Raw genomic sequence first — 72089 nt, 5'->3', positions numbered from 1 at the left:
CTATTCTGGATAAATATGCACACTCTTCTCTGGATTTCCTGCAGGACTCTTCCTTCATTCTGCTCTCTCAGTCCACAGCAGGCAATCCTGTGTTTCACAATATATAAAGCTTATCGCTTCAAAGAAGTAGGATATGTGAAAGGGACCTTGAAAGGCAGTAGTTTCCTGCCCTCCTAATTCCTCCAAACTTACCACAGTTCCTGCTGCTTCCACAAGCTCTGCTTCTCATCCTCTGCTGTCCATCTTGAGCTCAACTACTTCATTTTACACAAAGGCAAGAAATTCTGGGGTACTGGCATTTTGAAATCAGATTTTTAAAATTTCATACCCATCCATGGCAAACATTTAATGTGTCTGTTTCAATGGAATAAGACAATCTAAAAAAGAAAAACTTCGTGAAACACATATATGAAGCGGATACAGGGAATCAAACACATGTCTAGCCTCAATTATGAAATTTTGACATTTTCAGAAACAGATCAAGATGAATGGCCTATGTGTCACAAGCCTATCCACAAAGACACAAATGATTTGTTTTCACTTATATATAAGTTAGATGGTTAGGAGCCTGAACATCAATGACAAAGCTGTAAGGACATGGAATAGGACAGTGTTGTCCTTGAGATGTTCAACAACATTTAGTAATGCATACAGTTCATCTTTCACATTACAGACACGCCAGCATGTGTTGCACAGTGCTTTGGGTGTCTCAAAGCCGAGATTCTTGCATCCCTGGCTCCCCATTACCCAGCCAGGATGAACAAGGTTCTGTGGTCTAAATATCAATCCAAAGTAATTTGAGAAGCAGAAAAGCACTGTGGGACCCATGAAAGCCAGGCTAGAGTATGGATGTCAGCAGATGGTCAGACCATATCTGGGTGTTGGATCAAGAGAACAGGATGCTCTTCTTTACCTTGGTGACCATGAAGTGAAAACTGCCTTCAACAATATAGGCACCAGTTGTCTCAGTGACCCACCCTAGTCCTCATGTGTGACTTCTTGGCTCAGATGAAAAAAACTCCATCAATCAGACTGGCTACCCAGTTTAGATTTTCCTGGGTTTTCATGTTGAGGTCACATGACTTGTGCCTGGACTGCAGGTGAGGGATCCACTGAAAGCAGGCAAGGTTATAGAGTCACACTCTGTGGCTTATTTTCAAGGATGTGTTACCTAGGGCACACTGATATCTCTCCACAGAAGTATTCTAGATGAAAATCCCACCTTAAGCTATCCATTACCATGAGAACATAGACGTTTTTTTCTGAAGTTTAGATTTGAGGTTTGCTAACAGTTTGTAATCCACACTGGATGGAATGGAGGGCAGTGCCTCCAATTCAATTCTCTCCATGCCAAATGATAAAAGCACAGAACTGGCACGATTCTACATTGAAAAATTAGAAGAATTTATCGTTGCTGCTGTCCCCTACTTAAATCAGGCAAGTACCCATGTACAATCCGAGCACACAAGATACAATGGTGTGGGGAATCTCTGTGAATTTTAGAGCCACCTATTTTACATAAAGATTTCCAGAACAGAAAAAGTTATATAGTATGTTCCTGTCTCAAAAAAATATAAAAGTTTAGGACAGGAAATTTTCCTATCTCATTTAGAGAATGCAACAGGACCCCCATTATTTCAACAGCTCTAGCTTCACTGATATGCAACAGAAACACAAGCTGACCCTGTCTGAAGCCACAGAAGTCAAAATTAATCTTACCCACTATGGTATGGAAAGAGCTTATTGTTGTGTTGACACAGGACTCACCCGATAATCTGCATTCTAGAAAGTATTAACAGCCAAGATTCCAGTCATATTGCTGGGAAGAATATTGGACCAATGCTGTCAATATGCCCAAGTGCTCGATAAAAACCCAGGGACAGGTGGTCAGAATGGAAGCTGGCTGCCAAGTACAAAGGAGCAAATAGTTCCTGCCTTACCACATTTCTGCCAGCTCTCATTTTCCAATTGTTGTCAGCAAACAATCAACACTTTCCCTCTGTGTATGGGATACTAGCATAAACCACTTTATGGGTTCCTGTTTTCCACTATGCTAAGACCATGTATCAGAGACTCATGTCCTACAACAAGTAGATACTTACTAAATTCAGCCTTACTTTCAAGTGCATGGTTCCCACAGATTAGGTCTTAGAACTCTCTGTGGAGCTCAGTTGCTATGACAATCCAGTGAACTGCTTCTTACCTGGAAGATGTCCTGGAAAACACCTCACAAAACACATCACTAGGACTGCATACTCCACCAGTGGATGACATTTCCAACACCATGATCACCAATGGTTTTTCCTAAGCCTGAATTCTTGGTTGGCAATAGATACAATGTAGTACCTTGGCTGCTGGCCTCCTAGAGACAATACCTGACATCAGGCCTGGCAAGGTCTACTTAATTTTCTATAGTGGAGCAGAACAATAGTAAATGGATGTAAGAGGGTGTGAGGACAAAGACACAAGTACAATATGAATCAAATGATGGGAGATGCCACACCTTCCATTTGTTGTCCAGAACAAGAGAGTGTATTTAATGAGGCATCCTCCCACTTTTCTACCTTGACAGTAACCATCAGAGCAGGGCCTCTACACATAGCTTGCCCTGTCCTGTCTACTCATACTGTCTGCAGGGAACATTTATTCCTGGTATTCCTTGTTCAAGACCCCTGCCTCAGTCCACACATTCATCCATTTCTCCTTAATCATTGACAGCAAGTATCTCAGCACACACTTGATTTCTCTCTCTACAGGGCCACTCATTTCCTCCTTTCCCTATCCCTTCCTCTTACCTCCATTTGTCTATGTCCCAGCTCCAAGAGGTCTTTCAGGGTTTCTGCTTATCTTCTAAAGGACCTTCATAAGATATCTTGGGTGTGATCAAGTGATTAAAGTGGAGCAAAGCCTGAGACCTACAGACATGTCTGTTGTTTCCAGGGGCAGCTGTTCTAGGTGCTGTGGAAGCCTTTTCCCACAAATGTGACAAAACTGGGGATCTTAAACTTTTATCAACCAATCCTGCATGTGACTACTTAGGGAAGTCCAGCAAGCAGTGAGGTGTTCCAGTGAGCTGAAAGATTCTTCACATGGTAGCTGAGACTCTATATTTGGAGGAAGAATGCTATGACCTGTAGCCCTTATATCTTACTACACAGCACCTCTGTTTTCTGCTTTGCATCCCCCCTGTTGGACAACACAATACACTTTCCCCTCAAAAGAAGCAGAAAGAATCATATAGGGCCTCTGTTACAGACATTGAATACAGACTTGATCCTTATTGAAGAGGACGGTACTCAACTGACCAATAGGGCTGCCTCTTTTTCCTGCCTAATGATAGCTCAGCAGCAGAGAACAGGATGGTGATGTTTCAAGAGAGCATTCTGTTTGTATGCCTTGATCCATGCAAGGAACCATCAGTGAAGGCCTTTTTCTTCTTGTGGCTGGCCATGCTAATCTACCTCCCATGCTGTACTCCAGGAGAAGTTTGTGAGTGCTCTTGATTGCCCCAGACTTCTGCCTTAGGCCAACACAAGCATCTCTTTCATGCTGATTTAAGACATAATCTATTCCTCACTCTACACCCCTCTCATTTCTTTTTACCCTGCTCTATCCCATTTGCCAATTGTTCCCACAACCCCCTTTCACCTGTCTCCCTCCTTCCAGGACACTTACATGTTTCTTGAAGGTCTTCCCAAAAGACAGGAAATAAGATGGTCCAGCAGGACCTAGTTATTCATGAGTACGAGGGTGACCACAAAACTGGGAGAAAAAGGGAGGGAGAGAAAGGAGAAGCAGAGACCAAGAAAGTGTTCCTATCAAGGTCTCAGTTTATTAGGCTGAAACGCTGGGTTTTAAGCATACCTTGAGGGGAATAGGGAGGGGTTGAGGGGGAATTAACAAAGAACAAAGAAGTGGGCATCTGGGGATATGAAGGCCAAAGTCAGGCTCCAGGTGGCGGGCACTCTGTGTCTTATCTCCAGAATGTGGATCCTCCTTGACAGCCTTGGGTGTCAGGCCAGGCTCAGCACATAACTCATGTCCTTGGAAGTCTTGGGAGTCAGGAAGAGATAAGAAAGAGGGGACTATAATTCAGCTTTCACAGCCTCTGGTACCGGGAAGGGAATAGGGAGGAGGGGGCTATGACTGACTCCTTAGCACAAGGCCATTTGGCTTGTTAGGGTGGGAGACTGTGAAAGGCTTGCTTACTCACAGTATGGTCTCCAACATTTACCCAAACTGTACTTGGTCTCATGCAACCCATTCTGCCCCATTCTATACTATCTGCTTGTGACTCAACTCTCCAGGCATATAAATGAGGGCAAAGCTGTGGAATTTTGCCATATAATATGCTAGACACCTTATGATCTTACCCTATGAGAGGGTCCATCTTGTCATTTGCAATGGATATTAAATAGCATATCCTAACCACACTGAAATTATAAATCTGGGCAACCAATTCAGCCTGTTTCCTAAGAGACCTCACTATGCTATCTTTTCTTTGGTGTGCCTAACACAGGAATTTGAGCTCACCATGGGGAGGGCAGACAGCAGCAACAGCAGCAGCAGCATGGTGCTTTCAGAGCACGAGAATTTTGCTTCCAAACTGTGGGTGACCTAGATCTAGAAGCTGTGGGGCCAATAGGGGCTGATACTGAAGAGACCTGCTCACCAAGCATGCTGTCTGTGGAATCTCTGTTGACTACAATATCCCCGGTAGCACTGTTAGTGACATCAGCTGTCAGAGCATCACTTTCTGGCACTGGGTCATCTGAATTGGGCATCATCTCTGTGCAGGAGCTTTTGGTGAGTGTGGGGTAACTTCTGGAACTCTTGCTTCTTCTTTCCACACTCTCATCCTGAAAGTGACTCTTCCTAGCTTCTATACAGGTTGAAAAGGTAGGTTCACTGGCTCTCCTCTTCAAGTGGGGAAGGGGGATAAGGGTACCTGAAGGGCTGCTATTTGCCCAGAGCTTCTCCACCTGCTGATGGCTGTCCTCATAGCTCAGTTGGTATTTTAAAATATTAAATGTTGCCATTACTTCATCTTTGAGTCGCCTATGTGTTAAGGATGACACAATCTCTTCACAGGAATAGCCAATGGTGCACATTGTGTTCACGATCCTGGGAAGGATTTCTTTTGTGGATACCAGTCCATGATCTTGAATGTGGCCCAGCCACGGTTGTTCCACAAGCTGATGTATTGTCATCCTGTACCAGGTAGGGACCATGAGTAACCGTGCAATGATAATGTGACACGGAATTGACAGGTGTTTAGGAATGGAATGACACATTGTAGTAGTGATGATCCTGTGCATATACTCAATGGTGGCTTCTACATATGGAAAGTGCCCTGTGACCAGAACATAGAGGACGATGCCCAAGCTCCACATGTCAACTGCCAGCCCATCATAGGGTTTCCTTGCCAAGATCTCTGGGGCCCTATAGAGTAAGGAGTCACAGGTCTCCTCCAACATCTGCCCTTCTGTGGTTTTAATTGCCATGCCAAAGTCTGAAAGCTTTGCATTTCTTGCTGCATCGACCAGAATGTTTTCTAATTTAATATTGCGATGTGCAATGTGTCTTTGTTGGAGGAAGTACACTGCTGACACGACCTGCTGGAAAACAGGTCTAGCCTCTTCCTCTTTTAGACAGCCCAGTGCCCTGAGGTACTTCTCAAGGTCCTCTCCTGGCACATACTCCATGATCACATAAGTTGTTGTCAGTGTGTCAATCATGTGAAAAAATCGAACAATGTTCCTGTGTTCTAAAGATTGAAGGAGTTCCACCTTCGAAGTGATGTCAGCCATGCTGTTGATGTTTTTCTCAAGGACCTTGACAGCCACCCGTATACGTGTGGGAAGGTGGCAGGCAAGCTTTACCTCCCCGAATGAACCACAACCCAGAGATAACAACATCCTGAAATCCTTTTCAAGGATGTTCTCTTCCATGTGGCTGTCCATGATGTTTGCTCAAGTTCAACCACCTACTCTCATATAGAACCAGGAATATATGAGGCTAGAAATAAAAATTAATGCAATTTTAGAATGAATTCTCTATCATGAATTCTGAGATCTCCCAAACAACCCAATGATGATCCTCAAGGGTATATAAATGCCAGAGGATCCCAACCACAAACAAGTAGAGGAGGAATTCGAGTAAAGGTCAGAGATGATTTCAGTGAAGGGGGCATGCAAAGGGAAACACTGAGAGCAGAGCAATAATTAGCTATTGTTTTCAAGACCACCATGCAAACTGTTCACATAACTGATCAAGTGAGACCTGATACAATTTGAAGAACAGAAAACAATAAACTGATGTTCTACACATACTCTATCTACTATGACTACAATCCAGATGATCTTTCAGAGATGCTTCAATTTTTATGCTTCTAGAAATTAGAAAATATAAATGGAGAATTTAGATATGTGTAAATTTTGAAATAAGATGAAATAAAACATGTAAACATGTAAAGAATCATAAGCAATAAGTATGGGGTAGCAAAAAACATAACTTCCATCAAAGCAGAGCCCAGGCCTCATGGATTCCCCAAATGTATAAAGATGTTAGAGAAAAATATATACCAGAATTACAAAAATTAACTCATGAAATAGAAAACAAAGGACTATATTCAAACACAACCTTCTAAATATTACCCTCATCCGACAGCCAAATAATCAAAATGAACAGAGAAAGCATAAGCTCCCTTCATTGGTGAACATATATATGAAAATTGTTTATTAGAAAAAAATTGTTCCTGCTTGATACATCACATCCATTTCAGGAATAGACTACACAGCCCTTCATTTACAATCAAATGGCCTCATCCAGAACAAAAGGACAGCATATAACAAAGAAAATGAACAACAGCAAGGGGTCTCTGGAGAAGACTACATACTAAACACTATGACCAGTGAACTCTTGAGGGATGAGGAATGTCACTGCAAATAGACATAGTTTGACTTGAAAGAAAGCAGTTCCACAAGCAGAAATGGGTTCCATTTTTGTCTCTTGTGAGTAAGGAGGAAGGAGCCTGAGCTTTTAAAAAAGTCATACTATCAGTACAAACACATGGTGGACACAAGGAAATGTTCAGGAGATAATGATCAAAGTCCATGATATGCATGCCTTGGGGTTTCTCAGAGATTGAACCACCAATCAAAGAGAGAATATGGGCTGGACCTGGGTGTCTGCCACTCCCAGTACACATATGTAACAAAGGTACAGCTTGGTCTTCATGTGTGTTCCCAACACCTGGAGCAGAACGGGGAGAAGATATATATGAGGGGGTATTGGGAGGAAAAGTAGGCAGATTGGTATGTAAAGTAAATGATTGAAGTGAAATGGCTAATGTGTAACATACTTAAGTGCAATATAAATTTAGTGCAGTGTATTATACTTATTTTGTGCAGTGTATTATACTTATTTTGTAACTATGATTATTACAATTTCGGCATATAATATACCATAATTTACGATCATAAATAGTATAACTATAGTTTCCAATAATAAATTACTATATACAATGATATAAGTAATTATCATAAATATAATATTGTATAACACACAATATATTAAGAATATTAACACATTTCATGTATACCATACATAATGAGGATAAATAAGGTAGACAGGATTCTAGTATAGTAGTCCTCTGAGAGGCTCCACCTAGTAGCTGATTCAAACAGATGTAGACATCCACAGCCAAACACTGGATGGAGCTTGGGGATTCTTATGGAAGAATGGGGGACAAGAACTCCAAGGCAGTACCTACAGAATCTAGTAACCTGAACCCTTGGGGCTCTCATAGTCTTAACCACCAACCAAAGAGCATATGCAGGTGGACCTAGGCCTCGCCCACATATGCAGGAAATGAGCAGCTTGATCTTCATGGGGGTCATGAACAACTTGAGTGGGGCCATCTCAAAAGCTGTTGCCTGTACATGAGATATATTCTTCTAGCCTGGGGTGCTTTGTCTGGCCTCAGTGGGAGAGAATGTATCTAGGACTGCAGAGACTTGATGTAGCAGGGTTGGGGGAACCCTGGGAGACTACACATTCAAAGGAAAAGGGAAGATGGTGGGAGGCAAGATTGTGGGAGGGGGTAAACAGGAGGGGACAGTGAGCAGGAGGTAAAGTGAATAAGGTAAAAATAAAAATATATATGTTTTATACAAGGAAAAAGTAATGAAGGAAATACGACTAGTGTTTCAAAATAAAAATTGACTCATAGCCAAGCAGTGTTTTACACACCATTAATCCCAGCACTTGGGAGACAGAGACAAGAGGATTTCTGAGTTCAACACCAGCCTGGTCTACATGGTGAATTCCGGGACAGCCAGGGCTACACAGAGAAACCCTGTCTTGAAAAAAATAATGGGTCATAATTAATGAAGAAAGTAATAATATAGGTACAAATTAACTCTCAGAGAAAATCCAACATTATTAGTAAAATCTTCTTTTACCTAGTCTGCCATGTTTGGTCACTATCTCCGGAAGGACTGATCCTTTCTGAAAGAAACGGGGAGAGTAAATTTGGGAGACAGAGGTAAGGGTACAACAGGGAGGAGTGAGGGAGGTGAGAATGCTGTTAGGATGTATTAAATGAGAGAAGAATCAAAGAAAGTAAAAATATAAGTGTGTATATAAGCATAATCATGAATATAAACTGAAATAGTAAGACCAAACATGAATCCAAAGGGCCAAAATAACAAACTGCAAAACAATATTTCAGTCTTAACAACTAGCAGTAAGAATTGGCAAGAATTTCAGTAGTCTGTAATACTGAGGGAAGATACACATTCAAATTCTTTTCATCATGAGGCAACATCTGGAGTGGAATACCTGTTTCAGGAAAACACGTGGAACTAGTGAGTGTGATTACAAACATGCCAGATCCACAAACACAAGTGTCACACTTTGTTTTCTAGAGGTCATGATTAGGCAGTGGGACTAAACCCTTGTAAAATGAGAAGTACTTATCACATCCAATGGGTGGGGAAGTGAAATAAAGCAGACAAAGAGTATTCAAAGGCAGTAGAAGCAGTTATGTGAAGTCAAGATGATTTCCTCACTGTGTACAGTTAATATATACCACCGAAGGTGTAAAATAGACAAGAACAAAGACAAACAGGACAAGTAAATGAACTTGATAAAAGGAATAACAGTTGAAATGAAGAAAATGAGCATACAGACATAAGTTAAAACACAAACAAATGATGTAAATAAATAAAAAGTAAATGACCACTAAATGCCAAAAGTCCAAACTGAAAACCTAGAAAAAAAATATAACTCACTATATCCAGATACAAAAGTTGGGAAAAAGGCCAAGTTTGAGGGAAACAACAGAGTCCAAATGCTCTCCCACCAACCAACTGCCTCTCTAAACCACAAGGACAAACTCAGCCTAGGCAGCAGCTTGTTATTGTTTGGTATCTAACATTCCTTGCAAAGTCTCATTATGATGTCACGTGCAAGAAAACAATGACAGCTCTGCAAAACCACACAGTATTTTTTAAATATGGTTCCTCTCACATTCTTAAACAAAAAAAGATAGGTACATAAATATAATTCCAACTCTAACAATAAAAACAAACAGTAAGCAACAGTCACTTTTCCTTAATATCTCTTAACATCAATGGACTCAATTCCTCAATAAAAAGACATAGAAACTGGCTATGTAAATAAGAACCAACGTTTTGCTTCATACAGGAAACCCACCTCAAAGACAGAAAATACCTCAGAATAAATAGCTGGACAACACTTTTCCAGGCAAATCACTCCAAGAAACAGGCTGGAGTAGCCATTCTAATATTGAATAAAATCTACTTTGAACCTAAACTTACCAAAAAAGTTAAGGAGGGACACATTTCAAACTCATCAAAGAAAAAAATAATACCAAGATAAACTGTCACTTCTGAATATCTATGCTCCAAATTCAGGGGCATTCACATTTATAAAAGAAACCTTACTAAAGATAAAGGACACACTGTACATCAAACAATAATTGTGGGAGACTTTTAACACCCCACTCTCATCATTGGGCAGATCACTGAAACAGAAACTGAACAGAGATGAAGTAAAAACAACAGAAGTTATGAAACAAATGGATTTAACAGATATCTATAGAATGTTTTATCCTAAAACAAAATAATATAACATCTTCTCAGCACCTCATGGTACCTTCTCCCAAATTGACAGTATAATTGGTCCAAAACAGGCCTCAACAGATAGAAGAAGATTGAAATAATCCCATGCATCTTAGTACATCATCATGGACTAAGGCTGGTCTTCAATAAAAACAAAAATAATAGAATGCTCACATGCACATGGAAACTGAAAAACATTTTACTCAGTGATAACTTGGTCAAGCAAGAAATAAAGAAATTAAATTAAACTAGGTTAAAGGCAAACAGGACAAGTAAATGAACCTGGTAAAAGGAATAACAGTTGAAATGACAAAAAAGAACATACAGACATAAGTCAAAACACAAACAGATAATGTAAATAAATAAAAAATAAATGAACAAAGAATGCCAAAAACCCAAACTGAAAACCTAGAAAACAAACTCACTATATCGAGATCCAACAAGTTGTGAAAAAGCTCAAGTCTGTGGGAAGCAACTGAGTCTAACTGCCCTCCCACCAACCAACTGCCTCTCTGAAGCACAAGGACAAACCCAGCCTTAGGCAGCAGCTTGCTATTGGTGTTGGCTTCCAAAGTCTCATTATGATGTCACATGCAAGAGACCAATGACGGCTCTGGAAAACCCCACAGTGGTTTTTTTTTTATTTATTTCCTCTCACTTTCTTGCCCCCAACTTCTATAATGCTAAGTATTCTCATGGTTGTGATCAAATGCAGACAAGGATCTACTTGTAGGAGGAAGAGTTTGTTTAGCCTCAGATTTACAGGGGGGCATAATTCAACATAATGGGAGCTACCCATGCCATGCACATCAGCATAGCTGTGCAGTTGGTTACCTGGCATTTCCAATCCCACAATTGCTCTGACATGTCCTGTCTTTTCTAAGTAACACTAGTGCAATCTTATGCATGTTTCTCTACTCAGCCAGGGTAAAGTTCCATTCTAGATGCCATGAACCTCACAGTCAACCAGTCTGTCTTTCTCTCCCCATGCCCTCTTCTCATTTAACTCTAAAAAACATGGGATCCATGACTTGAAACTGTCACTGTTTAATAGTGTTATCCTCCTTCAATGATCATCCTCATATTAATGGCATATCTGAAAATATGTACATGTTCCCTGTTCCGGGAAGTCTTTGCATTCCAAACACGTTCAATTCAATTCTCTTACTTGCTACAGTTAGTAAAACTTCTCCATTGTCTTCTGCTTATTTGGATTTTGCTTTCACCAGCATGAGAGTCCTTGGTATTCTAACATATTTTCTTCAAAATCATCAGTGTAGCTACACACAGGAGCAACCAGTTATTCTCTTCTGTGGTTTATAAGAGACTGTGAGGCTGGAATATGTCTAAACTATTTGTGCCTCTTTCAGGACCCATTAACAAGGAAGATACATAAGAAATTATCTACCTATGTGAGGAAAGACAGAGTGCATTCTAGAGAAATGAACAAGTTTGTACAAATTCCTGTATTCCCCAGGAAGAAGCCCTCCTGCCTACACAGAGAACAGCAAGTTCAGCTTTGCTGCTGTCCTGAGAATCAAAATAGGCATGCAGCTAGCCCATCTACTTTCCTGTGTTCATTAAGGAGGTAGAAAGCACATGGAGGGTTTGCCCAGTGGCCTCTGACTCCTGGGACAAGCTTTGCCTAGATAGGCTTGCTGCTGTCCTGGCAATAGCTCTGTGGACAGATGACTAGAAACAGCTTCCTACCAACAGACCTGGACCAAGATACTGTGCCTCCTACCACACATACAGTTTCCCATTTGAGACAAAATAAAGATACTCTGACAATGAGTTTCACTCAGGAATTATGTTTTGTAGTTTCACCTTCAGGAACGTATCAGCAAGAAGACCTTCTGAGAGCTGGGGAGATTTTCTTCATCCTCCCGTAAACACAGCCAGTGGCCACATGGTATCATGATGGACCCCAAAGTTTCTGACTCAGAAGTTACACTCTTGGGGAGCAGACAGGAGTGCACAGGGGCAGTGGAGGAGCTGGGACAGGGTCCTTCCTGCCTCTGTCTGCACTGAGGAGGTGGAGCAGTTACACAGCCCTCTGTGTATAGGTCCTGCCCAGGGGAGAGCTGGTGCCCTAGGAGTGCTGACCACAGGCTTACAGGCCCACAGGAGGGACAAGCTCATGCCAGATACTGCAAGACTAACTAAAACCAGAGATAACCAGATGTCAAATTGCAAGCACAAGAACCTTACGAACAAATACCAAGAGTACATGGAATCATCAGAACACAGTTCTCCCACAACAGCAAGTACTTGATAACCCAAAACACCAGAGAAGCAAGACTAGATTTAAAGCCACATCTCATGATGCTGATAGAGGACTTTAAGAAGGACATAAATAACTCCCTTAAAGAAATACAGGAGAACAGAAGTAAACAGGTAGAAGCCATAAAAGAGGAAACATAAAAACCCCTTAAAGAATTAGAGGAAAACAAAACCAAACAGTTGAAGGAATTGAACAAAACCATCCAGGATCTTAAAATGGAAGTAGAAACAATAAAGAGATCACAAAGGGAAGCAGTTCTGGAGATAGAAAACCCAGGAAAGAGATCAGCTGTCAGAGATGGGAGCATTTACAATAGAATACAAGAGATTAAACAAAGAATCTCAGGTGCAAAAGATACCATAGGAAACATTGAAACAACATTCACAGAAATTTGAAAATGCAAAAAAACTCCTAACCCAAAATCTTCAGGAAATCTAGGACACAATGGGAAGACCAAACCTAAGGATAAAGGTATAGAAGAAAGCATGGATTCCCAAATTTAAGGGCCAGTTAATATCTTCAACAAAATTATAGATAAAACTTCCACAACCTAAGGAAAGACATGCCCATGAACCTGCAAGGAACTGAAAGAACTCAAAGAGAGTGGACCAGAGAAGAAATTTCTCCTGTCACATAATAATCAAAACACCAAATGCACAAAACAAAGAAATAATATTAAAAGCAGTAAGAGAAAAAGGTCAAAAAACATATACAGGCAAACCTATCAGAATTGCACCAGATTCTTGCCAGTGACTATGAAAGCTAGAAGATCTGGGAAGATGTCGTACAGACCCTAAGAGAACACAAATGCCAGCCTGGACTACTACATCAGGCAAAACTCTCAATTACCATAGGTGGAGAAACAGAAACATTCCATGACAAAAACAAATTTACCCAATGTCTTTACACAAACCCAGCCATGCAAAAGGTTATAGAGGGAAAACAACAACACAAGGAGGGATACTACGCCCTAGAAATCGCAAGAAAATAATCTTCTTTAAAAAAACAAAATTATGTTTATAGCTACATAAATATAATTCCAACTCTAACAACAACAATAGAAAAAAACAGGAAGCGGCAATCACTTTTCCTTAATATCTCTTAACATCAATGAAATCAATTCACCCATAAAAGGCATAGACTAACAAACTGGCTATGTAAATAGGATCCAACCTTTTACTGCTACAGGAAACCTACCTCAGTAACAAAGACAGACCCTACTTCAGAATAAACAACTGGAAAACAATTTTCCAGGCAAATGGTCCCAAAAAAACAGGCTGTTGTAGCTATTCTAATATTGAATAAAATCGGACTTTCAACCTAAATTTATCACAAAAGATAAGGAGGGGCACATTTCAGACTCATCAAAGAATAAAAAATCTACCAAGATGAACTCTTAATTCTGAACATTTTAGCGCCAAATGCAAGGGCATCCACATTCAGAAAAGAAACCATACTAAAGCTCAAAGCACACATTGCACCTCACACAATAATAGTGGGAGACATCAACACCTCACTCTCATCAATGGACAGATCATGGAAATAGAAACTAAATAGAGACACAGTAAAGCTAGCAGAAGTTATGAACCAAATGGATTTAACAGAGATCTATAGAACATTTTATCCTAAAACAAAGAATATACATTCTTCTCAGCTCCTTAAGGTACCTTCTCCAAAATTGACAGTATAATTGGTCCAAAACAGGCCTGAACAGATAGAAGATTGAAATAATTCCATGCATCATACCATATCACCATGGACTAAGAATGCTCTTCAATAACAACAATAATAATAGAAAGCTCACATACACATGGAAGCTGAAAAACACTCTACTCAATGAGAACGTGGTCAAGGATGAAATAAAGAAATTAAAGACTTTTTAGAGTTTAATGAGAATGAAGCCAAAACATACCCAAACATATGGGACACAATGGAAGAAGTGCTAAATGGAAAACCCATAGCTCTGAGTGCCTCAAATAAAAAAATATGGAGAAAGTATACACTAGCAGCTTGACAGCACAACTGAAAGCTCTAGAACAACAAAAAAAAGCAAATAGACCAAGAAAAATAGAAGGCAGGAAATAATTAAACACAGGGCTGGGAACAATCAAGTAGAAACAAAAAGAACTACACAAAGATTCAGATAAACCAGCTGCTGGTTATTTGAGAAATTCTGCAAGATAGATAAATCCTTAGCCAAACTAACCACAGTGTACAGAGACAGTATCCAAGTCACCAAAATCAGAAATGAAAAGGGAGACAAACAGAAACTGAGGAAATCAAAAAGAAAAAAATCATGATATCCTACTACAAAAGCCAATGCTCAACAAAACTGGAAAATCTGAATGTAATGGATAATTTACTAGACAGATACCAGGTACCAAATTTAAATCCAGATCAGATTAACAATATGAACAGTCCCATAACTGCTAAAGAAATAGAAGCAGTTATTAATAGGCTCTCATCCAAAAAAAAAAAAAAGCCTAGCAACATATGTGTTAACTACAGAGTTCTATCAGACTATCAAAGAAGACCTAATGCCAATACTCTTCAAACTATCCCACAAAATAGAAACATAAGGAACACTACCCAATTTGTTCTATGAAGAAACAATTACTCTGATACCTAAACCACACAAAGACCCAACAAATAATAAGAACTTCAGACCAATTTCCCTTATGAATATTGATGCAAAAATACTCAATAAAATTCTCTCAAACTGAATCCAAGAACACATCAAACGATCATCCATCATGATCGAGTAGGCTTCATCCCAGGAATGCAGGGATGGTTCAATATATAGAAATCCATCAACGTAATCCACTATATAAACAAACTCAAAGACAAAAACCACATGATCATCTCGATAGATGCTGAGAAAGCATTTGACAAAATCCAACACAGCTTCAAGATAAAAGTCTTGGAAAGATCAGGAATTCAAGGCCCATACCTAAATATAATAAAAGCAATATACAGCAAACCAGTAGCCAACATCAAACTAAATCAGAGAAACTTGAAGCAATCCTACAGAAATCAGGGACTACTCAAGGCTGAATACTCTCTCCCTACTTGTTCAATATAGTACTTGAGGTCCTAGCTAGAGCAATTAGACAACAAAAGGAGGCCAAAGGGATACAAATTGGAAAGGAAGAAGTCAAAATATCACTGTTTGCAGATGATATGATAGTAGACTTAAGTGAGCCAAAAATTTCCACCAGGGAACTCCTAAACCTGATAAACAACTTCAGCAAAGTGGCTGGATATGAAATTAACACAAACAAATTGGTAGCTTTCCTTGACTCAAAAGATAAACAGGCTGAGAAAGAAATTATGGAAACAGCACCTTTCACAATAGTCACAAATAATATAAAATATCTTTGTATGGTTCTAACTAAGCAAGTAGAAGATCTGTATGACAAGAACTTCAAGTCTCTGGAGTAAGAAATCGAAGATCTCAGAAGATGGAAGATCTCCCATGCTCATGGACTGGTAGGATTAACATAGTAAAAATGACCATCATGCCAAAACCAATCTATAGATTCAATGCAATCCCCATTAAAATTTCAGCTCAATTTTTTACAGAGTTAAAAAGAGCAATTTTATTTCTTTTTTAAGAGCAATTTAAAAATTCATCTGGAATAACAAAAAACCAGCATAGCGAAAACTATTCTCAACAATAAGAGAACTTCTGGGGGAATCATCATCCCTGACCTCAATCTGTACTACAGAGCAACAGTGATTTAAAACAAAAACTGCATGGTATTGGTACAGTGACAGGCAGGTAGATCAATGGAATAAAATTGAAGACCCAGAAATGACCCCACACACCTGTGGTCATTTGATCATTCTCAAAGGAGCTAAAACCATCCAGTAGAAAAAGACAGCATTTCCAACAAAAGGTGCTGGTTCAACTGGCAATTGGCATGTAGAATATAATCTCCTTGTACAAAGCTCAAGACAAAGTGGATCAAGAACCTTCACATAAATCAGATACAGTGAAACTAATAGAAAAGAAAGTGGGATAGCGAGATATAAGGTACAATATGTAAAACATATGAAACTGAAGAAGAACGAAGACCAAAGTGTGGACACTTTGCTCATTCTTAGAATTGGAAACAATCACCCATGGAAGGAGTTACAGAGACAAAGTTTGGAGCTGAGACAAAAGGATGGTCCATCTAGAGACTGCCATATCCAGGGATCCATCCCATAATTAGCCTCCAAGCGATGACACCATTGCATACACTAGCAAGCCTTTGTTGCAAGGACGGTGATATAGCTGTCCCTTGTGAGACTAGGCCGGGGCCTAGCAAACACAGAAGTGGATGCTCACAGTCAACTATTGGATGGATCACAGGGCCCCCAATGGAGGAGCTAGAGAAAGTATCCAAGGAGCTAAAGAGATCTGCAACCCTATCGGAGGAACAACATTATGAACTAACCAGTACCCCAGAGCTCTTGACTCTAGCTGCATATGTATCAAAAGATGACCTAGTCGGCCATCACTGGAAAGAGAGGTCCATTGGTCAGGCAAACGTTATATGCCCCAGTACAGGGGAATGCCAGGGCCAAAAAATGGGAATGGGTGGGTAGGGGAGTGGGGGGGGGGACTTTTGGGATAGCATTGGAAATGTAATTAAAGAAAATACGTAATAAAAAAAAAGAAAAAAAAAAGAAAGTGGGGAAGAGCCTTGAGCACATGTGCACAAGGGAGAATTTCCTGAACAGAACACCTATAGTTTATGCTCTAAGATCAAGAATTGACAAATGGGACCTCAAAAAATTGCAAAGCTTCTGTAAGGCAAAGGACACTGTCAATAGGACAAAAACGCAACCAACAGATTGGCAAAAGATCTTTACCAACCCTACATCTGATAGAGGGTTAATATCCAATATATACAAAGAACTCAAGAAGTTAGACTCCTGAGAACCAAATAAAACTTTTTAAAAGTGGAGTGCAAAACTAAACAAAGAATTCTCAACTGAGGAATACCAAATGGCTGAGAAGCACCTAAAGAAATGTTCATTATTAGTCATTAAGGGATTGCAAGTCTAAACAACCTTAAGAATCTACCTCACACCAGTCAGAATGGCTAAGTTCAAAAAGGTAACAACAGAAGCAGGCAAGGATGTGGAGAAAGAGGAACACTCTTCCATTGCTGGTGGGATTGCAAGCTGATATAAACACTCTGGAAATTGGTTTGGCAGTTCCTCAGAAAATTGGACATAATACTACCTGAGGACCCAGATGTCCCTCTCCTGGGCATATACCTAGAAGATGCTCCAACATGTAATAAGAACACATGCTCCACTATGTCCATAGCAGTCTTATTTATAATAGCCAGAAGTTGGAAAGAACCCAGATGTCCCTGAACAGAGGAATAGATACAAAAAAAATGGGTACATTTACACAATGGAGTACTACTCAGGTATTAAAAACAATGAATTTATGAAATTCGTAGGCAAGTGGAAGGAACTAGAAAACATCATCCTGAGTGAGGTAACCCAGTCACAAAAGAGCACACGTGGTATGCACTCACTGAGAAGAGGATATTAGCCCAGATGTTTGGAATAACCAAGATACAATTTGCAGACCACATGAAGCACAAGAAGAAGGAAGATCAAAGTGTGGATACTTTGGTCCTCCTTGAAAGGGGATCAAAATACCCATGGAAGGAGATACAGAGAGAAAGTGTGGAACAGAAACTGAAGGAAAGGCCATCCAGAGAATGTCCCACCTGGGGTTCCATCCCTTATACAGTTACCAAACCCAGACACTATTGTGGATGCCAACAATTATTTGCTGACAGGAGCCTGATATAGTTGTATCCTGAGATGCTTTGCCAGTGCCTGACAAATACAGAAGTGAATGCCCACAGCCATCCATTGGACTGAGCTCAGGGTTCCCATTGGAGGAGCTATAGAAAGGACACAAAGAGCTAAAATGCTTTGCAGCCCAATAGGCGGAGGAACAACAATATGTACCAACCAGGACCCGAAGTGCTCCCAGGGACTAAACCACCAATCTAAGAGTACACAAGGAGGGACCCATGCCTCCAGCTGCAAGTAGCATAGGATATTCTTGTGAGACATCAATGACTGGAGAGGTTTTTGATCCTGTAAAGGCTCTATGCCCCAGGGTAGCAGAATACCAGTACAGGGAAGCAGGAGTGGGTGGAATAGTGAGCAGGGGGAGCAAAGGTGGGACAGGGGAGTTTGGGGGGGGGAACCACGAAAGGGGATAATATTTGAAGTCTAAATAAAGAAAATATCTAATAAAAAATTTTTTTTAAAATTTACACTCTTCCTAGCTAGATTTTAACTCACATAGATTCTTCCTCTATCCTGAGTCCTGGGATTAAAGGCATAGGCCACGATGCTGTGGGAGAAGTAACACAGGTGAATAGACCAAAAAATGGGCAAACTCATACATGGTCTACCTCCATCTGTCTCACCATGATAGTACTAGAAATTACAGTCACTAACAGCTCCTGTATTCCTGTCTCTTCACACACATTAGTCAAGCATAGCTCACAGGTGTCCACCTCACAATGGAGAAAATATTGGGGACAAACTCGGAGGAGCTTGGCTACCTTGTTGTTAGAGAACAAGGTTTTTTTCAGGAAGAGTATAACTTCAGAGTTGGTGCTAGGACAGCAGCCAAGCCTATCCAGGCCAAGCTTGTCCCAACAGTCAGAGGCCACTGGGCAAACCCTCCTTCTGTCTACCTCCTTAATTAACACAAAAACTATAGTAATGTTGTACCTGCCTTCTTTTAGTCTTTCTGACCACCAGTCCCTGATTTTTTATCAAACACTTGGGCATATTGGCAGCATTAGCCAAATCTTCTTCCAAGCAATATGAGAGGAAACTTGAGCTGTCAATATGTTCTAGAATCAGGATCATCTGGTGATTCCCATATGAACAGAATAAAAAAACTGCTTGCCTAATGGGTAAAAGGAATTTTAACATATGGGGTATAAACTGGGGCCAACCTGTGTTTCTATTGCACATAAATGAAGCCAAGGCTATGGAAGGTTTTGGAGTTGTGTTGCATTCTATGAATGAGATAGGAAATTTATCTGTCCCAATCTGTTTTTGTTAAGGTTTTGAAATAGGAAGTCACTAAATATTCCTTACTTCCCTGGAAATTTTATGTAGCATTGTTGGCTCTAAAACTCTCATAGACCTCCCAAGCATCTGTACTCCCCTACCTGGCATCAAGTAGTTTATAGCAGCAATCATAAATTATTTTCATCTTTCAGTGTGGAATGCTATCAGTTCTATGCTTGTTTATATTATGTCACAGACAGGAATTGAACTGGAGGCACTTCCATCCAATCCATCTAGGGAGGACACAGGGAGCCACCCACCTCAAATCTCACCTTCAGAATTGAACACTATGTTCCCATGGGAATGAATGACAGAGGTGGGAATTTGATCTGGAATATGTATGTGGAGAGATGCCAGTGTGCCCTAGCTGACAAACCCTTGATAATAAGCCTCAGAGTGTGACTCTATAAGCTTGCCTGCTTTCAGTGGATCTCTCAACTGCTGTCCAGGCACAAGACATGTGACTTCAACCTGACAACCCACTCTAACCTGGCTAGCCAGTCTGATTGGCAGAGTTCTTTTCAACTGATCCGAGAGGTTACACATCAGGACTCACTGAGACAACTGGTGCCTGTATTGTATTGTTGAAGGCAGTTTTCACTTCATGGTCACCAATGGCAGAGAAGAGCATCCTGTTCTCTTGATCTAACACCCAGATATGATCTGATCATCTTCTCACTTAGATGCTCTAGCCTGGCTTTCATTGGTCCCACAGAGCCTTTCTGCCTGTCAAACCACTTTGGATTGAGATTTAAACCACTGAAACTTGTACATCCTGGCTGGGAAATAGGGAGCCAGGGACGCAATAATCTCAGATCTGAACCACCCAAAGCATTGTGCAGCGTCCTCTGGAGTGACTGGGATGGGAGACATGAACTGTCTGCATCTCGAAAAGTTGTTGAACATCTCAGGGAGACCACTGTCCTATTCCATGTCCTTACAGCTTTGTCATTTATGTTCAGGCTCCTAACCACCAAACTTGTATATGAATGAAAACAAACCATTGGTGTCTTTGTGGAAAGGCTTGTGACACATAGGACATTCATCTTGATCTGTTTCTGAAAAATTTCATCATTGAGACTGGCAGTGTGTTCTTTTCCTTGTATCCTCTTCATGTAAGTTTTTCATTAATTTTTTCCTTTTGATATTGTCTTATTACACTGAAACAGGTACATTAAATGTTTTCCATGGATGAGTATGAAATTTTAAAAATTGGATTTGAAAATGCCAGTACCCCAGAATTTCTTGCCTCTGTGTAAAATGAAGTAGTTGAGCTCAAGATGGACAGCAGAGGATGAGAAGCAGAGCTTGTGGAAGCAGCAGGAACTGTGGTAAGTTTTGAGGAATTAGGAGGGCAGAAAACTAGTGCCTTACAAGGTCCCTCACACATATCCTATTTCTTTCAAGGGATAAGCTTTATATATTGTGAAACACAGGATTGCCTGCTGTGGACTAAGAGAGCAGAATGAAGGAGGAGTCCTGCAGGAAATCCAGAGAACAGTGTGCAGGTTTACCCAGCATAGAGGCCTCTATCCAACACAGGAAGAGTTAAACCATCTACCCTGGGTTTCTCCACAGGGAACCACAGGTAACAAGGAAACATGGCCCAGGCCTGGCCTCTCACAGCGTAGTTTTCATAGGACACTTTGAGCCAATACCATTTCCAAGCTGCCCATGAATGTGCCAATTCTGTGCCCAAGCCTGTAGAGAAATACCACAGCAATACTCATTTCTTTCATTCTTATCAGATTTCTCACAGGAGGACAGAACAGCTCCATCCCCTTCCTCCTCTAGGTCCCCTCCCTGATGTTGTGTTTGCAGCCTGACTTTAGTCCTGTATCCCTCCCATCGCAGAAGTCATAGTTCACTGAATGCTGGCTCAGTTTAATCTGTGTACTAAGGAGCCTCAGTGTGTAGTTTTATCAGAACCATATCTGTTTCAACACTGGAGAGTACCTGCAAGCTGGAGGGAATTGGGCACCACTATACACGAAATACATAGATGATGCCACACTTTGGAAGGACCATATGGTTTACTTAGCCTAGAACAGTGACTATAAAAGATAAGCACTTGAAATCTTGCCTGACTTCATACTGGTCTACAGGTCAGGAACCATAAGTCTGCCCAGGCAGGCTTCTCACAATCCCCAAGGAATGAGAGTAATGAGTCATGAACTCTTATTAGAGATCATAAAAGGAGAGAGAGAGAGAGAGAGAGAGAGAGAGAGAGAGAGAGAGAGAGAGAGAGAGAGAGCACAAGTGGTCTGTAGCTACAAGCATGTTTCATTGACTCTAAGAATGTGAATCTCATAGTGCAGAGTTGATGCTCAAGAGGCCAGAAGAGTATAATGTGGGCATTTTGTGTTCCAGCCACTGTAGGGAATATGTTGCTGCCTTTAGCCTTTTATCTGGGAAAAAAGAAGTCACCTTATTAGGGCCCCACTCACAGACCCACACTCTCCTTCCCATGCTGTCTGCCAGGTGAACACACCTGGAGAGTTGCAGTCAACATGAGCTGTTTGTACCTGGATCTTTACAAGCATCATCCCAAAGATGGTCAGTAAAATTCATCTCCCAATGAAGAAGAAATACCACAGATGTTCAGTTGCTGTCTTTGTTGGACAGAGCTAGATTGGCTGATATTCCTCCCTACAGTCAAAGATCCCCTATACCCTATTATGGTTCATGTTCTTACAGTAACACCTTCTCTACAAACAAAGCCCCACAGATCAAATATGTGTATATAGATGGTCTACTATGTATACCTGTCTCTACAGCCAAGCCACACACACAGACAGACAGACACACACACACACACGCACACACACGAGAGAGAGAGAAATACAGAGAGAGAGATAGAGAGAGACATACAGACAAAGAGAGAAAGAAAGAGGCAGAGAGAGAGCTAGACTACAAGCACTGTAAGGATTCAGGTTCTGCAAGTTATCCCCTCTCACAAACAAAGCCATCAAGCATATATTTTGTAGGCAGCACATCATTTTACGTCATTTATATACCCACTCATCTAAATGGAAACTCACATGTGCATAGGTATCACTTCCTGCTAGGCTCCCTCTCAATTACAGCCAAATCAAACACACAAGACTGGGGGCCATTTCTCCCTTCAATACTGCCAAAGCCTACATACAAACCTATAAATAAATGTTCTCTCCTCTCTCTCGTGCTCTCTCTCTCTCTCTCTCTCTCTCTCTCCCTCTCCCTCTCTCTCTTTCCTCTGTCTATCACACACATGCAGGTACACTCACAGACACAACACAGGGAAATGCAGGGCTAGTTGACAAGGCCACCTAGACATCCACTGCTTTACATATTGTAGTTCTCAGTTCCTGCTAAGGCTCTTCTCTCTTACAGGAAGAGCCCATGTACAAGTTTATGCTACAGAACTATCTGAACCCAACCAGCTGTTACAACCTTCTACATACCCTCTGCCCCAAACTATAGCTCTGCATATTTATACTAGCTTAGTGTCAAGTTCTACGTCTCTCTTCCACTCCAGCCAAAGCTTCACATGCATGGCCATGTGACTAGTCTGGCACCCTCTTCTATATCCAAAAACCTGCAATCACATTATAGGCTAGGTATCAGGTCCTACGGTGTATCCCTTCCCCTACAATTAAAGCCCTCATACAGATGTGTCAACTCTTGCTACCAACACACTTCCCTATAAGAGAAGCTAGAGCATGAGGGACACAACCTTGGCTATCTCTGGGACACAGCTTCTTTGTGCTCTCAGAAAACATTTCCCAGATTTCACCTCAGTAATGCTGGTCTCTTCTTAATCACCTAATTTCATAGCTCCAGCAAACCAGCATCAATTGTCCCTGTAGTTCCTTCTATTCTGGACACTAAAGCCAGAGCCACTTGTCACACCTACCAAGCTCTGCTGTTTGCAGAAGCTGAAACATGGCCCCCTTGTTCTATTACATTATCACTAGCTTTCTGTTTCCCAGTTCCTTCACTGCCTAAGCCTGGCTGTCCTGGAACTTGCTCTGTAAACTGACTTTGAAATCAGAGATCTGCATGCCTGTCTCCTAAGCACTGAGATTAAAGGTGTGGTCGACCACGCCTGGACTTAAACTTTTCTTCACCTGGAACTTTCAGTATTCTAGGCTGGCCTTGAACTCAGAGATCTGCTTGTCTTTGCCTCCTGGGATTAAAGGTTTGTACTACCATGCCTGAACCTAAATTTAGCTGGGTGGTCACTACTCCCTTCATTCAATTTAATCCTTGAACAAAGAATTCAGCTCCATTTTACTTCCTGATACCCTTTAATACCATATATTTTACATTTTTCCTTTCTAAGCGTGCTCCACTTGGTCAAAATGTTCTTTATGAAACTTAACCCCAGAACAAAGTCTCTGTTGGGCGTTTTGTGGGTTTCCTTTGTCAATATAATAAAAAAAAAAATCTCTTTGCATTAGCCTCTGACTCTTCACACAAGGACAAAAAGTAGCCACACTCCTCACCAAAATACAACAACAACAACAACAACAACAACAAAAGACAGTCTCTAGGCTACACATTGAAATTCTCCACTGAGAGCTGGAGAGATGGCTTAACAGTTAAGAGCAGTGACTGCTCCTCCAGAGGTCCTGAGTTCATTTCCCAGGAACCACATGGTGGCTCACAACCATCTATAATAAGATCTGATATCCTCTTCTGGTGTGTATGAAGACAGCACCAGTGTACTCATACATTAAGAAAAATAAATAAATGAAATTCTCCACTGAAACTTCTTGGGCCAGGTCCACACAGTTCAAATACCTCTCGGTAACAAAGTCTTTTATATTCCTACTAGGATAGCCCATTAAGCCCCACTTAAAGCAATCCACTACTTTCCAAATCCAAAATCCCCAAATGCATTCTTTGAAACAAAGCATGGTCAGGCCTATGAGAGCAAAACCCCAGTCCCTGGTACCAACTTCTGTCTTAGTTAGAATTTTACTGCTGTGAACAGACACCATGACCAAGGCAAGTCTTATAAGGACATTAAATTGGGGCTGGCTTACAGGTTCAGAGGTTCAGTCCATTATCATCAAGGTAGGAACATGGCAGCATCCAGGCAGGCACGATACAGAAGAAGCTGAGAGTTCTTCAACTTCATCTGAAGGCTCCTAGCAGAATACTAGCTACCAGACAGCTAGGATAAGGGTCTTAAAACCCACACCCACAGTGACACACTTGCTCCAACAAGGCCACATCTACTCGAACAGGGCTACACCTTCTAATAGTGCCATTCCCTGAGCCAAGCATATATATATATATATATATATATATATATATATATATATATATATATAAGCCATAAATCACAGATACCTAGATTTTTATACAGATGTTAGCATGCTATCATGACAAACTGTTAGGTCAAGCTATAAACCTCGGTGTACACACAGACACAGAGACACACACACACACTCATTCAGACTAAGTGTCAGTTACTGCTAAATATTCAAGCAATGTTCCACACAGACATCTAGATGCTGGTCTAGGTGTCTCCTCCCCTGTAACCAAAATCCTCATACAGTACATGGTTGTGTCTGGTTCTACATTGTATTTTCTCCCAAAATACCACACAAATGGCCAAAACCACAATACACATACAGAGTTAGGGTTCAGCTCCTGCTAAGCACCCCTGCCCTACAGCCCAAGTCCCAATACAAATACAAAACTAGGTATAGAGTCCTGCTTGATAGCCTCTTCGATAAAGCCAAAGTTCAAAATTCAAGGATAGGTGTCAAGTCCTACTAGTTAACACCTCAATTATCACTTCCTTCAGGTTTTGTACTCACATCTAGCGGTTGGGATATAAAGATATAAAGAACTAATGGCATTTGACGGTCTAGATGTTGGTTTACCAACTCAATGTAATATTTTCCTCATCCAGCCATTTCCCCAGAGTCATGGATCACAACAAAGAGGTTTAATGTGTTGAGTGCCTGAAACTGGGCTTATGATTTTTCAGTTGGTGGAAGGTTATAAAACCCATTTTCTTGAATTAATGATGTGAGAGATGCCACCATACTGTGGGTATGTGTGCATGTGCGTGTGTGTGTGTGCGTTCTCAGGAGTCACAGAAATTTTGAAATGTCTCTGAATATTAAGGGAATTTATTGTAATGACTTAACAGCCTGAATTCAACTAACCCAATAATGGGCAGCTGTGAATTGGAAGTTCAAAAATCTAGTAGTTTTCAGTCCTCAAGGTTAGTTGTTTCAGCTGGTTTTCTGTAGAAGTAGGATCGAACAGATGTGCTGGCAAGCAAACGCAAGCAGAGGAAGAGTGAGTTTTCCTTGTTCCATTGTCCTGAAGTAGGTCTCCAGAGGTATGGCTCAGACTAAAGGTGTGTCTCACCACCAACTGGATCTGGAAATTGCATTTCCCCAGGCTGACTTTGAACTCAGAGATCTGCTTGCCTCAATCTCCTGGGATGAAAGGTTTGTACTATTTGTACTATCTTGCCAGGGCCTAATCTTTTCATGTCTGCTATGTCTCAAGATCCCCATGTCATGATCTGGGTCAGAAGCCTATGTCTTTCAGCCTCAAGATCTGGATCATAGGTGTCCCCTCCATTTCTGGATTGTAATTCATTCCAGATGTAATCAAGATGACAACCAGGAATAGTCATCACAATCCATTCCTTGTCAAGTTGACATAAATCATATATCATGTCCAAATAAAACAATAACCAGGGCATAAATACACCTACTATGACATGACTATCCCTCATATAGTCATATGCAAATGCATTGTAAATTTAGAATAGATCAATGTCCCTTGGTGTATTAGTCAGGGTTCTCTAGAGTCACAGAACTTATGGATAGTCTCTATATAGTAAAGGAATTTATTGATGACTTACAGTCGGCAGCCCAATTCCTTACAATTGTTCAGTCGCAGCTGTGAATGGAAGTCCAAGGATCTAGCAGTTACTCAGTCTCACACGGCAAGCAGGCGAAGGAGCAAGAGCAAGAGCTAGACTCCCTTCTTCCAATGTCCTTATATTGTCTCCAGCAAAAGGTGTAGCCCAGATTAAAGGTGTGTTCCACCACACCTTTAATCCCAGATGAAAGGCATAGCCCAGATTAAAGGTGTGTTCCTTAACTCGGAGATTCAATCTTCTGGAATCCATAGCCACTATGGCTCAAGATCTTCAAACCAAGATCCAGATAAGGATCTCCAAGCCTCCAGATAAGGGTCACTGGTGAGCCTTCCAATTCCGAATTGTAGTTCATTCCAAATATTGTCAAGTTGACAACCAGGAATAGCCACTACAATCCACCCCTTGTCAACTTGACACAAATAATATCTCATGTTCACATGAAACAATAACAAGGTTGTAAATACGCCTAACATGATATAACTATCCCTCGTACAATCGCAAACGCATTAGTAAATTTACAATGGGCATTCATATTACTTTATAATCCTCGTTTCTGCAACTGGTTACGTGGCCTTAATTGGTATTTATAACTACCTTCCTCTACTACCCATTCTGTATTTCCTTCACCTTCAGCCAGCACCTCAGCAGGTCTTGGCTCTTTTCCTGGAGGATTGACCCATACCTTCATTCCTGATGGGTCTGCGTCCTTTGTCATCCTGCTTGGATTAGGCTGTTGTAGTTTCCCATTGACTTTAATCACAGGACATGGTAGTACTAAGAGACGCCCTAAGGGATCTCCTGCACTCCAGACATAATCTTGCTTACCACCATTGTGAAGAGGTAATCCAATTTCCCCATGGTAATCTGGATCTATCACCCCTCCTAACACTGTTATTCCTTTTTTAGCCTGTTGGTTTAAGGGCATTAGAAGCCCAAAATGACCAGGGGGAAGTCTGAGCTTCCAGTTCAATGAAATGTTTGTTGTAGCTCCTGGTAGGAGCACTCCCCTCTCTGGAGCCAAAACTTCTAAGCCAGCAGAACCTAGAGTTATGGGGACAGGAAGCAAAAATTTTCCTAGAGGGTCACTAGGAGTGATAGTAAGTGGAACTATTCCGTTTTCCACCCCTTGATTCCTGGACCCATGAATCCTGGCTATGGGTGAAACTGTACCATATATCGAGCGCTGATTCAAAGCATATACTGCCTTCTGAAGAACTCTGCCCCAGCCTTCCAAGCTGTTACCACCTAATTGGCGCTGTAACTGCGTCTTCAAAAGGCCATTCCATCTTTCTATCAGCCCAGCTGCTTCAGGATGATGGGGAATGTGGTAAGACCAGTGAATTCCATGATCGTGAGCCCACTGTCGTACTTCTCTGGCTGTGAAATGAGTTCCTTGGTCAGAAGCAATACTGTGTGGAATACCATGATGATAGATGAGGCATTCTGTCAGTCCGTGAATGGTGGTTTTAGCAGAGGCATTACGTGCAGGAAAGGCAAATCCATAACCAGAATAAGTATCTACTCCAGTAAGAACAAAACGCTGTCCTTTCCACGAAGGAAGTGGTCCAATGTAGTCAACCTGCCACCAGGTTGCTGGCTGGTCACCTCGAGGAATGGTGCCATATCTGGGGCTCAGTGTTGGTTTCTGCTGTTGGCAGATCTGGCAATCAGCAGCAGCTGTAGCCAGGTCAGCCTTGGTGAGTGGAAGCCCATGTTGCTGAGCCCAAGCATAACCTCCATCTCGACCACCATGGCCACTTTGTTCATGTGCCCATTGAGCAATGACAGGGATGGCTGGGGAGAGAGGCTGATTGTCCACAGAACGGGTCATCTTATCCACTTGATTATTGAACTCCTCCTCAGCTGAAGTCACCTTTTGGTGAGCATTTACATGGGACACAAATATCTTCACATCCTTTGCCCATTTGGAGAGATCTATCCACATACTTCTTCCCCAGATGTCTTTCTCACCAATTTTCCAATTGTGATCTTTCCAAGTCCCTGACCATCCAGCCAATCCATTGGCTACAGCCCATGAGTCAGTGAATAATCGTACATCTGGCAATTTCTTCTTGCAAACAAACTGTAATACCATGTGTACTGCCCGAAGTTCTGCCCACTGTGAGGATTTCCCTTCACCTGTGTCTTTCAAGGTTGTCCCAGAAAAGGGTTGTAACGCTGCAGCTGTCCACTTCTGGGTGGTGCCTGCATAACGTGCAGAGCCATCAGTAAACCAGGCTCTAGTCTTCTCCTCTTCGGTCAGTTGATCATAGGGAACACCCCATGAGGCTATAGGCGCATGCTTGGCAGCAGATGGCATTGTAACAGGAGTAGAAACCATAGGCATTTGAGCAACTTCTTCATGTAACTTGCTTGTGCCTTCAGGACCTGCTCTGGCCCAATCACGTATATACCACTTCCATTTGATAATAGACTGCTGCTGTGCACGTCCCACTTTATGACTTGCAGGGTCTGATAGTACCCAGCTCATGATGGGTAGTTCAGGTCGCATTGTAACTTGGTGTCCTATTGTCAAACGTTCAGTTTCCACTAAGGCCCAATAGCAGGCCAAGAGCTGTTTTTCAAAGGGAGAATAGTTGTCTGCAGATGATGGTAGAGCTTTGCTCCAAAATCCCAAAGGTCTTTTCTGTGATTCACCTACAGGGGCCTGCCAGAGGCTCCAAACAGCATCTCTATCAGCCACCGACACCTCAAGTACCATCGGGTCTGCTGGGTCATATGGTCCAAGTGGTAGAGCAGCCTGCACAGCAGCCTGGACCTGTTGAAGGGCCTTCTCCTGTTCCAGGCCCTACACAAAGCTAGCAGCTTTCCGAGTCACTTGGTAAATAGGCCTAAGTAACACACCCAAGTGAGGGATGTGTTGTCTCCAGAATCCAAATAGACCCACTAAACGTTGTGCTTCTTTCTTGGTTGTAGGAGGGGCCAGGTGCAATAACTTATCTTTCACCTTAGAAGGAATATCTCTGCATGCTCCACACCACTGGACTCCTAAGAATTTCACTGAGGTAGATGGTCCTTGAATTTTGGTTGGATTTATTTCCCATCCTCTGATACGCATATGTGTTACCAATGAGTCCAAAGTGGTTGCTACTTCCTGCTCACTTGGTCCAATCAGCATAATGTCATCAATATAGTGCACCAAAGTGATATTTTGTGGAAGATCCAAACGATCAAGATCCCTTCTAACTAAATTATGACATAGGGCAGGAGAGTTAATATATCCTTGAGGCAAAACTGTGAAGGTATACTGTTGGCCTTGCCAACTGAAAGCAAATTGCTTCTGGTGGTCCTTATGGACAGATACTGAGAAGAAGGCATTTGCCAGATCAATAGCCGCATACCAGGTGCCAGGAGATGTGTTAATTTGCTCAAGTAACGAAACTACATCTGGTACAGCAGCTGCAATTGGAGTTACTACCTGATTTAGTTTTCGATAATCAACTGTCATTCTCCATGATCCATCTGTTTTCTGCACTGGCCAGATAGGAGAGTTAAACGGAGATGTGGTGGGAACCACCACCCCTGCATCTTTCAAGTCCTTGATAGTGGCAGTAATTTCTGCAATTCCTCCAGGAATACGATACTGGTTTTGATTCACTATTTTCTTTGGCAGAGGCAACTCTAAAGGCTTCCATTTGGCCTTTCCAACCATAATAGCCCTCACTCTACAGTTCAGGGAACCAATATGAGAATTCTGCCAATTTCTGAGTATATCTATCCCAATTATACATTCTGGAACTGGGGAAATCACCACAGGATGTGTCCGGGGACCTACTGGACCTACTGTGAGTCGGACATCAGTCAAAACTCCATTAATCACCTGCCCTCCATAAGCCCCTACTTTAACTGGAGGGCCACAATGTTTTTTGGGATCCCCTGGGATCAGTGTCAACTCAGAACCAGTATCCAGCAGACCCCGAAAAGTCTGATTATTTCCTTTTCCCCAGTGTACAGTTACCCTTGTAAAAGGCCGTAGGTCCCTCTGGGGAAGAACTGGAGAAAGGGTAACAGCAAAACCTTTGGGTGTCTTATCAAGATCCTTCCTCAGCGGAACCTGGCCACCCCTTCATTCAAGGGGTTCTGGATCTGCAAACTGTCTCAAGTCTGGAAATTGATTCACTGGCCGAGATTGCTGTTTACCACGATCTAATGTAGCCTTTCTTTCATTTGGCTGTTTACCACGATCTAATGTACCCTTTCTTTCATTTGTTTGAGAATTTTTCTGCTTATACAGATCAAACAAATATGCAGTAGGCTTCCTATGTATTTCATTCCTGGAAACACCATGATTGGTTAGCCAGTACCAAAGGTCCAACCGAGTCATGCCATTATAAATTTCATCTCTCCTGTGCTGACCATTACGGGGTATGTTATTATAAACATTCTTTTGTCTACCCTGTCCATTATAATAACTGGAATCACCTTGTCTCCGGCGATTCAATGCTGCCACCTGGCCCTTGTTACCTCGGAATCCAACTAAACCCAGTGAATTTAATTCATCTAATTGAGCAGAAGCATCTCCAATGCTAAGATCTGGCACAAGGAAAAGGGAAAGAACAAAACCCTTCAAATGTGCCGGTGCCCCTCTCACCAATTTGCGTCTTATAGAGCTGGTGAAGGGCATATCTTCTGGACCTTCCCATTGTGGACAATTATGCTTTACACAATATATCCACTCTAGCATTGCAATTTCCCTAAGTCTTAAAATCCCTTCATCAACACTAAGCCACGGAATATCAGGCATCTCCAAGTCATTTCCAGTAGGCCATCTTTTGATAAACACCTCAGCCAACCATTCAAACAAACTTTTGGCACCTTTTTTAACTATGCGAGCTTCCGTATTAAACCTAGAATCTCTACTCAGAGGACCCATGTCAATAAACTCAGCCTGCTCTAGTTTTATGTTCCTTCCACCCTTATCCCACACCCTTAAAATCCATTCCCACACATATTCACCAGGTTTCTGCTTGAATGAATTAGCAAATTCGTTAAGCTCCTTAGTAGTGTAGCGAATTTCTTCATGGACTACACTTTCTACCTCCCCTCTAGGAGCCTGTTTTGCTTTGAGTCTGGTCACAGGTCTAGAAGAAACTATTGGTGGGCCTTGAGAAACATCAGTAGTGAAAGTCATTGCTGGTTTATCAGACTCTGCAAAATTAATTTCCTCATGTGGGGAAGGCATTGTTTCAAGGGGTGGGGCTGAGGGTACTACTTCCTCAGGTGGGGCAAACCCTTGAGAATCTGAAGATTCAAAATTCTCAGCTTCAACATGGTCTTCCCACACATCCCCGTCCCATGTTGTAGGATCCCATTCTTTGCCAATTAGAGCCCTTACTTTAACTGTTGACACACTCTGAGGCTGAGACTTGAATTTTCGCTGTAGTTCAGCCAACCTTACAATGAGAGTTTCCATTTGATTTTCTGCAACTTGAGCTCTGTTGCTACAAGAGAGAAGATTTTCTTCAAGGACACACTTAGCAACTTTTAGATCGTTTACTTGTGTCTGGAGCCTTTCGATTTTATCACACAACTCCTTCCTTTCATTCATCATTCTTTCCACAGATACTAAGAGCAGCCAGCCAGTAAAATCATTTTCCGATTTTTTCCCCATCTTGTAGAAAGCTTTGTGCACTGAATCACCTAATTCATTAAGAAAATCAAGGGCATTAGCTTCTTTAAGTTCGGAATATAGTTTCAACCATGGGTCTTCAAAATTCTCTGAGCTCCCAGGAGGGAGAGAATCTGGAGAGGTTTCAATAGTTGAAAGTGCTGGTGGATCAACAAGCCAATTCCAGTATTTTAAAAGATTCATCCTTGTACTTCTGTTACTCTAGAACCACTCCTGGTACCAACTTCTGTATTAGTCAGGGTTCTCTAGAGTCACAGAACTTATGGATAGTCTCTATATAGTAAAGGAATTTATTGATGACTTACAGTCGGCAGCCCAATTCCTTACAATTGTTCAGTCGCAGCTGTGAATGGAAGTCCAAGGATCTAGCAGTTACTCAGTCTCACACGGCAAGCAGGCGAAGGAGCAAGAGCAAGAGCTAGACTCCCTTCTTCCAATGTCCTTATATTGTCTCCAGCAAAAGGTGTAGCCCAGATTAAAGGTGTGTTCCACCACACCTTTAATCCCAGATGAAAGGCATAGCCCAGATTAAAGGTGTGTTCCTTAACTCGGAGATTCAATCTTCTGGAATCCATAGCCACTATGGCTCAAGATCTTCAAACCAAGATCCAGATAAGGATCTCCAAGCCTCCAGATAAGGGTCACTGGTGAGCCTTCCAATTCCGAATTGTAGTTCATTCCAAATATTGTCAAGTTGACAACCAGGAATAGCCACTACACTTGGTAACATTCTTTTAGTATCTCAACTTAAATACTGATGGAGATTCTCTTAATTGATGTTAAAGAAATTGGAAGAAAGTGCAAATATCTATACAAAATAAATATATTCCTAACAAACTAAAACAGAACCATTCATACCACTTATAACCCTCGTTTCTGCAACTGGCCTTAGATAATACCTTCTTCTACCCATTCTGTATTTCCTCTACCCTCTGCAAGCACCTCAGCAGGTCTTGGCTCTTTTCCTGGAGGAGTGACATTCCTCTTCCATTCCTGATGGGTCTGTGCCCTTTGTCATCCTGTTTGGATTAGGCTACTATAGTTTCCCATTGACTTTAATCACAGGTCATGAAAGTACTCAGAGACACCCTAAAGGGTCTCCTGCATCCAGAAGGATGTGAGGGCCAGGATTTACCACCATGCTGACTGCCTGGGCTTCTCGGAGGTAGAGCTCTTGCAGATGGTGGTAAACAGAGTGAAACTGCTCATTGAGATGGAGCAGCGGTTCGAGCAGGGTCAGGCAATCGACGACCTCATGCCGGCCCAGAAGTAGAGGTTTCCATGCCACCTGTGCCTCGCTTCTGAAGCTGCAGCCGCTTGAGCACCTCGGAGAACTTTTTGTGCTTCCCTAGGTGGGACAGCTTGATGTGCACACCTGTCCGCAGTCCGGTGCCCAGGTTGGATGGGCATGTGAGGATGTAGCCAGGTGAGGGTTCCACATGAACTCATAGGTCTTGGACTTGAAGAGAGTTTTTCTGAGTGAGGCCGGTGCAGAATCGGGTGAACACTTCCTTCATGTTGCCCCCCCACCCCTTCTGCATGGAGATGACCCGCAGGTGTTCCTCCTCATTGATCCACACCAGGAAAGTCTTATTGTCATTGTGTCATATGCCGCGAGCATCCAGCCAGTCGCAGGCCATGCTGGAGGCCAGCAGCAGAGGCGACACAGGCTTGTCGAAGAGGAAGTGGTCTTCAGTGAGCTGCTGCTACTCCGCCTATGTCATGCTCTTGAGCGCTTAGAACCTGCCAGACAGGTAGCAATCTAGTCTGGACAGAGCTTCTACTGCCAGCTTCGGGATGGCGCAGCGTTCCCCGCGGCTGCAGTGCAGAGGGAGACAAAGGCAGTGGATGCTGCGGCCTGTGTGCACCTGGGAGCTCAGCACATAGTTGGGGTCCAGGCCATCACCACCGTGCAGGTTGTCTGGGTTGAGGTCGGTCTTGTGTGCATCACTGGGCTGGTAGCCTCCATGCTGCTCCTCAATAATGGGGTTGAAGAAGTCCTTGAATAAGTCGTGCCTCTCCTCGTCGCCTGCCACTGCACCCACTGTCATGATGTACTGTCTGTCGGCCTAGATTGTCAACGCCAGTCTGAATGGCATCGTCCAAAGCAAAGCTGCTCGGTGTGCACTTGGCACGGAGCTCAGCGTGCACTTGGCATGGAGCTCGGCGTACAGCTCAGGGGTCAGCACCTTGGCCATATGGTTGTTGTGGCTGCTCAGATCAGGGAATTCATCCTCACTCAGGAAGTGCAGGTTCTGCATATTATGGCTGTGGAGAAGGGCATGGATGCTGCAGCAGAGGGGATGCCAGACAGAGCAGGAGCGATGGATGCCTGTGTTTGCAGCTCCTGGCACAGCGCAAAAGAACGACCGATGTTCTCATTTTTAATGTCTGAGTAATACATCATTATATAAATGTACCGCATTTTCTTTATCCATGTTTTGGTTGAGGAAATCTAGGTTGTTTCTGGTTCCTGACTTTTTATGAATAAAACTGCTAATAATATACTTGACCAAGTATACTTTTGGTTTGGTGGAATATCCTTTGGATATATGTCTAGATTGGTAAAACTTGGATCTTGAGGTAGATTTATTCCAAATTTTCTGAGAACCTGCTGTATTGATTTTCAAAGTGACCGTACAATTTTCCAACCCATCATAGACAGAGAAGTGTTTCCCTTGCTCCACAAATGTGGCAGCATGAGCTGTCATTTGTGTCTTTGGTCTTCCTGATTCTGACAAGTGTATCTGATGGGAATATCATTTGGATTTGCATTTACCCGATGGCTACAGATGTTGAACATTGCCTTAAGTGCTTGTAGGCCACTAGAGACTCCTGTGCTGAGAATTCCCCGTTTAGATCTTTAGACCATTTCTAAGTGGATTCTTTAGTTTGTTGGTGACCAGTTTCAAGGCTTCCTTATATATCTTGGCCACCGCTCTGTCAGATATGGAATTGGTGAAAATATTTTTCCATCCTGTAGAATCCAGTTTGGTCCTTTTGAATGTGTCCGTTGCTTTAAAGCTTTTTAGTTTTATGAGGTCCCATTTATTTATGGCTGATCTTAGACTTTAGCTCTGAATGTTCTGATCAGAAAGCTGTCTCCTGTACTAATGAGTTCAAGGTTATTCCCTACTTTCTGGCTTATTAGATTTAGTGTATGTGGATTTACATTGGGAGTGCAAACTTCTCCAATCACCCTGGAAATCAATTTAGCAGCTTCTCAGTAACACACGTTATAACCAGGTTATAAAAGAAGAAGATTAAAAAGAGTAGCTAAGTGAGTTTTTAATAGGAATTTGCATAGTAAATAATGAAAGAGATAAAACATAGAGAAACCAAAGGTCCTTTTAAAAAAAAAACACTTATTTATTATGGGTACAGTATTCTGCACTGCATGTATGACTGCAGGACAGAAGAGGGCACCAAATCTCATTATAAATGGTTGTGAGCCATCATATGGTTTGATAGGAATTGAACTCAGGACCTCTGGAAGGGCAGACAATGCTCTTAACCTCTGAGCCATCTCTCCAGCCCCAAATTCAAACGTTTTAATTAGGGTTTTACTGCTGTGAACAGACACCATGACCAAGGCAACTCTTAAAAGGGTGATATTTAATTGGGGCTGGCTTATAAGTTCAGTCCATTATCATCACGATGGGAGCATGGCAATGTCCAGGCAGGCATGGTACAGGAAGAGCCAAGAGCTCTACATCTTCACCTGAAGGCAGACAGAAGACTGGCTTCCAGGCAGCTAGGACAAGAATATTAAAGCCCACACACACAGTGACACACCTACTCTAACAGGGCCACATCCACTCCAACAAGGTCACAATTCTTAGTAGTGCCACCCCTGGGACAAACATATACAAACATCACATCAAATCTCAGACAAAAACTAAGCATATAAATATAGACATGGAAATCAATTTAAACTCCTAGAAGCAAACCAACACACTAGGGAAAAAGCACGCTCTACCAAAATAAAAGTAATTTGAGATTCCAAGTCTACCAGGGCCAGTTTTAAGTTCAACTGCTCTGTAGGCATCAAGAACTACTCCAAAATACAAGAAGAGGAAAATGCAGGCAGTGACTATTATCAACTAGTTACTAGCATTCTTCATAATGGTTTCTGTGATGTCCTCACAAGCAACCAACCAATCATGGCTTGTCAAAATGGATAGTGTTTTTTCTCAGCTTGTGTACCACACCCAGTGTTCTGGTTATTTTTATCATGGCTGGCACCAAATCCCAGGCCTGAATCAGTTCTAGGAAGGAAAGATTTGCTTGTGCTCAGGCTTTCATGAGACACAGAAGCCATGGTGTTGTGAGGATTTTGTTCTCTATAGAGATGGGTAGTTGGGTGGCTGCTGAAACACATTAGATGATCTCTTTCCCCCAGTGATAGAGTTCTCCTACCTAAGCTCCACCTCCTTGTATTCCACAGATTCCCATACTAGAAATCAAATGTTCAATATCTGAGATACCTTCAAAAAAAATCACTGCAATACACTGAATGAGAAATGTCTCCTACAATCTTGGGCATTTGGACACATGTACACCAGGTGTTGGCACAGTTTGGGGAAGAACATTTTATTGTCTAGGCTTGGTGTCAGAAGTCCATTACTGGGGCTGTCCTTGATTTGAAAAAACCTAGGCTTTATTTGGTCCTCTATCTTCCTATTGACTTTGAGGATATGATGCTCTCAGGTGTCTGCTTGTGACTTCAAGATACCAGATAGCTAAGGCAGAGACGCAGCAAGGCAGAGGGAGCAGGGTGCTTGGAGTCCAGCACAGGCCAGTGTGAGAAGTAACCAGCAGGCAACTCCACTTCAGCTGAGGTGCATCTGATCTCCATGCCACCATGGCCTTGCTTACAGGAGGCCCAGAGCTTGTTGTTTGCTGGGCAAGCACCCTTCCAGTTCCTAGCTCCAAAGTCAAATTGTTGAAGGTATTTTCTCCAGAAAAAAACAAAATTGATGCTGGGAGTTCATTTAGGAATCTGAGATGAGGAACTTCTCTAAAATTTGGACATAGCATATCAAGGAGCAACAAGACCCAACAGGACAAATACTGGAAATAAAATATGCCAGTTCAAATTGGTTCCTTCTAGGAGAGTCTGGTGTTGGCAAATCAAGAGTGGTGCTTTGCTTTGTGAAAGACCAATATCATGAATTTCAAGAGAATACCTCTGAGGCTGCCTTTCTAACCCAAACTCTGTATCTTGATGAAACAACAGTAAAATTTGAAATACAAGATACTCTAGCTGCATATGTATCAAAAGATGGCCTAATCGGCCATCACTGGAAAGAGAGGCCCATTGGACATGAAAACTTTATATGCCCCAGTACAGGGGAACGCCAGGGTGAAAAAGTGGGAGTAGGTGGATAGGGGAGTGGGGGAGAGGGTATTGGGGAATTTTGGGATAGCACTGGAAAGGTAATTGAAGAAAATACCTAATAAAAAATATATAGCCCTTCCAGTCCACACCAGCACTGGGGTTCTTTGCTCTGGACACCCACAAGGACCCCCACAGGATCCCCCACGGGATTTTAAGACCTCTGGTGAGTGGAACACAGCGTCTGCTCCAATCCAATCACACAGGACTTGAAATGCATTAATTAGGGAAGCAGAAAATCTGGCCTGATCAGGGTCACAAGTCCCTGCCAGTCCCGCCAGCACCAGGGTTCCTTGCCCGCGGAGTCTCCGGACACCCGCAAGGACCCCCACAGATTCCCCACAGAATCTTAAGACCTCTGGTGAGTGGAACACAACTTCTGCCAGGAGGCAGGTTCCAACACCAGATATCTGGGCACCTTCACTGCAAGAGAAGAGCTTGCTTGCAGAGATACTCTGACCACTGAAACTAAGGAGAGAGCTAGTCTCCCAGGTCTGCTGATAGAGGCTAACATAATCACCTGGGGAACAAGCTCTAACCAGAGACAACTATAACAACTAGCTCCAGAGATTACCAGATGGTGAAAGGCAAAGGTAAGAATCCTACTAACAGAAATCAAGACCACTTACCATCATCAGAATGCAGCACTCCCACCCCACCTAGTCCTGGGCACCCCAACACACCCGAAAAGCTAGACCTAGATTTAAAAACATATCTCATGATGATGGTACAGGACATCAAGAAGGACTTCAATAACTCCCTTAAAGAAATACAGGAGAACACAGCTAAACAGGTAGACGACCTTAAAGAGGAAACACAAAAATCCCTTAAAGAATTGCAGGAAAACACGACCAAACAGGTGATGGAACTGAATAAAACCATCCAAGACCTAAAAAGGGAAGCAAACACAATAAAGAAAACCCAAAGTGAGGCAATGCTGGAGATAGAAACCCTAGGAAAGAAATCTGGAACCATAGATGCGAGCATCAGCAACAGAATACAAGAGATGGAAGACAGAATCTCAGGTGCAGGAGATTCCATAAAGAACATCAGCACAACAATCAAAGAAAATACAAAACTCAAAAAGATCCTAAATCAAAACATCCAGGAAATCCAAGACACAAAGAGAAGACCAAACCTATGCATAATGGGAGTAGATGAGAATGAAGATTTTCAACTTAAAGGGCCAGCAAATATCTTCAACAAAATTATAGAAGAAAACTTCCCAAACCTAAAGAATGACATGCCCATGAACATACAAAAAGCCTACAGAACTCCAAATAGACTGGACCAGAAAAGAAATTCCTCCTGACACATAATAATCAGAACAACAAATGCACTAAATAGAGAATATTAAAAGCAGAAAGGGAGAATAGTCAAGTAACATATAAAGTCAGGCCTATCAGAATTACAGCAGACTTTTCACCAGAGACTATGAAAGCCAGAAGAGCCTGGACAGATGTTATACAGACACTAAGAGAACACAAATGCCAGCCCAGACTACTATACCCGGCCAAACTATCAATTACCATAGATGGAAAAACCAAAGTATTCCACGACAAAACCAAATTCACACATTATCTTTCCACGAATCCAGCCCTTCAAAGGATAATAACAGAAAAAAAAACAATACAAGGACTGAAATCACACCCTAGAAAAAGCAAGAAAGTAATGCCTCAACAAACCAAAAAGAAGACAGCCACAAGAACAGAATGCCAACTCTAACAACAAAAATAAAAGGAAGCAACAATTACTTTTCCTTAATATTTCTTAATATCAATGGACTCAATTCCCCAATAAAAAGACATAGACTAACAGACTGGCTACACAAACAGGACCCAACATTCTGCTGCTTACAGGAAACCCATCTCAGGGAAAAAGACAGACACTACCTCAGAGTGAAAGGCTGAAAAACAATTTTCCAAGCAAATGGTCTGAAGAAACAAGCAGGAGTAGCCATTCTAATATCGAATAAAATCGACTTCCAACCCAAAGTTATCAAAAAAAACAAGGAGGGACACTTCATACTTATCAAAGGTAAAATCCTCCAAGAGGAACTAACAATTCTGAATATCTGTGCTCCAAATGTAAGGGCAGCCACATTCATTAAAGACACTTTAGTTAAGCTTGAAGCACACATTGCACCTCACACAATAATTGTGGGAGACCTCAACACACCACTTTCATCAATGGACAGATCGTGGAAATAGAAACTAAACAGGGACACAGTGAAACTAACAGAAGTTATGAAACAAATGGACTTACAGATATCTACAGAACATTTTATCCTAAAACAAAAGGATATACCTTCTTCTCAGCACCTCATGGGACCTTCTCCAAAACTGACATATAATTGGTCACAAAACAGGCCTCAACAGATACAAAAATATTGAAATTGTCCCATGCATCCTATCAGACCACCATGAGGCTGATCTTCAATAACAACATAAATAATGGAAAGCCAACATTCATGTGGAAACTGAACAACACTCTTCTCAATGATTCCTTGGAAAAGGAATAAACAAAGAAATAAAAAACTTTTTAGAGCTTAATGAAAATAAAGCCACAACATACCCAAACCTATGGGACAAAATGAAAGCATTTCTAAGAGGAAATTCATATCTCTGAGTCCCTCCAAAAAGAAACTAGAGAGAGCACACACTAGCAGCTTGACAAAACACCTAAAAGCTCTAGAAAAAAAGGAAAAAAATTCACCCAAGAGGAGTAGACATCAGGAAATATTCAAACTCAGGGGTGAAATCAAGTGGAAACAAGAAGAACTATTCAAAGAATTAACCAAACGAGTAGTTGGTTCTTTGAGAAAATCAACAAGATAGATGAACCCTTAGCTAGACTCACTAGAGGGCACAGGGACAACATCCTAATTAACAAAATCAGAAATGAAAAGGGAGACATAACAACAGATCCTGAAGAAATCCAAAACACCATCAGATCCTTCTACAAAAGGCTATACTCAACAAAACTGGAAAACCTGGATGAAATGGACAAATTTCTAGACAGATAACAGGTACTAAAGTTAAATCAGCATCAAGTTAACGATCTAAACATCCCATATCACATAAAGAAATAGAAGCAGTCATTAATAGTCTCCCAGCCAAAAAAGCCAAGGACCAGATGGGATTATTGCAGAGTTCTACCAGACCTTCAAAGAAGATCTAATTCCAGTTCTGCATGAACTATTCCACAAAATAGAAGTAGAGGGAACTCCACTGAACTCATTCTCTGAAGCCACAATTACTCTGATACCTAAGCCACAGAAAGATCCACAAAAGATAGAGAACTTCAGACCAATTTCTATTATGAATATCAATGCAAAAATACTCAATAAAATTCTCGCTTACCAAATCAAATCCAGGAAGACATTAAAGTAATCATCCATCCTGACCAAGTAGGTTTTATTTCAGGGATGCAGGGATGGTTTAATATATGCAAATCCATCAATGTAATCCATTATATAAACAAACTCAAAGACAAAACCCACATGATCATCTCGTTAGATGCAGAAAAAGCATTCGACAAGATCCAACAACCATTCATGATAAAAGTCTTGAAAGATCAGGAATTCAAGGCCCATACCTAACCATGATAAAAGCAATCTACAGCAAACCAGTAGCCAACATCAAAGTAAATGGTGAGAAGCTGGAAGCAATCCCACTAAAATCAGGGACTAGACAAGGCTGCCCACTTTCTCCCTACCTCTTCAACATAGTACTTGAAGTCCTAGCTAGAGCAATTCGACAACAAAAGGAGATCAAGGGGATACAAATTGGAAAACATGAAGTCAAAATATCACTTTTTGCAGATGATATGATAGTTTATATAAGTGACCCTAAAAATTCCACCAGAGAACTTCTAAACCTGATAAACAGCTTCGGTGAAGTAACCTGATATAAAATTAACTCAAACAAGTCAATGGCTTTCTCTACACAAAGAATAAACAGGCTAAGAAAGAAATTAGGGAAAGAACACCCTTCTCAATAGTCACAAATAATATAAAATATCTTGGCGTGACTAAAACTAAGAAAATGAAAGATCTGTATGATAAAAACTTCAAGTCTCTGAAGAAAGAAATTAAAGAAGATCTCAGAAGATGGAAAGATCTCCCATGCTCATGGATTGGCAGGATCAACATTGTAAAAATGGCTACCTTGCCAAAAGCAATCTACAGATTCAATGCAATCCCCATCAAAATTCCAACTCAATTCTTCAATAAATTAGAAAGAGCAATCTGCAAATTTATCTGGAATAACAAAAAACCTAGGATAGCAAAAACTCTTCTCAAGGATAAAAGTACCTCTGGTGGAATCACCATGCCTGACCTAAAGCTTTACTTCAGAGCAATTGTAATAAAAACTGCATGGTACTGGTATAGAGACAGACAAGTAGACCAATGGAATAGAATTGAAGACCCAGAAATGAACCCACACACCTATGGTCACTTGATCTTCGACAAGGGAGCTAAAACCATCCTGTGGAAGAAAGACAGCATTTTCAAGAAATAGTGCTGGCACAAGTGGTTGTTATCATGTAGAAGAATGTGAATCGATCCATTCCTATCTCCTTGTACTAAGGTCAAATCTAAGTGGATCAAGGAACTTCACATAAAACCAGAGACACTGAAACTTATAGATGAGAAAGTGGGGGAAAGCCTCGAAGATATGGGCACAGGTGAAAAATTCCTGAGTAGAACAGCAATGGCTTGTGCTGTAAGATCGAGGATTGACAAATGGGACCTCATGAAACTGCAAAGCTTCTGCAAGGCAAAAGACACCGTCAATAAGACAAAAAGACCACCAACAGATTGGGAAAGGATCTTTACCTATCTTAAATCAGATAGGGGACTAATATCCAATATATATAAAGAACTTAAGAGGGTGGACTCCAGAAAATCAAATAACCCCCTTAAAACATGGGGGTCAGAGCTAAACAAAGAATTCTCACCCAAGGAATACCGAATGGCTGAAAAGCACCTGAAAAAATGTTCAACATCCTTAATCATCAGAGAAATGCAAATCAAAAGAACCCTGAGATTCCATCCTACACCAGTCTGGAAATCAGTACAACCACTCTGGAAATCAGTCTGGCCTTTCCTCAGAAAATTGGAAATAGTACTACCGGAGGATCCCGCAATACCTCTCCTGGGCATATATCCAGAAGATGCCCCAACTGGTAAGAAGGACACATGCTCCACTATGTGCATAGCAGCCTTATTTATAATAGCCAGAAGCTGGAAAGAACCCAGATGCTCCTCAACAGAGGAATGGATACAGAAATTGTGGTACATTTAAACAATGGAGTACTACTCAGCTATTAAAAAGAATGAATTTATGAAATTCTTAGGCAAATGGGTGGACCTGGAGGGCATCATCCTGAGTGAGGTAACCCAATCACAAAGGAACTCACACAATATGTATTCACTGATAAGTGCATATTAGCCCAAAACTTAGGATACCCAAGATATAAGATACAATTTTCCAAATGCATGAAACTCTAGAAGAATGAAGACAAAAGTGTGGACACTGTGCCCCTTCTTAGAATTGGGAACAAAAGACCCATGGAAGGAGTTACAGAGACAAAGTTTGGAGCTTTCACAAAAGGATGGACCATCTAAAGGCTGCCATATCTAGGGATCCACCCCATAATCAGCTTCCAAATGCTGACACCATTGCATACACTAGCAAGATTTTGCTGAAAGGTCCCAGATATAGTTGTCTCTTGTGAGACTATGCTGGGGCCTAGCAAACACATAAGTGGATGCTCACAGTCAGCTATAGGATGGATCAAAGGGCCCCTAATGGAGGAGCTAGAGAAAGTATCCAAGGAGCTAAAGAGATCTGCAACCCTGTAGGTGCAACAACATTATGAACTAACCAGTACTCCGGAGCTCTGGACTCTAGCTACATATGTATCAAAAGATGGCCTAGTCGGCCATCACTGGAAATAGAGGCCCATTGGACACACAAACTTTATATGCCCCAGTACAGGGGAATGCCAGGGCCAAAAAAATGGGAATGGGTGGGTAGGGAAGTGGGGGGGAGGGTATGGGCAACTTTTGGGATAGCATTGGAAATGTAATTGAGGAAAATACTTTAAAAAAAAAAAGAATGAATTCATGAAATTCTTAGGCAAATGGTTGGACCTGGAGGGCATCATCCTGAGTGGGGTAACACAATCACAAATGAACTCAAATGATATGTACTCACTGATAAGTGGATATTAGCCCAGAAACTTAGTATAGCGAGATATAAGGTAAAATTTGCAAAACACATGAAACTGAAGAAGAACGAAGACCAAAGTGTGGACACTTTGCCCCTTCTTAGAATTGGAAACAATCACCCATGGAAGGAGTTACAGAGACAAAGTTTGGAGCTGAGACAAAAGGATGGACCATCTAGAGACTGCCATATACAGGGATCCATCCCATAATCCATCCCATAATTAGCCTCCAAACGATGACACCATTGCATACACTAGCAAGTGTTTGATGAAAGGAATGTGATACATCTGTCTCTTGTGAGACTAGGCCGGGGCCTAGCAAACACAGAAGTGGATGCTCACAGTCAACTATTGGATAGATCACAGGGCCCCCAATGGAGGATCTAGAGAAAGTATCCAAGGAGCTAAAGAGATCTGCAACCCTGTAGGTGCAACATTATGAACTAACCAGTACCCCGGAGCTCTTGACTCTAGCTGCATATGTATCAAAAGATGGCCTAGTCGGCCATCACTGGAAAGAGAGGCCCTTTGGACAGGCAAACTTTATATTCCCATGTACAGGGGAAGGCCAGGGCCAAAAACTGGAAATGGGTGGGTAGGGGAGTGGGAGGGGGGAAGGTGTGGGGTACTTTTGGGATAGCATTGGAAATGTAATTGAGGAAAAGATGTAATAAAAATATTTTTAAAAAACAAAAAACAAAACAAAACAAAATAAAAATAATCAAACTCAGGGGTGAAATCAACCAAGTGGAAACAGGAAGAACTATTCAAAGAATCAACGAAATGAGGAGCTGGTTCTTTGAGAAAATCAACAAGATAGATAAACCCTTAGCTAGACTCACTAGAGGGCACAGGGACAACATCAGATCCTTCTACAAAAGGCTATACTCAACAAAACTAGAAAACCTGGATGAAATGGACAAATTTCTAGACAATTCCAGGTACCAAAGTTAAATCAGGATCAAGGTAATGATCTAAACCATCCCATATCCCCTAAAGAAATAGAAGTAGTCATTAATAGTCTCCCAGCCAAAAAAAAAGCCTAGGACCAGATGGGTTTAGTGCAGAGTTCTATCAGACCCTCAAAGAAGATCTAATTCCAGTTCTGCACAAACTATTCCACACAATAGAAGTAGAAGGTACTCTACCCAACTCATTCTATGAACCCACAGTTACTCTGATACCTAAACGACAGAAAGATCCAGCAAAGATAGAGAACTTCAGTCCAATTTCGCTTATGAATATCAATGCAAAAATACTCAATAAAACTCTCGCTAACCGATTCCAAGAACACATTAAAATAATCATCCATCCTGACCAAGTAGGTTTTATTCCAGGGATGCAGGGATGGTTTAATATATGCAAATCCATCAATGTAATCCATTATATAAACAAATTCAAAGACAAAACCCACATGATCATCTCGCTAGATGAGGAAAAAGCATTCTACAAGATCCAACATCCATTCATTATAAAAGTCTTGGAAAGATCAGGAATTCAAGGCCCTTACCTAAACATGATAAAAGCCATCTACAGCAAACCAGTAGCCAACATCAAAGTAAATGGTGAGACTGGAAGCAATCCCACTAAAATCAGGAACTAGACAAGGCTGCCCACTTGCTCCATACCTATTCAACATTGTACTTGAAGTCCTAGCCAGAGCACTTAGGGTGAGTGCTCTAATTTTTTTTCAACTGCTCACAGGTCTTTATTCACTAATGGGGTGGCACTTTCCCCTTCCCAGGCTGCCTCTCATTGAGGGTTCCACCGAGCTCAGTGTCCTCCAGTCATGGGGAAGGTCCTCGTGACCAGGCATCAGGTTTGGAGAAGGACTTCATCCCTTTCTGGTAATTGCTGGTGTTTAATGTCAGGAAGAAGATGGGGAGGGACACAGGCCATCAACCCTCAGAGCTCCATGATATCCCAGTTGGAGATGCAGAGTCATAGGGACTGGGGGTATCCCCCAGCCTCAGCAACCGGAGGGCATCAGGAATCAGGCTTCCAGGAGAGTACCAGAGATGCAGCTCTGGGCAAGGGCTCCTAAGTGGTGGCATGGCTTTGGGAAAAGTAGCAGGGTGGGCTGCAGTAGGGGTGGTCATTATGTAGGCTGAGTCAGGATAAATGGGTGGTTATGTACTCCTCAATCTTGAAATTCCTTTGAAAATATTCCCTGATGTCCAGGCCACAAATCACCACAGTTGTGGCCTGTGGTCCTGATTTGGTGGACCTTGCAACAGGGGCTAGTGCAGGATTATTATGGCTCAGGGTTATGCAGATAGAAGGGTGGGATTCAAGCATCAGAGGCAGAGCCCTAATTTCTAAACCATTCTGATGTGTGTAAGGTAAAATCTCAAAATTCTCTTGAGTTGCATGACCCTGATGGTTAAAGATGTTAAAGATTTCTTTAAGTGTTTCTTAGACATTCTCCTTTCCTCATTTGGGAATTAACTGTTTATATCTGTATTCCATTTTTAAGTTTTTTGTTTGGGGTTTTTTCCCTCTTTGGTATGTAGTTTCTCGATTTCTCTTTATATTTTGCCTAATAGTCTATTGGATGTGTAGTTGGTAAAAAATAAAAAATCTTTGCCTCGTCTATTGTTTGCTGTTTTTCAGCATGATGGTGTCTTTCATCTTACAGTAGCCTTTCAGTTTCATGTGGTCCTATTTATTAATTGTTTATCTTGCTGCTGCTATCATATTCATTTAGAAACAGACATTCGACCTGTCAGAGCTTTCTCATCTAACCAACTTTTAAAATACTTCAGTGATCTTCTAAGACTGAGAGAAGCTCAGGCTGGAGCAAACAGGCTATTCATTTAGCTTTCATTTTCCATATTAGTCTCTCATTGTTACATTTGGGTGTTGTGATAAATCTCCAAGTAAAATATTCCCCGGTAATGAAAACACAACTCACATGAGAATGGAATTAACGTCAAGTATAATTCTCCCCAGAACATCCCACAACATCTGGGTATCCAAATATTCACATGAAACATTACAGTGGAGGAGAAATCATTCATATGCTACTTTCTCTATTTTATCTGAACATACTTGATTATTTCTAAAGTACAAAATTAAGAACTTATTCGTTAAAGATATATAACAAAAACCAATAAACAAGAAACCAAATAAGAACTAGTAGAATATTGTGAAGTATAGTATCCTGTGTCCAGGCTTGCATCATCTGTTGGGTGTTCTGAAGAAAGCTTCTTTACAGTTGTTTCTGAGATGGTAGCATTAAAAACTCTGGATGTTCCTCTTCGAGCAACAGAAACACCACTCCGAAATCCATGCTCCCCTCTCAGTCAGATTCAAAGACATGCCAACTCCTTTCCAGAGGCTCTGAAGAAATTTGTGCATTGTATGTAATGATGTGTGCACGGGTGGTGCTGTTCCTAGTGGCTCAGCCCTACTTCTTGCTCTTCTGTAGACACATCTAAAGAGATGAGAATCAAAGTAAGCCAGAGATTTTCAGGAGCATTTCACTAGAATGTCATAGGAAAAACCATGGTTATTAAAGGGTGCGAAAGAGATCGCTACACAATGCAATAGGATCGTTTCTGAAAATTAATAAATGCCTCTTTTTATTCCATCTTCTTCATATTAACACCCATGTTTGACCCTGTGTATGTGCAGTCATGTTTAGATGTGTGTAGTCAAGTGTGTGTGTCTATGTCTATATCCAGGTGTATACCTTCATGTGTGTTCAAAAGGCATAGTGAGTATTTGCTACTGTGTGAGTATGAGGTCAGTTAATTGCCTTCCTGAAATTATTTGCAGTATGTTTTTACACACTCTCACCTGGAATGTGGACTGTCAACTAGATTAGACCATCTGCACAGAGAGCATGAAGGATCTGCTTCCATCTCCATGAAGTTTAGCTTATAGGCACACTGAAGAGCCATACCAAGGTTTAACATGGTTTCTGGGGGTCTAAGGTCAATTCATTATACTTGTTTAACAACCATTTCGTATAGAGTTTTCCTTTTTGCCATAGACAAGGTGTCAGTGTGGGCTTGAGGGTAGGTTTCATGGCTAGATTCTCATCTCCTTACATTTTCCATGAACCTATCTATTCTAGTCCACAGAGCAAATGGTTCGTTGCTCCTGAGTTATAAATCCACGGTTGCAGCTCTGTACAGTAAACAGAAATAAGTGGAGTCATAAAGTAATTTTTCCTTTGCAGCAGATTCAAGAGAACTTACAAAGTAAGGGAAAAAATTACGTGTGTGTGTGGCTGTGTGTGTGTTAGTTTGGATTTCCATTGCTGTGAAGAGACACCATGACTAAGGCAATTCTTATAAAGAAAAATATTTAATTTGGGTTGATTTACAATTTTAGATATTACTCAGATAATATATAGTTCAATATATTACAATCACTGCAGGAAGATCAGCTGTGTGCAGGCAGAAATAGAGCTAGAGGAGTCTAGACTTCTTCATCTTGATGGAAAGACAGCAGAGAGACTGTCTAACATTTGGTGTAACTTGAGCCTGCCTCCACAGTCACATTCTCCATCAAACCTGACTACACCTACTCAAATAAGGTCACACTTCCTAACAGCACCATTCCCTATGGGCATATTGGGGCCAATTTCATTCAATTTACCACAGTATATATGTGTTCACGTTTATATCCGATATACACATGCACACACAGACACTCACACACAAACACGTATGTATTTTGATGTGTGCTAGCATCTAAATAAAGGGTCTGCAGGTTGAAGGAGACATGGAATTATCACAAGCAAAGAACCCATAGCTGATAAAGCCTTGGAGTTGTTAAGTAAGGTACCGTGTCATATTTGGAAGCCATACCTATTATGTATTAGAGGCTGCAATGGGTATATTTTCGGGAACTGAATTTAAACTTATTGGCTAAGATTATAAAGCTTTTGTTTTCAGAAGGAATGGGCAAGCTACTTATGTAACTCAGTTTCTCTGCATCTTGGTAATTAGACTAATTCATTCCAAACCAATATCCCACAGACTCAAGAACTAGGCTGTGAGAAGTTTCATTTACTGCTTATACTCTTTCCTAAAGTCTAACAATTCAGAGAGAGATCACAAACTAACGATCATGGTACTCTACAGTAGAGCACTATGAAGGTCCACGTTGACCTACAGAGTATTGGAGAGCCATGGCCTGGCAGTCCTGAACACTGAATGTCTCATGTGTTTGAAAGAGTTTCCCAGGGGCAGAGAGATGATGAGGTTGACTGGCTGTAAGAGTGGTCAGAGTTCCATTTTTACACATGGACTATCCATTGGTGTTTTTGGAATTCTGATGTGTACTTGTCATGTGTTCCTTTTCTGAGATGAATGGTCACTATGTGACACATACCGACCTTTTGGGGTAGTTGTGAGTTGTCCAACTTGGAAACTGTAATCTATCTGTGTCATCCACAAGAACGCCACAAAAAACAAATGTCCGTTGGACAAGCAAAGGGAGCTCATTTCTCAGCATGCTGCAAGGATCCTGGAGTGTCATTTTCAGGGATGTTATTAGGAACACCTACATGGGATAAAAGACATGGGTTAGCCCTGTGTTTTATGAAAAGGCAAGCAGGATTATTTTCAACAGTCAGCACTCTAGGAGATGCTACTCCTAGGTCAAGCCAGAAACCTGACACCTGTCCCTGGATCAGTAAGCAAGAGGTCTCCAGGATGCATTGGGGAGGACATTAGCCAAAATACCCAGCAAAGGGGAGATAGAACCTGTAGAGACCATCTCCATCGGCATGGCCCCCAGTTGAGGGATGGGGCCACACACCCATCTCAAACATTTTTATCCTAAAATTGTTTCTATATAAAGGAAATGCAGAGACAAAAGATGGAGCAGAGACTGAATGAAATGCCATCAAGAAAATGTCACATCTAGAGATCCAGCCCACCTACCGACACCAAACCCAGACTCTATTGCTGGTAACAAGAAGTGCTTGCTGACAGATGCCTGATATAGCTGTGCCCTGAGAGGCTCTGCCAGCACCTGACCAATACAGGTGCAGAGCCTCACAGCTAACCCTCAGACTGAACTCAGGGACCCCAATGGAAGAGTTAGGGAAGGACTGGAGGAGCTGAAGGAGATTGCAATCCCATCAGAAAAACAATATCAACTAACCAGACCACCCAGAGGTCCCAGGAACTAAACTCCAACCAAAGAGTACACATGAGGGGACCCATGGCTCCAGTTACATATGTAGCAGAGGATTGCTTTATCTGGTATCACTGGCAGGAGAGGCCCTTGGTCATGTGGAGGCTCGAAACCCGAGTGTTAAGGGGATATTAGAGAAGTGAGGTGAGAATGGGGACTGGGGGCGGGGTAATATCCTCATAGAGGCAAAGGATAGGTGGTATGGGACGAGCAGTTTGTGGAGGGGAAACTAGGAAGGTGGACAACATTTGAAATACAAAGGTTGGAGAGAATGCTCAGTGATTAAGGGCACTGGCTGCTCTTCCAGAGGTCCTGAGTTCAAATCCCAGCACCCACATGGTGGCTCACAGCCATCTGTACTGGGATCTGATACCCTCTTCTGGTATGTCTGAAAAACAGCTACAGTATACACATGTAAATATAATAAATAAATCCTTAAAACTAATAAAAGGCATGTAAATAAATAAAATAAATTAAAAACAGAAAATGGGGTATATTCACCTAATGGAGTATTACGCAGTAGTTTCAAAGAAGAATGACATCATGAAATTTTCAGGTAAATGCATACATCTAGAAAAAGTTCATCTTGAGTGGCAAAACCAAGACAAAAAAGATACATATGATATTTATTCATTTATATGCCAATATTAGCCATAAAGGAAATGATAACCAAGCTGCAATCTTTAGACCCTGAGAGGTTAGATTAGGCAGAAACCTAGAAAGGGCACACAGGAATGTTAATGGAGGGGCAAATAAAATAGATTTTACGTGTAAAGCACGGGCAAGTGGGGATGGGAGCATATGGAGATGGTGGTTCATGGGGATGGGTGGGTCATGAGAATGACTGGAGAAGTCAGGATGAAAGAGAGAGTGCCAAGCCCTGGGAGAGAAAATTGGAATTTGGGGAACATGTGTTGTGGAAATGAGGTGCAGTGGAAACTTTCTGGAATTTATAAAGGTGATCCTAATGAGGTCTCTTAGGAATGGGGACTATGAAAACTCACCTGGCCATTTCTGGTAGGCAGGCATAGCTTCTAGTAGTGGGACTGCATTGCATTCATTTGAGTTGATGACTGGAAGATCCCATGGAAATTCTCAAACAACCCAGACTGCTGCCAAGAAAAAAAAGGTATCCAAGTGGAGCTCCACCTTCTCTGAGGAGAAGGAAATGGGGTAGTATGAGGAGGAATATGTAAGGCTCTGACCAGGAGCAGAGGAAAGAGGGGGGCTGTGATAGAAGTGTAAAGTGAATGAAATAAATAATCTTTCAAAAAAAATTAAAGAGAACTGTGACTAGAACTTTCCAAAAGCTCAAGCCAATTTGTTTTTCTCTCAGCCATCTGTCAAAGTGTTCTGAATGCCAATTCAAAGATGATTTTGGAATTCTACTGAAATATTTCAGACTTTTTGTTTGTAAATATTATCTATCCAACATTGCAGAAAGATGGTCCAACAGGATGCCCTCAATTTCACTGTCTTTATGTGATAGCCTGTGACTTTGGGTCCATGGCCACTGCTCTTCTCAGGAAAACAAGTCTAGAGCCAAAAAAGGGATGCACATTCACATGCCAAGGCTCTGGTAAGATATAATTTTTATCTGCTCAGGCAGATTTCATAGCCAAAATGCAAAGTATCTCAGGTGGGCAGTGAATCAGGTTTATCTGCCCACTGGGTGGCTTTCACAAAGAGATCCACCTATAGAGTCACCTGATGTCATCAGCAATTTGGAGAGGTTGTGTGTAGTTGGATGGTAGAACAGAAGCATTTCATTGTCTACCACAGCATGTCCTTCTGATGCTATGTGCAGTCTCTGAGCTCCTCTAGAGCTCAGGCATGATATGATAGTCATTCATGGGAATTGTAGGTGAAAGATGCTCACCTCAATCAGCGTCACGAATGCTGAGTGTGCACATCCCTATGTCAGGAATAATCTGGGTACGTGTTTCAAGATGTTGCAAGGCATCTACAAGAGAAGGATTATTTTACAATGAAGCTGCCAGAAAGATTCTTTCACCTGCTCAATTCCTGTTGCCATTCAGACGAGAGCAGGTTTATTTTAGGTGGAATTCAGTACTTTGTGAAACAGGTATTCATTTTCTCCTTCTGTGACCTACCTGAGAATGAACTCAATGGGTCTCTTGATGAATTGCTGTCTGAAGGGATTCTCTATCCTGGGTGCCTGTTGCTGTCCTGTCCCATGAGCAGGCTCTAGGTGTCAGGAGGAGAAGCAGTTTCCCAAACACTTGTCTGGGTTGGACACTGCATTCCGTACACCATCTTGTTTAACACTTGCCTAGTTGAGTCAGAATGCATAGATGGTGAAAATGATCCTCCACCACAGAACTTGTCTAACAGAGCCTGCAGATTTGAGAGGTGAAAGCAGGGTCAGTGAGAGATCAGTACTCTAGTGTAGACACTAAGACTACAAGGGAATACAGTGTGTTTGTGATCATCATATCTGAGTCATATATTTGCAATAGTGTACCAGCCAATCATGCTCTGTCCAAGAGAGCAAGTTACTAAACATGTATGCGACTCAGATTTCTTCTCTGGGAGATGAATATTACTGGCCAATATTTGAATCAGTTGTGGCTAGCTTCTGGTAAAAACGCTAGTGTTGACTGCACCTCTCTGGGTGTCTCCATCAGGCAGGCTATTTGGAAAGGAAGGTGCGAAGTCTGTGAGTGTGGCCCTATTAAGCTGACTTCTCTTTTCTTGGATAACAGGGTAAAGGCAGAAACATGATCCCTCCAGTGGCTGTAACACAAAATGCCCCCAATATGTTTTACTGGCCTCTTGGGCATCATTGCTGGGAAGAATATTGGGACAATGCTGTCGATATGCCCAAGGGCTCGATAAAAAACCAGACACAGGTGGTCAGAATGGAAGCTGGCTACCAAGTACAAAGGAGCAAATAGTTCCTGCCTTACCACATTTCTGCCATCTCTCATTTTCTTAATTGTTGTCAGCAAACAATCAACACTTTCCCTCTGTGTATGGGATACTAGCATAAACCACTTTATGGGTTCCTGTTTTCCACTATGCTAAGACCAGTTATCAGAGATTCATGTTCTACAACAAATAGATACTTACTATATTCAGCCTTACTTTCAAGTGCATGGTTCCCACAGATTAGGTCTCAGGATTCTCTGTGACCTCAGTTGCCATGTCAACCCAGTGATCTGATTCTTACCTAGAATGTGTCCTGGAAAACACCTCACAAAACACATCACTAGGACTCCATACTCTATCAGTGGATGACATTTCCAACACCATGATCACCAATGGTTTTTCCTAACCTTCAATTCTTGGTTGGCAATAGATACAATGTAGTACCTTGGCTGCTGTCCTCTTAGAAATAATACCTGGTATCAGGCCTGGCAAGGTCTACTTAATTTTCTATAATGGAGCAGAACAATACTAAATGGATGAAAGAGGCTGTGAGGACAAAGACACAGTAAAATATGAATCAAATGATGGAGATGCCACACCTTCCATTTGTTGCCCAGAACAAGAGAGTGTATTTAATGAGGCATCCTCCCACTTTTCTACCTTGACAGTAACCATCAGAGCAGGGCCTCTACACATGGCTTGCCCTGTCCTGTCTACTCATACTGTCTACAGTGAACATTTGTTCCTGGTCTTCCTTGTTCAAGACCCCTGCCTCAGTCCACACATTCATCCATTTCTCCTTAATCATTGACAGCGAGTATCTCAGCACACACTTGATTTCTCTCTCTACAGGTCCACTCATTTCCTCCTTTCCCTATCCCTTCCTCTTACCTCCATTTGTCTATTTCCCAGCTCCAAGAGGTCTTTCAGGATTTCTGCTTCTTCCAAAGAACCTTCACAAGATATCTTGGGTGTGATCAAGTGATTAAAGTGGAGCAAAGCCTGAGACCTACAGACATGTCTGTTGTTTCCAGGGGTAGCTGTTTTAGATGCTGTGGAAGCCTTTTCCCACCAACGTGACAAAACTGGGGATCTTAAACTTTTATCCCGCCAATGCTGCATGTGATTACTTAGGGAAGTCCAGCCAGCAGTGCAGGTGTTCCAGTGAACTGAACGACTCTACACATGGTAGCTGAGACTCTATATGTGGAGGAAGAATGCTATGACCTGTAGCCCTTATATCTTTTTACACAGCACCTCTGATTTCTGCTTTGCTTTCCCCATGTTGCACAACACAATACACTTTCCCCTCAGAAGCAGCAGAAAGAATTATGAAGGTCCTCTGTTACATTGAACACAGACTTGATCAGTATTGAAGAGGATGGACTCAACTGACCAATAGGGCTACCTCTTTTTCCTTCCTCATGATAACTCAGCAGCAGAGAACAGGATGACGATGTTTCAAGAGAGCATCCTGTTTGTATGCCTTGACCCATGCAAGTAACCATCAGTACAGGCCCTTTTCTTCTTGTGGCTGGCCATGCTATTCTACCTCCCATGCTGTACTCCACAGAAAGTTTGTGAGTGTTCTTGATTGCCCCAGACTTTTGCCTTAGGCCAACACAAGCATCTCTTTCATGCTGATTTAAGGACAGAATCTATTCCTCACTCTACACCCCTCTCATTTCTTTTTAACCACTCCATCCCATTTACCAATTTTTCCCACGACCCCCTTTCACCTGTCTCCCACCTTCCAGGGCACTTACATGTTTCTTGTAGTTCTTCCCAAAATACAGTCAGGAAATAAGATGGAGGGGATAAAGTGACCAAGATGATGAGGCTCCTTATGTCAGAAGACACGTCATTTCTGGTGGTGGAGGCATCTGTTTTAGACGCTGTGGGCACTAGTGCTACAGCACACTCAAAGCTGAGGAAGAAGAGCCTCATCAGGTAGATGTTCCTCATGCCCACCTTTCTGTCCAGCAAGCAGTGATGGGGCTGGAGTAAGATGAAGGAGATGCACACTGACAGTTCACACCAAAGATCGAGAGAGACACAGAAGCCTGATGCCATGTATTGGAAAAGCACAGCACCATGGAGTTCTGTCCTGGCTTTCTGCTGTGGAGTCTCTCTTCAATAAGGCTGAAATTCTCCTAGTCCATTTCGGTTTCCCCACTTCAAAGCAAAAAAGAAATAAGAAAGTGCATGTATTAGTGACCCTGACAGAGACAGGACTTATTCAGCATGACCTGACCTGATCTGCCAAAGCTCTCACCCTCCTTTCTCCTCTGTGAAATTTACCCCTTTACCCAAACTGTCCTTCATCTCTTCCAACCCACTCTGCCCCATTCTACACTATCAGCTTGTGACTCAACTCTCCAGACGTTTAAATGAGGGCAAAGCTGTGGAATTCTGCCATATAATATGCTAGACACCTTATGATCTTGCCCTATGAGAGGGTCCATCTTGTCATTTGCAATGGATATTAAATAGCATCTCCTAACCACACTGAAAGTATAAATCTGTGCAGCCAATACAGCTTGTTTCCTAAGGGACTTCACTATGCTATCTTGTCTTTGGTGCACCTAACACAGGAATTTGGGCTCACCGTGGGGAGGGCAGACAGCAGCAGCAGCAGCAGCACAGTGCTTTCAGAGCACGGGAAATTCGCCTCCAAACTGTAAGTGACCTAGATTTAGAAGCTGTGGGGCCAACGTAGTCTGATACTGGAGAGACCGGCTCACCAGGCATGCAGTCCGTGGAATCTATGTTGACTACAATATCCCCTGTAGCACTGTTAGTGACATCAGCTGTCAGAGCATCACTTTCTGGCACTGGGTCATCTGAATTGGGCATCCTCTCTGGGCAGTTTTGGGTGAGTATGGGGGAATTTATGCAACTCTTGCTTCTTCTTTCAATATTCTCATCCTGAAAGTGACTCTTCCTAGCTTCTATACAAGTTGAAAAGGTAGATTCACTGGCTCTCCTCTTCAAGTGGGGAAAGGGGATAAGGACACCTGAAAGGCTGTTATTTGCCCAGGGCTTCTCCACCTGCTGATGGCTGTCCCCATAGCTCAGTTGGTATTTTAAAATATTAAATGTTGCCATTACTTCATCTTTGAGTCGCCTATTTGTTAAGGATGACACAATCTCTTCACAGGTATAGCCAATGGTGCACATTGTGTTTATGATCCTGGGAAGGATTTCTTTTGTGGCAACCAGTCCATGATCTTGGATGTGGCCCAGCCATGGTCGTTCCACAAGCTGATGTATTGTCATCCTGAACCAGGTAGGGACCCCGAGTAACCGTGCAATGATGATGTGACACGGAAATGACAAGTGGTAAGGAATGGGACACATTGTAGTAGTGATGATCCTGTGCATATCCTCAATGGTGGCTTCTACATATGGAAAGTGCCCTGTGACCAGAACATAGAGGACGATGCCCAAGCTCCACATGTCAACTGCCAGCCCATCATAGGGTTTCCTTGCCAAGATCTCTGGGGCCCTATAGAGTAAGGAGTCACAGGTCTCCTCCAACATCTGCCCTTCTGTGGTTTTAATTGCCATGCCAAAGTCTGAAAGCTTTGCATTTCTTGCTGCATCGACCAGAATGTTTTCTAATTTAATATTGCGATGTGCAATGTGTCTTTGTTGGAGGAAGTACACTGCTGACACGACCTGCTGGAAAACAGGTCTAGCCTCTTCCTCTTTTAGACAGCCCAGTGCCCTGAGGTACTTCTCAAGGTCCTCTCCTGGCACATACTCCATGATCACATAAGTTGTTGTCAGTGTGTCAATCATGTGAAAAAAATCGAACAATGTTCCTGTGTTCTAAAGATTGAAGGAGTTCCACCTTCGAAGTGATGTCAGCCATGCTGTTGATGTTTTTCTCAAGGACCTTGACAGCCACCCGTATACGTGTGGGAAGGTGGCAGGCAAGCTTTACCTCCCCGAATGAACCACAACCCAGAGATAACAACATCCTGAAATCCTTTTCAAGGATGTTCTCTTCCATGTGGCTGGCCATGATGTTTCGCTCAAGTTCAACCACCTACTCTCATATAGAACCAGGAATATATGAGGCTAGAATTAAAAATTAATGCAATTTTAGAATGAATTCTCTATCATAAATTCTGAGATCCCCCAAACAACCCAATGATCCAACAGAGGATCTCAACCACAAACAAGTAGAGGAGGAATTTGAGTAAAGGTCAGAGATGATTTCAGTGAAGGGGGCATGCAAAGGGAAACACTGAGAGCAGAGCGATAATTAGCTCTTATTTTCAAGACCACCATGCAAACTGTTCACATAACTGATCAAGTGAGACCTGATACAATTTAAAGGAGAGAAAACAATAAACTGATGTTCTACACATACTCTATCTACTATGACTACAATCCAGATGATCTTTCAGAGATGCTTCAATTTTTATGCTTCTAGAAATTAAAATATATAAAAGAATTTAGAATTGTGTAAATTTTGAAATAAGATGAAATAAAACATGTAAACATGTAAAGAATCATAAGCAACAAGTATGGGGTAGCAAAAAACATAACTTCCATCAAAGCAGAGCCCAGGCCTCATGGATTCCCCAAATGTATACAGATGTTAGAGAAAAATATATACCAGACTTACAGAAATTAACGCATGAAAGAGAAAACAAAGGACTATATTCAAACTCGACTTTCTTAATATTACCCTCCTCTGACAGCCAAATAATCAAAATTAACAGAGAAAGCATAAGCTCCCTTCCATTGTGAACATATATATGAAAATTGTTTAATAGAAAAAAATGGTTGCTGCTTGATACTTCACATCCAATTTAGGAATAGACTAAACAGCCCTTCGTTTACAATCAAAATGGCCTCATCCAGAACAAAAGGACAGTATGTAACAAAGAAAATGAACAACAGCATAGCCTATAAGGGGTCTCTGGAGAAGACTACATACTAAATGCTATGAGCAGTGACGTCTTGAAGGATGAGGAAAGTCACTGTTAGTAGACATAGTTTGACTTGAAAGAAAGCAGTTCCCCAAGCAGAAATGGGTTACATTTTTGTCTCTTGTGGGTAAGGAGGAAGGAGCCTGAGCTTTTAAAAAAGTCATACTATCAGTACAAACACATGGTGGACAGAAGGAAATGTTCAGGAGATAATGATCAAAGTCCATGATATGCATGCCTTGAGGTTTCTCAGAGATTGAACCACCAATCAAAGAGAGAATATGGGCTGGACCTGGGTGTCTGCCACTCCCAGTACACATATGTAACAAAGGTACAGCTTGGTCTTCATGTGTGTTCCCAACTCCTGGAGCAGAACTGGGAGAAGATATATATGAGGGGGTATTGGGAGGAAAAATAGGCAGATTGGGATGTAAAGTAAATGACTGCAGTGAAATGGCTTATGTGAAACATACGTAAGTGCAATATAAATTTAGTGCAGTGTGTCATAATTATTTTGTAATTATGATTATTACAATCTCAGCATATAATATAGCATAATTTATAATCATAAATTATAAATTATAATTATAAAGTATAATCTTATTATAATTATACTTTCCAATAATAAATTACTATACACATAATATAAATAATTATCATAAATATCATATTGTATAACACATAATATATTAAGAATACTAACACATATCATGTATACCATACATATTGAGGGTAAATAAGGTAGACAGGATTCTAGTATAGTAGTCCTCTGAGAGGCTCCACCTAACAGCTGACTCAGACAGATGTAGACATCCACAACCAAACACTGGATGGAGCTTGGGACTCTTATGGAAGAAGAGGGGAAAGGAACTCCAAGGCAGTACCAACAGAATCAAGTAACCTGAACCCTTGGGGCTCTCATAGTCTGAACCACCAACCAAAGAGCATACGCAGTTGGACCTAGGCCTCACCCACATATGCAGCAAATGAGCAGCTTGATCTTCATGGGGGTCATGAACAACTTGAGTGGGGCCATCCCAAAAGCTGTTGCCTGTACATGAGATATATACTTCTAGCCTGGGGTGCTTTGTGTAGCCTCAGTGGGAGAGAATGTATCTAGGACTGCAGAGACTTGATGTAGCAGGGTGGGGGGAACCCTGGGAGACTACACACTCAAAGGAAAAGGGAAGATGGTGGGAGGCAGTATAGTGGGAGGGGTAACCAGGAGGAGACAGTGAGCAGGAGGTAAAGGGAATAAGTTAAAAATAAAAATATATATGTTTTATACAAGGAAAAAGTAATGAAGGAAATAAGACTAGTGTTTCAAAATAAAAATTGGCTCACAGCCAGGCAGTGTTTTACACATCATTAATCCCAGAACTTGGGAGATAGAGACAAAAGGATTTCTGAGTTCAACACCAGACTGGTCTACAAGGTGAATTTGAGGACAGCAAGGGCTACACAGAGAAACCCTGTCTTGAAAAAAGTAATGGGGTCATAATTAATGAAGAAAGTGATAATATAGGTACAAATTAACCCTCAGAGAAAATCCAAAATTATTAATAAAATCTTCTTTTACCTAGTCTGCCATGTTCGGTCACTATCTCTGGGAGGACTGATCCTTTCTGAAGGAATCGGGGAGAGTAAATTTGGGAGACAGAGGAGATAACAGCACAACAGGGAGGAGAGAGGGAGGTGAGAATGCTGTAAGGATATATTAAATGAGAGAAGAATCAAAGAAAGTAAAAATATAAGTGTGTATATAAGCATAAACATGAATATAAACTGAAATAAGTAAGACCAAACATGAATCCAAAGGGCCAAAATAACAAACTGCAAAACAATATTTCAGTCTCAACAACTAGCAGCAAGAATTGACAAGAATTTCAGTAGTCTGTAATACTGAGGGAAGACACACTTTCAAATTCTTATCATCATGAGGCAACATCTAGAGTGGAATATCTGTTTCAGGAAAACACATGGAACTAGGGAAGTGTGATTACAAACATGCCAGATCCACAAACACAAGTGTCACACTTTGTTTTCTAGAGGTCATGAGTAGGCAGTGGGACTGAACCCTTGTAAAATGAGAAGTACTTATTACATCCAATGGGTGGGGAAGTGAAATAAAGCAGACAAAGAGTATTCAAAGGCAGTAGAAGCAGTTATGTGAAGTCAAGATGATTTCCTCATCGTGTACAGTTAATATATACCACCAAAGATGTAAAATAGACAAGAACAAAGGCAAACAGGACAAGTAAATGAACTTGATAAAAGGAGTAACAGCTGAAATGAAGAAAAGGAGCATACAGACATAAGTTAAAACACAAACAAGTGATGTAAATAAACAAAGAATAAATGACCACTAAATGCCAAAAGTCCAAACTGAAAACCTAGAAAACAAATATAACTCACTAAATCCAGATCCAACAAGTTGGGGAAAAGGCCAAGTTTGTGAGAAACAACAGAGTTCAACTGCTCTCCCACCAACCAACTGCCTCTGTCTGAAGCACAAGGACAAATGCAGCCTAGGCAGCAGCTTGCTATTGGTTGGTATCCAACAATCCTTGCAAAGTCTCCTTATGATGTCACATGCAAGAGACCAATGGCAGCTCTTGAAAACCCCACAGTATTTTTTTAAATATATTTCCTCTCACATTCTTGCCCCCAACTTCTATAATGCTAAGTATTCTCACAGTTGTGATCAAATGCAGGCAAGGATCTACTTGTAGGAGGACGAGTTTGTTTAGCCTCAGATTTACAGGGTGCATAATTCAACATAATGGGAGCTACCCATGTCATGCACATCAGCGTAGCTGTGCAGTTGGTTACCTGGCATTTCCAATCAACAAATTGCTCTGACATGTCCCTGTCTTTTCTAAGTAACACCGGTGCAATCTTAAGAATGTTTCTCTATTTAGCCAGGGTAAAGTTCCATTCTAGTTGCCATGAACCTCATAGTCAACCAGTCTGTCTTTCTCTCCCCATGCCATCTTCTCATTTAACTCTAAAATCGTGGGATCCATGACTTGAAACTGTCAGTGTTTAATAGAGTTATGCTCCTTAAATGATCATACTCATGATATTAATGGCATATCTGAAAATATGTACATGTTCCCTGTTCCAGGAAAACTTTGCAATCCAAACAAGGCCATTCAATCCTCTTAATTGCTACAGTTAGTAAAACTTTTCCCTTGTTCTCTACTTACTTGGATTTTGCTTTCACCAGCATGAGAACCCTTGGTATTCTAACATATTTTCTTCAAAATCATCAGTGTAGCTACACACAGGACTAACCAGTGATTCTCTTCTGTGATTTTTTAAGAGACTGTGATGTTGGAATATGTCTAAACTATTTGTGCCTCTTTCAGGACACATTAACAAGCACTATACATGAGAAATTATCTACCTATGTGAGGAAAGACAGAGTGCATTCTAGAGAAATGAACAAGTTTGTACAAATTCCTGTATTCCCCAGGAAGAAGCCCTCCTGCCTACACAGAGAACAGCAAGTTCAGCTTTGCTGCTCTCCTGAGACTCAAAATAGGCACGCAGCAAGCTCATCTACTTTCCGGTGTTCATTCAGGACGTAGACACATGGAGGGTTTGCCCAGTGGCCTGTGACTGCTGGGACAAGCTTGGCCTAGATAGGCTTGCTGCTGTCCTGGCAATAGCTCTGTGAACATATGACTGGAAACAGCTTCCTACCAACAGACCTGGACCAAGACACTGTGCCTCCTACTGCACTTACAGTTAACCATGTGAGACAAAATAAAGATACTCTGACAATAAGTTTCAGTCAAGAATTATGTTTTGTAGCTTGACCTTCAGCAAGGTAACACCAAAAGACCTTCTGAGAGCACAGACAGTGGCCACATGGTATCATGATGAACCCCTAAAGTTTTTGACTAAGAAGTTACACTCTGAGGGAGCAGACAGGAGTGCACAGGGGCAGTGGAGGAGCTGGGACAGGGTCCTTCCTGCCCTCCATCTGCACCAAGGAGTTGGAGCAGTTACACAGCCCTCCGTGTACAGGTCCTGTGCAGAGGAGAGCTGGCCATCCAGGAGTGCTGACCACAGGCTTTCAGGAACACAATAGGGACAAGCTCATGCCAGAGACTGCAAGACCAACTAAAACCAGAGACAACAGATGGCTAAATTAAAGCACAAGAATTTTGCCAACAGTAACCAAGGCTACATGGCATCATCAGAATACAGTTCTCCCATAACAGCAAGTACATCATACACCAAAACAACAAAAAAGCAAAATTGGACTTAAAACCACTTCTCATGATGCTGATAGAGGACTTTAAAGACATCGATAATTCCCTTAAAGAAATACAGGAGAACACAAGTAAATAGGTAGAAGCCATTAAAGAGGAAACACAAAAGACCCTTAAAGAATGACAGGAAAACACAACCAAATGGAGGCATTTCTGGAGATAGAAAACCTAGGAAAGAGGTCAGGAGTCATAGACATGAGCATTACAAACAGAATACAAGAATCTCAGGTGCAGAAGATAACATAGAAAACATTGAAACAGCAGTCAAAGGAAATTCAAAATGTAAAAACCTCCTAACCCAAAATATCTAGGAAATCCAGGACACCATGAGAAGACCATACCTAAGGATAAAGGTATAGAAGAAAGCAACGATTCCCAAAGGACCAGTAAATGTCTTCAACAAAATTATAAAAGAAAACTTCCCCAACCTAAAGAAAGAGATGCCCATGAACACACAAGTAGCCTACAGAATTCAAATAGATTGGACCAGAAAAGGAATTTCTCCTGTCACATAATAATCATAGCACCAAATGTACAAAACAAGGAAAGAATAATAAAAGCAGTAAGGGAAAATGGTCAAGTAACATATAAAGGCAGACTTATCAGAATTATACAGATTTCTGGCTAGAGACTATGAAAGCTAGAAGATCCTGGGAAGATGTCATACAGGCCCTAAGAGAACACAAATGCCAGCCCGGACTACGAAACTAGGCAAAACTCTCAATTACCATAGATGGAGAAACAAAAATATTCCATGAGAAAAACAAATTTACCCAATATCTTTAAACAAATCCAGCCATGCTAAGAATAATAAAGTGTAAACTCCAACATACGGAGGGAAACTATGCCCTAAAAATAGCAAGAAAATAATCTTCCTTTAACAAACAAAAATGAAGATAGTTACATAAATATAATTCCAACTCTTTAACAATAAAAAAACAGGAAGCACCAATGACTTTTTCTTAATATCTCTTAACATCAATGGACTCAATTCCTCAATAAAAAGACATAGAATAACAAATTGGCTATGTAAATAAGAACCAACATTTTGCTGCATACAGGAAACCCACCTCAAAGACAGACAATACCTCAGAATAAATAGCTGGACAATAATTTTCCAGGCAAATGGTCTCAAGAAACAGGCTGGAGTAGCAATTCTAATATTGAATAAAATCGACTTTCAACCTAAACTTATCAAAAAAGTTACAGAGGGACACACTTCAAACTCATCATAGAAAAAAAATACCAAGATGAACTCAGTTCTGAATATCTATGCTCTAAATTCAGGGGCATCCACATTTATAAAAGAAACCTTACTAAAGATAAAGCACACATTGTACATCATACAATAATAGTGGGAGACTTTAACACCCCACTCTCATCAATGGGCAGATCACGGAAACAGAAACTAAACAGAGATGCAGTAAAACCAACAGAAGTTATGAAACAAATGGATTTAACAGATATCTATAAAATGTTTATCCTAAAACAAAATAATATAACATCTTCTCAGCACCTTACGGTACCGTCTCCCAAATTGACAGTATAATTGATCCAAAACAGGCCTCAACAGATAAAAGAAGATTGAAATAATCCCATGCATCCTAATACATCATCATGGACTAAAGCTGGTGTTCAATAAAAACAAAAATAATAGAACGCTCACATGCACATGGAAACGGAAAAACATTTTACTCAATGATAACTTGGTCAACCAAGAAATAAAGAAATTAAATTAAACTAGGTTAAAGGCAAACAGGACAAGTAAATGAACTTGATAAAAGGAATAACAGGTGAAATGAAGAAAAAGAACATACAGACTTAAGTTAAAACACAAACAGATAATGTAAATAAATAAAAAAATAAATGAACAAAGAGTGCCAAAAGCCCAAACTGAAAACTTAGAAAACAAACTCACTCTATCCAGATCCAACAAGTTGGAAAAAAGACCAGGTCAGTGGGAAACAACTGAGTCCAACTGCTCTCCCACCAACCAACTGCCTCTCTGAAGCACAAGGACAAACCCAGGCTTTGGCAGCAGCTTGCTATTGGTGTTGGCTTCCAAAGTCTCATTATGATGTCACATGCAAGAGACCAATGACAGCTCTGCAAAACCCCACAGTGGTTTTTTAAATTTATTTCCTCTAACATTCTTGCCCCCAACTTCTATAATGCTAAGTATTCTCATGGTTGTGATCAAATGCAGACAAGGATCTACTTGTAGGAGGAAGAGTTTGTTTAGCCTCAGATTTACAGGGGGGCATAATTCAACATAATGGGAGCTACCCATGCCTTGCACATCAGCATAGCTGTGCAGTTGGTTACCTGGCATTTCCAATCCCACAATTGCTCTGACATGTCCTGTCTTTTCTAAGTAACACTAGTGCAATCTTAAGCATGTTTCTCGACTCATCCAGGGTAAAGTTCCATTCTAGTTGCCATGAACCTCACAGACAACCAGTCTGTCTTTTTCTCCCCATGCCCTCTTCTCACTTAAGTCTAAAAAGCATGGGATCCATGACTAGAAACTATCACTGTTTAATAGAGTTATCCTCCTTCAATGATCATCCTCATAATATTAAGGGCATATCTAAAAATATGTACATGTTCCCTGTTCCGGGAAGATTTTGCATTCCAAACATGGTCCATTCAATCCTCTTACTTGCTACAGTTAGTAAAACTTCTCCCTTGTTCTCTGCTTATTTGGAGTTTGCAGTCACCAGCCTGAGAGGCCTGGATATTCTAACATATTTTCTTCAAAATCATCAGTGTAGCTACACACAGGAGCAACCATCGATTCTCTTCCATGCCTTTTTAAGAGACTGTGAGGTTGGAATATGTCTAAACTCTTTGTGCCTCTTTCAGGAGACATTAACAAGGAAGATACATAAGAAATTATCTATCTATGTGAGGAAAGAAAGAGTACTTTCTAGAGAAATGAACAAGTTTGTACAAATTCCTGTATTCCCCAGGAAGAAGCCCTCCTGCCTACACAGAGAACAGCAAGTTCAGCTTTGCTGCTGTCCTAGAATCAAAATAGGCATGCAGCAAGCCCATCTACTTTCCTGTGTTCGTTCAGGAGGTAGACACCACATGGAGGGTTTGCCCAGTGGCCTCTGACTGCTGAAACAAGCTTGGCCTAGATAGGCTTGCTGCTGTCCTGGCAATAGCTCTGTGAACATATGACTAGAAACAGCTTCCTACCAACAGACCTGGACCAAGACACTGTGCCTCCTACCACACATACAGTTTCCCATTTGAGACAAAATAAAGATACTCTGACAATGAGTTTCACTCAGGAATTATGTTTTGGAGTTTCACCTTCAGAAACGTATCAGCAAGAAGACCTTCTGAGAGCTAGGGAGATTTTCTTCATCCTCCCGTAAACACAGCCAGTGGCCACATAGTATCATGATGGAACCCTAAAGTTTCTGACTCAGAAGTTACACTCTCAGGGAGCAGACAGGAATGCACAGAGGCAGTGGAGGAGCTCCACCCCCTCCTTCCTCTAGGTCCCCTCCCTGCTGTTGTGTTTGCAGCCTGACTTTACTCCTGTATACCTCCCATCACAGAAGTCAGAGTTCACTGCATGCTGGCTCAGTTTAATCTGTGTGCTAAGGAGCTTCAGTGTGCAGAGTTTTATCAGAACCATATCTGTCTCCTCACTGGAGAGTACCTGCAAGCTGGAGGGAATTGGGGACCACTGTACACGGAATACATAGATGCTGCCACACTTTGGAAGGTTCATAGGGTTTACTTAGCCTAGAACACTGATTCAAAAAGATAAGCTCTTGAAGTCTTGCCTAACTTCATACTGGTCTATAGGTCAGGAACCATAAGTCTGCCCAGGCAGGCTTCTCTCAATCTCAAGGAATGAAGGAATGAGTCACTGACCTCTTATTACAGATCATAAAAGGAGGGTGGAGAGAGAGAGAGAGAGAGAGAGAGAGAGAGAGAGAGAGAGAGAGAGACTAAGGAATGACCTCAAAGGGAACCTGAGATAACATTGCACAGCTGATTGTCCTAAAACAGTTGAAGAACAAGGTTTGAAACAGGGTTTGCATCTTCATTCACATCTATGTCTTGATATTCATTCTGCCACTGGGTTGTTACTGCATTTGTATTGGGTTCCAGAGCCATGATCATGAGAGTGCGTACAACTTAGCAGAGGAAGTCTGTCAAGAGGCAGGTAACCATTTTTTTCCTTGGCCTATAGCTGATCTGCTTGTCAGTTAGTGACAGTTAAACGAACCTCGATCCTGATGCACTTTACTGAAAGCAGGACTGGTGCAAAGAGAGACTTGGGAACTGTAACCTTATAACAGAGTCCCAGGAGGGATAGAGAGAGCATAAGTGGTCTGTAGCTACAAGCATGTTTCATTGACTCTAAGAATGTGAATCTCACAGTGCAGAGTTGATGCTCAAGAGGCCAGAAGAGTATAATGTGGGCATTTTGTGTTCCAGCCACTGTAGGGAATATGTTGCTGCCTTTAGCCTTTTATCTGGGAAAAAAGAAGTCACCTTATTAGACCCACACTCTCCTTCCCATGCTGTCTGCCAGGTGAACACACCTGGAGAGTTGCAGTCAACATGAGCTGTTTGTACCTTTACAAGCATCATCCCAAAGATGGCCAGTAAAATTCATCTCCCAATGAAGAAGAAATACCACAGATGTTCAATTGCTGGCTTTGTTGGACAGAGCTAGATTGGCTGATATTCCTCCCTACAGTCAAAGATCCCCTATACCCTGTTATGGTTCAGGTTCTTACAGTAACACCTTCTCTACAGACAAAGCCCTACAGATCAGATATGTGTATATACATGCCCTACTATGTATACCTGTCTCTACAGCCAAGCCACACACACACAGACACACACACACACTAGAGAGAGAGAGACATACAGAGAGAGAGAGAGAGAGAGAGAGAGAGAGAGGAGAGAGAACATTTATTTATAGGTTTGTTATGTAGGCTTTGGCAGTATTGAAGGGAGAAATGGCCCCCAGTCTTGTGTGTTTGATTTGGCTGTATTTGAGAGGGAGCCGAGCAGGAAGTGATACCTATCCACATGTGAGTTTCCATTTAAATGAGTGGGTACATAGAGCCATAAAATGATGTGCTGCCTACAATATATATGCTTGTAGGCTTTGTTTGTGAGAGGGGACAACTTGTAGAACCTGAATCCTTATAGTTCTTGTAGTCTCCCTCTCTCTCTCTCTCTCTCTCTCTCTCTCTCCTTCTCCCTCTCTCTCTTTCCTCTGTCTATCACACACATGCAGGTACACTCACAGACACAACACAGGGAAATGCAGGGCTAGTTGACAAGGCCACCTAGACATCCACTGCTTCACATATTGTAGTTCTCAGTTCCTGCTAAGGCTCTTCTCTCTTACAGGAAGAGCCCATGTACAAGTTTATGCTACAGAACTATCTGAACCCAACCAGCTGTTACAACCTTCTACATACCCTCTGCCCCAAACTATAGCTCTGCATATTTATACTAGCCTAGTGTCAATTTCTCTGTCTCTCTTCCACTCCAGCCAAAGCTTCACATGCATGGCCATGTGACTAGTCTGGCACCCTCTGCTGTATCCAAAAACCTGTAATCACATTATAAACTAGGTATCAGGTCCTACTGTGTATCCCTTCCCCTACAATTAAAGCCCTCATACAGATGTGTCAACTCTTGCTACCAACACACTTCCCTATAAGAGAAGCTAGAGCATGAGGGACACAACCTTGGCTATCTCTGGGACACAGCTTCTTTGTGCTCTCAGAAAACACTTCCCAGATTTCACCTCAGTAATGCTGGTCTCTTCTTAATCACCTAATTTCATCGCTCCAGCAAACCAGCATCAATTGTTCCTGTAGTCCCTTCGTTTCTGGACTCTAAAGCCAGAGCCACTTGCCAAACCTACTAAGCTCTGCCGATTGCAGAAGCTGAAACATGGCCCCCTTGTTCTATTACATTATCACTAGCTTTCTGTTTCCCAGTTCCTTCACTGCCTAAGCCTGGCTGTCCTGGAACTTGCTCTGTAAACTGACTTTGAAATCAGATATCTGCATGCCTGTCTCCTAAACACTGGGATTAAAAGTGTGGTCCACCACGCCTGGACTTAAACTTTTCTTCACCTAGAACTTGCAGTATTCTAGGCTGGCCTTGAACTCAGAGATCTGCTTGTCTTTGCCTCCTGGGATTAAAGGTTTGTACTACCATGCCTGGACCTAAATTTAGCTGGGTGGTCACTACTCCCTTCATTCAATTTAATCCTTAAACGAAGAGTTCGGCTCCATTTTACTTCCTGATACCCTTTAATACCATATATTTTACATTTTTCCTTTCTAAACTTGTTCTTTATGAAACTTAACCCCAGAACAAAGTCTCTACTGGGCTTTTTGTGGATTTCCTTTGTCAATATAATTAATATAAATCGCTTTGCATTAGCCTCCGACTCTTCACACAAAGACAAAAAGTAGCCACACTCTTCACCAAAATCCAACAACAACAACAAAAGACAGTCTCTAGGCCACACATTGAAATTCTCCACTGAGAGCTGGAGAGATGGCTTAACAGTTAAGAGCAGTGACTGCTCCTACAAAGGTCCTGAGTTCAATTCACAGGAACCACATGGTGACTCACAACCATCTGTAATAAGATCTGTTGTCCTCTTCTGGTGTGTCTGAAGACAGCATCAGTGTACTCATACATTAAGAAAAATAAATAAATGAAATTCTCCACTGAAACTTCTTGGGCCAGGTCCACACAGTTCAAATAACTCTCAGTAACAAAGTCTTTTATATTCCTACTAGGATAGCCCAGTAAGCCCCACTTAATGCAATCCACTGCTCTCCAAATCCAAAGTCCCCAAATGCATTCTTCGAAACAAAGCATGGTCAGACCTATGACAGCAAAACCCCAGTCCCTGGTACCAACTTCTGTCTTAGTTAGAATTTTACTGCTGTGAACAGACACCATGACCAAGGCAAGTCTTATAAGGACAACATTAAATTGGGGCTGGCTTACAGGTTCAGAGGTTCAGTCCATTATCATCAAGGTAGGAACATGGCAGCATCCAGGCAGGCATGATACAGAAGAAGCTGAGAGTTCTTCAACTTCATCTGAAGGCTCCTAGCAGAATACTAGCTACCAGACAGCTAGGATAAGGGTCTTAAAACCCACACCCACAGTGACACACTTGCTCCAACAAGGCCATATCTACTCCAACAGGGCTACACCTTCTAATAGTGCCATTCCCTGGGCCAAGCACATATATAAACCATATATCACAGATACCTAGATTTTTATACAGATGTGAGCATGCTATCATGGCAAACTGTTAGGTCATGCTAGATACAAAGCTCCATGTACACCAAGACACACACACACACACACACACATTCAGACTAAGTGTCAGTTACTGCTAAATATTCAACTGATGTTCCACACAGACGTTTAGATGCTGGTCTAGGTGTCTCCTCCCCTGTAACCAAAATCCTCATACAATACATGGCTGTGTATGGTTCTACATTGTATTTTCTCCCAAAATACCACACAAATGGACAAAACCACACACACACATACAGAGTTAGGGTTCAGCTCCTGCTAAGCACCCCTGCCCTACAGCCCAAGTCCCAATACAAATACAAACCTAGGTATAGAGTCCTACTTGATAGCCTCTTCGCTAAAGTCAAAGTTCAAAATATAAGGATAGGTGTCAAGTCCTACTAGTTAACACCTCAACTATCACTTTCTTCAGGTTTTGAACTCACATCTAGCAGTTGGGATATAAAGATATAAAGAACTAATGGCATTTAACTGTCTAGATCTAGTTTCACCAACTCAATGTAATATTTTCCTCATCATGCCATTTCCCCAGAGTCATGAATCACAACAAAGTGGTTTAATGTGTTGAGCGCCTGAAACTGGGCTTATGATTTTTCAGTTGGTGGAAGGTTATAGGACCCATTTTCTTGAATTAATGATTTGAGAGATGCCACCATACTGTGGGTGACTCCACCCTTACAAGTTTTGTGTTCATGTGTGGGTGTGTGTGCATGTGCGTGTGTGTGCATGTGTGTGTGTGTGTGTGTGTGTGTGTGTGTGTGTGTGTATTCTCAGGAATCACAGAACTTATGGAATGTCTCTGAATATTAAGGGAATTTATTGTAATGACTTAACAGCCTGAATTCAACTAACCCAATAATGGGCAGCTGTGAATTGGAAGTTCAAAAATCTAGTAGTTGCTTAGTCCTCAAGGTTAGTTGTTTCAGCTGGTTTTCTGTAGAAGTAGGACCAAACAGATGTGCTGGCAAACAAAGGCAAGCAGGGGAAGAGTGAGTCTTCTTTCTTCCATTGTCCTGAAGTAGGTCTCCAGAAGGTATTGTCAGATTAAAGGTGTGTCTCACTACAACTAGATCTGGAAATTGCATTTTTCCAGGCTTACTTTGAACTCAGAGATCTGCTTGCCTCAATCTCCTGGGAGTAAAGGTTTGTACTATCTTACCAGGGCCTAATCTTTTCACGTCCACTATGTTTCAAGATCTGCATTTCATGACATCTGGGTCAGAAGTCTGTGTCTTTCAGCCTCAAGATCTGCATCATAGGTGTCCCCTCCATTTCTGGATTGTAATTCATTCCAGATGTAATCAAGATGACAACCAGGAATAGTCATCACAATCCACCCCTTGTCAACTTGACACAAATCATATATCATGTCCAAATGAAACAATAATCAGGGTATAAATACACCTAATATGACATGACTATCCCTTAAACAGTCATATGGAAATTCATTGTAAATATAGAATAGATCAATGTCCCTTGGTAGAATTCTTTTAGCATCATAACTTAAATACTGATGGAGATTCTCTTAATTGATGTTAAAGAAATTGGAAGAAAGTGCAAATATCTATACAAAAAAATGTATTCCTAACAGACTAAAACAGAAGCATTCATACCACTTATAACCTTCATTTCTGCAACTGGCCTTAGATAATACCTTCTTCTACCCATTCTGTATTTCCTCTACCCTCTGCAAGCACCTTAGCAGGTCTTGGCTCTTCCTGGAGGAGTGACATTCCTCTTCCAGTCCTGATGGGTCTGTGCCCTTTGTCATCCTGTTTGGATTAGGCTACTATAGTTTCCCATTGACTTTAATCACAGGTCATGAAAGTACTCAGAGACACCCTAAAGGGTCTCCTGCATCCAGACATAATCCTTCTTACCTCCACTGTGGAGAAGCAATCCTATTTTGCCATGGTAATCTGGATCTTTCACCCCTCCTGACACTGTTATTCCTTTCTTAGCCTGTTGGTTTAAAGGCTTTAGAAGCCCAAAATGACTAGGGGGAAGTCTGAGTTTCAGGTCCATGGACTGTTTGTTGTGACTCCTGGTAGAAGCATCATTTGTCCATTTGGAGAGATCTATATACATACTTCTTTCCACATGTCTTTCTCACCGATTTTCAATTATGATCTTTCCAAGTCCCTGTCCTTCCAGCTAATCCATTGGGTACATCCCATGAGTCAGTGAACAATCAATCCTACATCTGCCCATTTCTTCTTCCAAACAAACTGTACTACCATGTGGACTGCCCAAAGTTCTCCCCACTGTGAAGATTACATTTCACCAGTATGTTTCAGGTTTGTCCCACAAAGGGGATGTAATGCTGCAGCAGTTCACTTCCCGGTAGGGCCTGCATGATGTGCAGAACTGTCAGTAAACAAGGTACTAGTCTAAAATCAAGCAAGCCATAAAGAACAAGTCAGTATCCAGCTTTCCTCCAGGTTTTCTCCTTCCTCCTCTTTAAGTTCCTTCCCCTCTTCCATTAATGATGGACGTTGATCACAAGTTGCCAAATAAAATCTCATCCTCACATTGATTTTTGTCATTATGTCTATCAGTAATACAAATTATACTAGGACAATATCCCAAGACTAATCTCAATCTTAGAATCCTACTGCTCCCCACTCCTGAGTGCTGGGATACAAGTGTGTACCACAATGCTAAATAAGTAGAAATTGTGAGATAAAATTAATGTCATGGTGAAAAGTCATTGTAAGTCAATTTCTTGGCAAATAGA

At 41.6% G+C, this 72089-nt stretch overlaps 1 long non-coding RNA gene and 2 pseudogenes across 1 annotated transcript; all 3 read right to left on the bottom strand.

Moving 5' to 3' along the window:
- Nucleotides 1–3806: 3806 nt before the first annotated feature.
- On the bottom strand, nucleotides 3807–10738 carry Mark1-ps2 (annotated as a pseudogene).
- Nucleotides 33340–34474, bottom strand: Ckb-ps2 (creatine kinase, brain, pseudogene 2; annotated as a pseudogene).
- Nucleotides 46654–63988, bottom strand: 4932415M13Rik (RIKEN cDNA 4932415M13 gene). Its single transcript, NR_073205.1, has 8 exons — nucleotides 63927–63988; nucleotides 55388–56865; nucleotides 54546–54954; nucleotides 52002–52245; nucleotides 51767–51850; nucleotides 50892–50996; nucleotides 49082–49248; nucleotides 46654–47167 (listed from the first exon to the last, which is right to left on the bottom strand). It is a non-coding gene; the product is annotated as an RIKEN cDNA 4932415M13 gene (long non-coding RNA).
- Between the last annotated feature and the right edge of the window lie 8101 nt (nucleotides 63989–72089).

The sequence above is a fragment of the Mus musculus genome, chromosome 17, assembly GCF_000001635.26.
Source record: "Mus musculus strain C57BL/6J chromosome 17, GRCm38.p6 C57BL/6J".
NCBI classification, from domain to species: Eukaryota; Metazoa; Chordata; class Mammalia; order Rodentia; family Muridae; genus Mus; species Mus musculus.
This window is presented reverse-complemented; position numbering and strand designations above follow the sequence as displayed.